This window comes from Zingiber officinale, unplaced genomic scaffold (assembly GCF_018446385.1).
Source record: "Zingiber officinale cultivar Zhangliang unplaced genomic scaffold, Zo_v1.1 ctg222, whole genome shotgun sequence".
Lineage (NCBI taxonomy): Eukaryota > Viridiplantae > Streptophyta > Magnoliopsida > Zingiberales > Zingiberaceae > Zingiber > Zingiber officinale.
In genome coordinates this window covers 740,240-811,755 of record NW_024589898.1, presented here as the reverse complement: position 1 = coordinate 811,755, position 71,516 = coordinate 740,240, and the positions used below count along the sequence as shown (strand labels likewise).

The 71,516-nt window shown below is 37.8% G+C and overlaps 6 protein-coding genes across 6 annotated transcripts; 3 read left to right on the top strand and 3 right to left on the bottom strand.

Annotated features, from left to right (window-relative positions):
* The first annotated feature begins 23,209 nt into the window (after positions 1-23,209).
* On the top strand, positions 23,210-27,521 carry LOC122036859 (cytosolic Fe-S cluster assembly factor NBP35-like). The gene is made up of 3 exons (XM_042596284.1): positions 23,210-23,470; positions 23,601-23,702; positions 26,416-27,521. Exons 1-3 carry the CDS (start codon positions 23,428-23,430, stop codon positions 27,315-27,317), a joined length of 1,047 nt encoding a protein of 348 aa, XP_042452218.1. The 5' UTR covers positions 23,210-23,427; the 3' UTR covers positions 27,318-27,521.
* Positions 27,522-28,072: 551 nt separating this feature from the next.
* LOC122036858 (E3 ubiquitin-protein ligase ATL31-like) lies at positions 28,073-29,510 on the bottom strand. Its single transcript, XM_042596283.1, has one exon. The coding sequence runs from the start codon at positions 29,482-29,484 to the stop codon at positions 28,300-28,302; it is 1,185 nt and encodes a 394-aa protein (XP_042452217.1). The 5' UTR covers positions 29,485-29,510; the 3' UTR covers positions 28,073-28,299.
* Positions 29,511-36,344: 6,834 nt separating this feature from the next.
* Positions 36,345-38,326, top strand: LOC122036875. The gene is made up of 5 exons (XM_042596308.1): positions 36,345-36,569; positions 36,648-36,722; positions 37,443-37,513; positions 37,836-38,032; positions 38,097-38,326. The coding sequence occupies exons 1-5, from the start codon at positions 36,373-36,375 to the stop codon at positions 38,214-38,216; spliced, it is 660 nt and encodes a 219-aa protein (XP_042452242.1). The 5' UTR covers positions 36,345-36,372; the 3' UTR covers positions 38,217-38,326.
* Positions 38,327-45,792: 7,466 nt separating this feature from the next.
* LOC122036837 (G-type lectin S-receptor-like serine/threonine-protein kinase At2g19130) lies at positions 45,793-46,524 on the bottom strand. The gene has a single exon (XM_042596257.1). It carries the CDS (start codon positions 46,522-46,524, stop codon positions 45,793-45,795), a length of 732 nt encoding a protein of 243 aa, XP_042452191.1.
* A 45-nt stretch (positions 46,525-46,569) lies between these two features.
* On the bottom strand, positions 46,570-50,848 carry LOC122036836 (U-box domain-containing protein 4-like). The gene is made up of 5 exons (XM_042596255.1): positions 50,831-50,848; positions 49,840-49,928; positions 49,211-49,281; positions 46,725-47,551; positions 46,570-46,632 (listed from the first exon to the last, which is right to left on the bottom strand). The coding sequence occupies exons 1-5, from the start codon at positions 50,846-50,848 to the stop codon at positions 46,570-46,572; spliced, it is 1,068 nt and encodes a 355-aa protein (XP_042452189.1).
* A 7,579-nt stretch (positions 50,849-58,427) lies between these two features.
* On the top strand, positions 58,428-59,351 carry LOC122036877. The gene is made up of 2 exons (XM_042596310.1): positions 58,428-58,837; positions 58,917-59,351. Exons 1-2 carry the CDS (start codon positions 58,584-58,586, stop codon positions 59,293-59,295), a joined length of 633 nt encoding a protein of 210 aa, XP_042452244.1. The 5' UTR covers positions 58,428-58,583; the 3' UTR covers positions 59,296-59,351.
* The last annotated feature ends 12,165 nt before the right edge of the window (positions 59,352-71,516 follow it).

Below are 71,516 nucleotides of genomic sequence, written 5' to 3'. Positions count from 1 at the left end.
TATTAATGGACTTAGTGTCAAGTAATGGTGTACACTTAGACACATCTAATAGTATCCTCCCTAGCGGAGTCACCGCTATTATTTGTGTGACCAAATAATACCAACTATTAATTTTATTTGTCAAAAGTTAGGTTGACAAGATAATAAAATTAATGGGTTAAAACCCTCCTTTTACAAATGTTGAATTTGTATCGTCCACACTAACGTGGCATACAAAATTCACGGTGTTTTAAGGTGTTGGTTAATTTAAAATAGTATTGTTTGAGGAATCAATATTATTCTAAATTTAGAGTTCGACCAAAAGTTATTTGTGATTCTTAGGATGACTTTCAACCCATTGTCCATCATACTTCAACAAAATAGACTTACTGGACCAAATTACATAGATTGGAAAAGAAACACGGATATTGTTCTTCTGCTGAAAGCTATAAATTTGTCTGACCGAGCATTGCCCCGATGCACCCACCGGTGAATCTACCCAAGAGGAGATTGAATATCATAGGAAATGGGTAAAAGCGGATGAGATGGCGCGGTGTTACATTTTGGCTTCAATGTCAAATGTATTGCAACATCAAGATTTACCACAACAACTTATGATATTATGAACAATCTCAAGGAACTCTTTGGTCATCGTGATAGGGCTTCTAGACAAGAAGCTATGAGAAAGATAATGACAGCCACCATGCAAGAGGGTACTCGTAAGGGATCATATCCTAAACATGATGGCTTATCCGAACGATATAGATCCTTGGAGGAGAAATTGATGGGAAACCAGATCGATATGATCCTCCAAACCCTACCTAGAAGTTTTGAGCAGCTCACTGAACTATAATATGAATAAAAGGATTTATTCATTAGGGGAACTACCGACGGAACTTCAAGCGAAGGGTTATTTCGTCACAATGCTCAAATTCACTATGTCGAAAATGGTTCTACTTCTAAACCGAAAGGTAAGAAGAAGAAGAAACAAACTGGTTCAAGAAAGAAAGTGAATAAATCTCGAAGTACGGATTTAAAGTCGGAATGAAGAAGTCAAGGGCAAGTGCTTCATCTGCAAGCGGGACATTGGAAGGCGGACCGTCTCGTAAGAACCAAAACAAAGGTATATCTCATACTCTAGTTGTTGAAACATGTTTAGCGGTGTTATCTACCAACACCTGGTGTGTAGATACGGGAGCCACTGATTCTCTGCAGGGGTTCCAGGAAACCCGACGACTATCTCAAGGGAGATTACCGTCTACATGGGCAATGCTACTAAGGTGGCAGCTGTTGCAGTGGGAGACGTCTACTTATCTTTTAGTAGAAATAGAAATTTGGTTTTAAGAAATTGTCTTTATGTACCCAGTTTTAGAAAGAATTTAATTTCAGTTTCTAAACTATTTTTAGATGGATATTCAGTTTCTTTCAGTAACGATGTAGTTATTAAAAGAAATAAAGTGATTATCTGTTCTGGTGCATTAGTTGGCAATTTGTATATTTTAAATCCAAATTCTTCCACAAAGCAAAACATGGAAATTTATAATTCATCTTCTAATTCTAATAAGAGAAAAGAACCTTCAGAAATGAACCAAGCATATCTTTGGCATCTAAGGCTTGGTCATATTAACTTAAGTAGGATTCAGAGGCTTATAGCCAATGGACTTTTAAGGTCATTAGAGTTGGAAAATTTTTCAACTTGTGAATCTTGCTTAGAAGGTAAAATGACCAAGAGGCCGTTCAAGGCCAAGGGGTATAGAGCCAAAGAAGTGTTAGAGTTGGTTCACTCTGATTTGTGTGGTCCTATGTCTATCCAGGCAAGAGGAGGTTTTGAATATTTTGTCTCTTTCATAGACGATTATTCAAGATATAGATACATTTATCTAATGCGCCGCAAGTCCGAGTGCTTTGATAAGTTCAAAGAATACAAGGCTGATGTGGAGAAACGACTAGGTAAAAGTATCAAGACACTACGGTCAGATCGTGGTGGCGAATACCTCTTAGGAGAGTTTAGGAATTACTTATCAGAGGCCGGGATTCAATCCCAATTGTCTGCACCTGGAACACCCCAACAGAATGGTGTAGCAGAACGAAGGAATAGGACTCTTATGGAGATGGTTAGATCAATGATGAGTTATTCAGAATTACCAAATTCGTTTTGGGGATATGCTCTGGAAACAGCAGTATACGTTCTGAACTTAGTACCTTCTAAATCAGTTTCTTCTACTCCCATAGAATTGTGGAATGGGAGAAAGCCCAGTCTAAGACATATTCGGATTTGGGGTAGTCCAGCACATGTGCTGAAACCAGATGCTGATAAGTTAGAATCTCGTACAGAAGTTCGCGTGTTTGTAGGATATCCCAAAGGAACGAAAGGTGGTTTATTTTATAGTCCTAAAGACCAGAAGGTCATTGTTAGCACCAATACCCAGTTTTTAGAAGAAGACTATATAATGGATCACAAGCCCAGTAGCAAAGTTGTTTTAGAAGAACTTAGAGAGGACATGTCTACTTCAGTACCAAGGACAAGATGAAGTACCACAAGAGACCGCAACACGTGTCACACATGATACACAACCACGCATGCCTCGTCGTAGTGGGAGGGTTGTAATGCACTGAAAGATTCATGTTTTGGGAGAGTCTTCGACTTGATCCCGTAAACATGACTGATCCCGTCATATGATAAGCACTCCAAGATATAGATGCAGCATCTTGGCAAAGAGCAATGAATTCTGAAATAGAGTCCATGTACTCTAATAAGGTCCGGGAGCTTGTAGAACCACCGAATGGTGTAAAAGCCGTTGGATGCAAGTGGATCTATAAAAGGAAAAGAGGGACAGATGGGAAGGTGGAAACCTTCAAAGCTAGGCTTGTTGTGAAAGGGTACACTCAGAGAGAGGGAATCGATTATGAGGAAACCTTTTCACCAGTGGCCATGCTTAAGTCTATCCGGATACTCTTATCCATTGTCACTCATATGGATTATGAGATTTGGCAAATGGATGTCAAGATAGCTTTCCTTAATGGAAGTCTTAAAGAAAACATCCATATGAAGCAACCAGAAGGATTTATTGAAAAAGGCAAAGAGCATCTAGTGTGTAAGCTCAATCGGTCGATTTATGGACTGAAGCAAACTTCAAGATCTTGGAACATCCGGTTTAATGAAGTAATCCAATCATATGGATTTATTCAAAGTCCGGATGAGTCTTGTGTATATAAGAAGTGTAACGGAAACGTGGTGGTATTTCTTGTACTATACGTAGATGATATTTTGTTAATTGGCAACAATGTCAAGGTATTATCAGACGTAAGGGTATGGTTGTCCAAACAATTTGATATGAAGGACTTAGGAGAATGTGCACACATTCTTGGGATCAAAGTTATAAGGGATCGCAAGAAAAGAATGTTGTGTCTATCCCAAGCTTCATATATAGATACAATCCTTGCTCGTTTTAGCATGCAAGACTCCAAGAAAGGTTTCTTACCTTTTAGACATGGAGTAGCTCTATCTAAAGAAATGTCTCCAAAGACATCAAAAGAGATAAAGGACATGAAAGCAGTTCCTTATGCTGTAGGAAGCCTAATGTATGCAATGCTATATACGAGACCGATATCCGTTTTGCCGTAGGCATGGTCAGCAAATATCGAGTAACCCTGGACAAGGACATTGGACTGTGGTAAAGCATATATTAAAGTACCTGAGAAGGACTAGAGATTATATGCTAGTTTACCAAGCAGACGATTTTCTCCCTGTGGGTTACACGGATTCAGATTTCCAATCAGATAGGGACAACAGTAAGTCTACATTAGGCTATGTGCTTACTTTAGGAGGTGGAGCCATTGCATGGAGGAGTGTTAAGCAGAAATGCGTTTCGGACTCAACCATGGAAGCTGAGTATGTAGCAGCCTCTGAGGCGGCTAAAGAAGCAGTATAGCTCAGGAACTTTCTAATGGACTTAGATGTGATTCCTGGTTTACCTAAAATCATCACAATTTATTGTGATAATAGCGGTGCAGTTGCAAACTCGAAGGAACCACGAGCTCATAAGGCGAGTAAACATATAGAGCGCAAGTACCACCTGATACGAGATATCGTGAAGCGAGGAGAAGTTGTCATCGCCAAGATTGCATCAGCGGATAACCTGGCAGATCCTTTCACTAAGGCCCTTCCGGCGAAAGCTTTCGATCGGCATGTGGAGGGAATGGGAATCAGATGTATGGTAGAAGATATGACAGCTTAGTCATTAGTATAAGTGGGAGATTGTTGGAGTGTATACTGAAAGCCTAAGCTTTGTAAACATTCATTATGAATAAAGAATCACATTTGGTCTAATTATCTACATTTGTTTTGTAGTTGTTCATTTAATTTATATTGTAGATAACATAGTATGTGGTGTCACATACAGAAGATGATGTTATCAGTACAATTATAAACAGTAGCTCACGACCAGAATGGAAAGGAACAAACCATTAGAAGGTCGTAGTGTAATTAGGTATTAGTTTATCTTGACTATATAATTACACTAGTACACTCAGAGTGTATTGAGTAGGACCATTTGAGGTCGTTCTTTTTATACTGACTTTATAAAGGAACAAAGACCTCAGTTATTATGGAAGTGTGTGCTCTTAATCCTAATATAATAACAAGCACATATGTTTGATATTTATTTCTTTAATTTATCAATGGGTGAGATTTAGTTCGATGAATCAATAAACCCGATAAATTGGGAAATGGTATCACTCATAGTGTGTGTTGTTGATTATAGAAGGAAACTGTGTCCTAGTGATACTAGGTTGATAATGTCCTCAAGAGGAGCTCATAAAGATTGTCATGTTAAACCCTGCAGGTGGACTTAGTCCGACATGATAATAAGGTTGAGTGATACTACTCTTGGATTTAGATATTAATTAAATGAGTTGTCAGTAACTCACTTAATTAGTGGACATTCGATATCTTAAACACAGGGAGACTAACACACTCATAATAAGAAGGAGCCCAAAAATGTAATTTGGGATTGGTGCGGTAGTTCAATGATAGTTCTCTAGTGGAATGAATTATCATTGATAAAATTAAGTTGTGTGTTCGGGGCGAACATGGGATGCTTAATTTTATCGGGAGACCAAAACCAATTCCTCCTCTCGGTCCCTATCGTAGCCTCTTATTTATAGAGTACTATACCCACATATACCCACCTTCTATACCCACCTAAAGGGGGCCGGCCAAGCTAGCTTGGGAACCAAGCTAGGGCCGGCCTAAGGTGGCCGGCCCTAGCTTGAACCCAAGCTAGTAGGGCCGGCCATAATTAAATAAAAAGAAATTTAATTTTAGATTTTATTATTATGTGGAAGATATATTTTAAAGAGAATTAAAATTAAAATATCTCTCTTGTAAAAGATTTACAAAAGATTAAAGAAAGAGATTAGATCTCTTTCCTTATTTGTAGATTGGAGAGTTTTTTATTTTCTCTTTAAAATTATTCACATGTTAATAAAATTAAAATTATAGATATTTCCTTTTATTAACCATGAAGAGATTTTTAAAGAGAAATTTTATTTTTTAAAATTTCCGGAAACAAATAAGGAAAGTTTTAATTGTTGATTAAAACTTGTCCAATTTGCTTCCTCTTGATGTGGCCATTAGAGTTTATTTGGGAAATTTTATTTTATTTTTCTCAAATAAATCATGTCAAGGAAATTAAGGAAATTTTATTGTAATTAAATTTCCTAATTTGCCTAGGCCAAGGAATATAAAAGAAGGGGTGAGGGTGCCTTCACAAGACACAACCTCTATTGTTTTCTCTCCCTTTCTCCTTGGTGTTGTGGCCGGCCATTACCCTCTCCCTCTCTTCCTCTTGTGGTGGCCGAATACTTCATCTCTCTTGGAGTTCTTGTGGTGGCCGGATACTACTTGGAGAAGAAGAAGAAGAAGGAGAGAAAGCTAGCATCTCTTGGAGCTTGGTTAGTATTTTGATTTTCTTCTTTGGTGAAGTTCTTCCTTTGTGGCCGAACCTTGCTTGGAGAAGAAGAAGGTGGTTGGTGGTTTCTCATCTTGGTAGATCGTTGCCCACACAACGTCCGAGGTTAGAAGAGGAATACGGTAGAAGATCAAGAGGTTTTTCTACAAGGTATAACTAGTAATTTCTATTTCCGCATCATGCTAGTTATTTATGGAAATAATACCAAATACAAGAGGCTTACGTTCTAGTATTTCGAATATGTTTTTTCGAAGTTGTGTTCTTTTGTTTCTTTCTTTTCCTTGTGATTTGATTGTTCTCTTTGGTTAACCTAAAGTTATTTTAGGAAATTAAATATTAGCTTTCTATTAAAGGTTTTGTCTAGTCGGTGGTGGTTGCTCCCATATCCAAGAAGGCCATGTGCCTCGCCACGTCAGTACTGGGAACCTTTTATGGAAATTAATATTTAATGGAATTAATAACTTAAGGAGACTTGGGTCGAACGTGTTAAGTTCCGCAGGAGATCCAAGTCAAAACCTAAAAGAACAAATAGATTAAGTTTTGGATCAAACGTGTTAAGTTCCGCAGGAGATCCAAAATTTAATTTAAAAGAACACATGGTAGCTAGGTAAAGGTTCAGACCTTTGTACAAAATTTTTGTACAGTGGAACCTATAGGCTTTCCGAGTAGCAACCAACAATTGTAGGCTGAGGGGGCATCCACCACAATGAAATTCGTGGTCCTGGTCCTTCTGAGCGTCTCCTCTCCGAGTGATATAGCCAACTTGGCTTGGTCGATCGACAGAATCTCGTTGCTGTTGAACCTATATAGTGGGGTCGTCATCGGCAGTAGCTCACCTCGGTTGATCTGGAGCTGATCGAAAGTCTTCTTGAAAATTATATTCACCGAGCTCCCTGTGTCAACAAAAATTCAGTGAATTGTATAATTGGCAATTACCGCTCGGATGATGAGGGTGTCGTCGTGAGGGATTTCCACTCCTTCGAGGTCCCGGTGTCTGAAGTTGATTTCGGGCTTGCTCACCCTCTCCTGACTACAACCGAAGGCGTGAATTTCCAAGTGCCGAGTATATTATTTTCTAGCTCGATTGGAGTCTCCGCTGGTCGGTCCACCGGCAATGATGTTTATCTCTCCCCGAGCGGTATTGCTTCTGTTTTCCTCCTCCCGAGCGCTAGGCCTGTGTCGCTCGTGTGAGGCTCAGGGATGGTCATTGCTCCTCTCTTGATGGTGGTGCGGCCGCTCGGGTGACCGCCTGACATCTTCTCGTCGCCCGACGGTTTGATGCCCGTGTCGTCAATCGAGTGAAGGCGATCAACGACGATAGCCCCTTGGCGTTGATCGGGCGATCGGTGTAAACCCGCGACAGTCCCGGGTGTTGTGTGGCGCTGACTGGTGGAAAGAATAAAACATTGGCATCCATATCTTGCCCTTCACTATTTTTGCCCGATCGGAAGCCACATGCTGCACGGTCTGGGCCCTTACTTCTTGGCGCGGTCGACCTTCAGCTCTCAGCCCCCTTGGTGGTTGGTGGTTGGTGGCTGCTAGGCGATCGCCGTTCGGTTGACACCGCGGGCTCGGATGACGCCTCTTTCCTTCTGGCTACCTGGGTCTCCTCCACGTTTATGTATTCATTAGCCTTCTTGAGCATATGGTCGTAGTCACGAGGCGGCTTCCTGATGAGTGATCGGAAGAAGTCTCCCTCCACGAGTCCCTGGGTGAAGGCATTCATCACGGTCTCAGATAAGTCCGAGGGGATATCCATAGCTACCTGGTTGAAGCGCTGGATGTATGCTCGAAGGGTTTCTCTGGGCCCTTGCTTCAAAGAGAACAGACTGACGCTTGTCTTTTGATAGCGTCTGCTGCTTGCAAAATGGTAGAGGAAGACTGTTCAGAAATCCTTGAAGCTTTGTATTGATCCGTCCAGCAGCCTCCTGAACGGTCGCTCGGCCTTCAGAGGTCGACGTTACTTGTTCCGCTAGTCGGTCGACTAGTGGCTTTTGTTGCTGTTGCTCAACAATCTTTGCCGCTTGTGCTTGTATTAGCGCGTCGAGCTCTTCTTGAGTGAGTGTCACGGTGTGAAGTCGTCCAGCTTCTTCCATTTTCCTGACTCGGATTCAGGTACATTCTCACAAACGACGTCAAATTTGATCCTGTCCGAGAGTCGAGGCAATGGATGCTGGGGACGTGGCGCTCCTAATGACTCGTGGTGGACTTCTTGTTAATGAAGCCTGCAACCACAGCAACGTCAGTGTCGAGCCAGGGAGGGGTTCCCCGACGATAGCCCTCAGACGCTCAAGTCAAACACTAGCGATGTAGAAGAAACGAGGAAGCAAAAATGGCAGAGTAACTGTGGCTACAGTAGAAATTATGCCTCCGTTGAAGCTTGGAACCCTTTATATAGGACTCTAGGGAAGCTCGTGCATGTTCCCCGAGGCATGCACACTTCTCAAAGCATACCTTGAAAAGACATGTCAGAAAAGTGTCCCTGACACCATACCTTAATGACCCGAGCATATCTCTGACAAGACAGTGGAAGCTTCCGCCATACGATCCTCTGCCTGTCCATGCAGCCAACCATGCCGTCTGTCAGTGGCACGAGTTCCTATGAGGATATCGGCTGATCCTCCTTTTGTCTGTTAGTGGGTCAAGCGGGATAGACGCTCGACCAGCCCTTGGCCATTCGGCGGGCCTTGTCCTCGGGGGGAGCGGAATGACCGCTCGACCAACATCCCACTGTCCTGGCTCCATGTTATGTAGGCCGGAGTTGTGCCTAAATGTAGCATGCTCGGTCGTCAATGTTTCACTGATGTGCATCCAAGCGAGTTAGCTACTCAGCGCCTACTTCGTCTGTTCTAAGCGTCGAAAGCTTGGTATGGAGCCGAGCTGTACTGGTATCCGCCCGGACCCTCTTCCTCTTGAGCGGGAGGGGGGGGGGGGGGTTGCCCGATCGGACGATGATATCAGGGCGTTGACCAGCTTGACTTTGACTTTCACCATGTCATCAACCACCCTGCTAATCGGGGCCCCTCCTTATCACCGGATCAAAAGGAATTAAGCTAATTAAGAAAAAGAAACACCAAATTTACTTGGTTTGCAATCAGACGATTGTTAATCCAAGACCTTGAAAAACGTACTAAGATTCTCCTCTGGGCGGAGTAGCTTCTTACAACGTTGAAGCACATAAGAAAGGAATTGATTACAAGTGTTCTCTTTTAGCTTCTGGGATCAGAGTTGTATTTATAACCCTGGTCGGGGTGCTTGAAAGAGTTCCAGACACCTGGGGGGATAAACTTTTATCCCAGTCACAACAGAATGTGCCACATCACGTTTCGGATAAAATTCAGTTGTGGGCGCCCAAACCAAGTCCGGGCGCCCCGAACTGAAAAGTCAGCATTTTGTTGACTTTCGGTCTCGATCTTCCTCTTCGGTTCCGCTCGCATTGGTCTGAGTCTTTTGCTCCGGCTCCGCTCGCTTGGGTGATCTCGGCCATTCGGAATAAGGCTCATCCAAACCCAACTTCCAGCCTTCGAGTAGTCTTCCGCTCTGACTTCTCATCCCTCAGAAACGTTGCACGCCTCCTTCTCGTCCGCCCACGTACCTTCAGCAACACCTTGTCCCTTGGATGCACCGAGCCCGTCGGCTCTCTCTCATGCCGTCCTTCTCGCTAGCTGCATCTTTCACTCGACTTCCTGTCCTCCTAAGTTCATGCACACTTAGACACAGGGGTTAAATACCAACAAGACCTAACTTAATTTAGTTGATCACATCAAAACCACTACGGGATATTTACAAGTTGATCTACTTCATAGAAGGCACCTCTAATGGCTTGGAAGGCGCCTCACATGAATAATGCGAAGGCGCCTTACAACCACTTGAGGGCGCCTTCAATAGCCATTAGTTGAAAATAAAATTTTATCTTCAGTGGATAAAGCTTATCTTGTTGGAGGTGCACCTTGGAGGCGACTTAAGCAACGGATAGGTTTTTCCAGGAGTGGTAAAATTGTTGGTCCCTTTTAGCCGGCTAGAGGGAGGTGAATAACTTAAAATAAAAAATGTATATCTTTCTTGAACTTTACAGCTTAATTAATATAAACACTTGCATAAAAGAAACTAATTAATTAAAGAAAGAAGAGGTAAATAGTTTTACTTGGTTTGCAATCAGAGGTTTACTAATCCAAGACTTTAAAATGCACTATCAAATCTCCTTCCGGTGGAGAATCCTCTTATTGCAGTTAATGCACTTGAAAACACGTTGAAGAATATAAATAATAAAAATGATGTTACAATATCAATACCAAAGTTGGTGCTAGTCTTTGCAAATCATTGGGGTTGGTCTTTCAAAACTAGCACTAACGTTTGTGCTAGTTTACAAAAATCAACATAAACATGTAGTCAATGGATTTTTGAAAATCAGAACTAACATTAGTGCTGGTTTTTGAAAACTAGCACTAACGTTGGTGCTGGTTTTCAAAAACTAGTACCAACATGTAGTTAATGGATTTTTAAAAACCAGCACCAACATTAGTGATGGTTTTTGAAGATCAACACTAATGTTGCAATTTTTGAAAACCAGCACAATGTTTTCGAAATCAAGCACTAAAATGTTCGCGCAATGAGTTTTAAACAACTGGTTCTTAGAAAATACAATGGATAAAAGATAAACACTCAGCATACCTTCACAATACATTTTTGCATCATTCTGAAACATGAGTAGAAAAAGGAGAGGGAAATGACTAGTATAGGTGTGAACAAAACCCCTAACTTAACGCGAGCTGAAAGTTGAACAAGATAACCTATATCTAGGGTTGGAAGCGGAAGAAGAGAGGAGCAAATGAGCGGTGAAGAGGATTTAGGGTTTTCATTTTAGAAAAGAGAGGAAGAAAAGAACGGATGGGCGACGAAGAGGGTTTAACACTTTTGTTGAAGGGAAGAGAGGGATGAGAAGGAAGAGAAAGAGAAAGAGAAAGAGAAAAAAATAAACTTGTAGAAAAAAAATTAAATTCACTTGGCATCACCAACCCACATATGTTGTTATATATATATATATATATACACACGACAGTAAATTTTTACGAAAGTAGATTACAATAAATAGTAATAGTAAACAGAAGTAGATTAACAGTAAACAAAAATAAATTGACAGTAAACAGTACTAATTAGCAGTAAACAATAAACAGTAATAGTTCTTGGTAAAATAGTAAATAGTAAAATAAAAATACAGTAATAGTGAAGTGCAGAAATAAAGTAGATAGTCACAATACCGTGATGGTACGGTTAAATATATTAACTTTTTTAATTTTCTCTCTTTTTTTTAATAAACTGCTTTCTTTTCTTGTTTGTTTTTCATGGAGCCTCACCTGTTCAGGACCTCACCTTTCAATCAGTGCCCCAGCTTATGCGTAAGATTTTGGGTTACTACCCTTCTTACTTAGCCCGCACAGGTCTTATATGATTTTGGTTATTCCTGATACAGTTATTGTTCATTTGTTGGTTACTAAGACAAGGGCTGAGGAAAAGAACCAAGACGAGAGAGATAGAATATTTTTTAGTCTAAACTTAGATTGTCATTATAAAACAAACAACAAGCATAGATCTTATTTAGTAGAGAATTTTTACAGAGAGTTACATAAAATTTTTACATAAAGATAGCTTACATAGAAAACAACATATTGTAACGCCCGCCCTCCCTGCTACCCTAAGGGACGGGGCTATGATACTCTACGTATAAATTTTTCTTTTTAAAACAGCGGAAGACTTAAAATAATTTTCATAGTTTTAATAAAACTTTTCTTTTAAATTTCTTTTGAACTATACTATCACATGGCATCAAAATCATAACATCAAATCCAGTTGAACCATAATGTCAAGCCACACATGTTTAGGTATCACAAGTCATAAAATACCAATGCATAGTTCTTTAAAGAAACTTTAAGCAGGTTCTTATTTATTTGGTTACCTAGCCACTGCCACACACATCTTCGTTGCCCCTCCTGCTGCTCCTCTAACTCATCCAGCTTTTTCCTTTATCTGTGGTACAAGGAAAGTAAGCTATGAGCACTCATGGCTCAGTAAGTTCCTTTCCTACTCACTAAAACCAACAATCAGCACATAATCAAGAATGCATCAACAAGTCATAATCTCAACTAATCATGGCATAACATAGCATTCTATTCAAGCATATCATGCATCATAATATAATCACAACTAGTCATAGCATATCAAGCATCACCATGGCCGAAACATATACATAGTGCATTGCATAAAACATAGCTAGACATGGCATAACAAACAAGTATCATGGTATACCAAAGCATGGCCGAAACATGTATATCAAAGCATCATACTATGGCCGAAACATGTACATCAAGGCATCATCATATCCATGGCCGAAATCTATATATCAAGCATCAACAAATCCATGGCCGAAACATGTCTATAAGGTATAGCATGAACATAACATAATCATACCTTATCATGGCATATCATAATCAAGAGCATAACATGAAACATAGCATAATCATAAGGTGTATGCAATATGATTTTGGAAAACATGTATCCGAAAAACATGTGTATGTCTCATGATCTTTAAAACTATTTTCTTTTACATATATACTTGAAAATAATCTCAACATAAGGGGGATCCCGGCTATGTACCACTTACATATTGCACGCAACCTTGTAGGTCCAAGGTAGCAAGTCTTGAACCCTACGAGGCAAACATACTAGGCCCTTAGTCCTAGGGGCACTTAGGAGCTCATCCCAAACGAGGTCCTTAGTCCCCGGGGCGCTTATGGAGCCCACCCTTGGTACAAGCCACTCACATATAAAGTAAAGTACATGTCATACATATCATGTATCATAAAAGCATGCATCACTTAGGCACACATCATATCATAAAAGTATGCATCACTTAGGCATACATCATATCATAAAGGTATGCATCACTTAGGCATACATCATGTCATAAAGGTATGCATCACTTAGGCATACATCATATCATAAAGGTATGCATTACTTAGACATACATCATCTCATAACAATATGCATCACTTAGGCATAGATCATAAAAACATGCATATCTTAAGCATAAAGCATATCATCAAGCATGCATGATTTAACCACATAGCATATCATGAAGCATGCATATTTTAAGCACTAAACATAGCATCAAAGCATGCATAATTTAACCACATATCATAACATAAGCATGCATATTTTAAGCACAAAGCATATCATATCATAAAAGCATGCATATCATATCATAAGTCATAAATCACAAGCATACATATTAAGCATAAGGGTGTATCTTGTGATTATCCTATCATAGGAAACATGGTATCATATTTATCTTGGTTTTAAGCTTCCTAAACCCTTGTGGCCGAAACCCTTTAGAGCTCAATTTAGGTTAAACCCAACATCCAAGCATGTGGCACCTAAATTATCATCATAACATTTTCATAGGAAGCATTATAAACATGATTAACTTAGTTTCTAAGTTCCTCAAGTCTCTAATTTCATATGGCCGAAACCTTAAGGTGTGAAACAAGGTTCCATATGACATAAAAGCATGGACAACTTTAAATCATATTTATAACATTTTTACCAAGGAACAAGGTAAACACATTTTACACATTTGAATTAGTTCCTAAGTTCTTTAAGCCCTTAACATATGTCATGGCCGAAATTTAACAAGTTCTCATTAGGGCTACAAACAAGCATACAAGCATGTGAACTTGGTCTAACATTATGTATAAATTCATACAAGGCATCATCCAATAGTTATGGCCGAAACATACCCTAGCATCATTTTAGGTCATAAAGCAACATATAGCAATTGAACCTTGGCTTCTACTTATCATATTTCATGTAGAGTGACATGAGCATATTTAATTTAAGTCCTAGGGTTTCTAGGGCATCTAAACCTTCATGGCCGAGACTCACAATGGTCCATTTAGATCATGGAAAAATTATACAAGTATGTGACAAAATCAATACATTATCCTATTTCCATAAGAAGTACTTTTAACACATTTGGTTTCATTTCTAAGGCCTCTAGGTCTCTTAAACCCTACTTGGCCAAAACTCACAGAATATAAACTTGCTTCAAATAGCCTAAAAGCATGAGAATTTATACAAGTTTCATAGCATGTATAAAGACAAGCATAATGAGTATACATATGAATTGTGTCTTAGGCTTTCTAGGTTTCTTTTTCTCTTTTTCTTTTATTTTTTTCTCATGGCCGAAACCTACCATTATTTAGCTAGGTTTTTAAGTGGCCTAAAGCATGAAAAACCTAAGTAAGTTTCATGGCAAAAGTTACTAAGAAACATATATACAAATTGGTTCATGAATAAGCTAGGACCCCTTGTGGTCATACATGTTATATGTCATGCCACTAATTTTTCTACACCCTAATTAAGCATGAGGGCATTGAACAACTTTCATATCTAAACAGCACAGAGTTCTTGAGCATATTAAAATTTTGTTTAAGCTTTTCTAAGCTATCCATCTCATCATGGCCGAAAAACCCTAAGAAGGAGTTCATGAAATTCTAGCAATATTCAAGCATACAAATCCTTTAAGATCTTTGTATTCTATCACATGAGCATGGTTATTTAAATTTAAAGGTCTTCCTAACCCTAAACCCTTTCTTGGCCGAAACATATGAGTGGTTTTCTTTTAGTTTCAAATATCTTCTAAGGAAGAAAAACTAATACATAATCCTTAATATTTCATAGGGAGAACCTTGTACTAGTTGGGTAAAACAATAAATTTCCCTAATCTCTTAAGAATATTTTTTTGGCTGAAATTCTAGGGTTCAGTACTCCTCTGATCAAGCATCATATAGGTATAAAAGCATGAAGAAGAACCCCTTTACATAGCATAGAAAAATCTATCATGTAGTGAAGACTAGTTTAAACACCATTAGATTTTGAAAGCTCTTCTTGGCCGAATTTTCTCAAACTTGTTTCTAGGTTTTAAAATCCTCATAAAATCCGAAAAGCACATAAAAGCCTTGTACCACAGGTGAGGGGAAGCTTACATCCTTTTTCGCTTGTGGATCTAAGGTATGGTGAAGAAGAAGTAGCCTCTTCTTCTAGTTCCTTTCCCTTGATTCCTTTGCTAAGTCCTCCTTGTATCTTAGGCTTTCTTAGGGAAAAATTTGGCTTTGGGGCTCAAGATGGAGGAGAGGGGACTGTGGTGTTCTCGGTGAGGGAGAGGATGAATGAGAGAAAATGAGAGAAAAATAGTTTTCTCTTTTCTTGCTCCCTTTTATGTTAAGGGGGAAGAGGTAGCAAACTTAGTTTTTGCTTTCCTTCTCCCTTAGCCCCTTTTTTTTCTATTTTATTTTTATTTTTATTTATTTATTTATCCTCATCATTCATGGTGAAATAAGGGGGAATGAATCCCCTTAATTAACCTATTTTATTTTCAGCAAAAATCAAAGAGGAAGAGGGAGAGGAAGGGAGGAAGGCAAGTTGCCTTTCTCTTGCTCTTTACTTATTTCCTTTTGGCTAGCTTTTACTCTTACCTTTATCATGAGTTTCCCTCCTTTGCTATCAACATATTATTCCTATCCCAATTGGTTATTACCCATTAATTCTATGAAATATAATATAAGAGGTTCAAGGTTCAATCCTTGACCTCTCCCTATTTTTATTTCTTTTTATTTCCTTTTTGGTTCAACTCACTTCCTATTATTTTTCTAAGGCAAAATCCCACATTCATATATTTATCTTACAAGCTTAGTGGGTATTACACATATATTACATAAAGGTACCGAATTTTTACATAACTTGACAGAGAAAACTTACAAACACACTTGAGCACACTTGAAGAACAGCGGGAGAGTATGGACAGTAGTGAGTGCAGTGGGGGAAGTGGATGCATCAGCAATAGAGTTTTGGGGTCCTTTTATAGGCGGAGGAGAGAGCTTTTCTTGGAGGAGAAGGAAAGAAGAGAAAGAGAGGGGCCTGGAAAGAGAAGGCTTAGTGAAGGACAAGTGGAAAGTACTAAGAAATGGAAAGGGGGCCTGACAATAGAAGGGTTTAGTTGGGGGGACAGATGGCTTCGTTTTAGGTGGGTGGACATATTGGCAGAAAAAAAAATGTCAGGAATGACGTTTTTGGTAGATGTTACTGTAGTATTGTGTTTATGGGAAAGGACGTCATGGATGACGTTACTTCATTAAGTCTCCATTAAGTTGTCGAGGTTATTGTCACTGGTAAGGTCCAGAGAGGGAGTTTGTGAACTTCCGGCTAAGTCTGGCTGCATACTTCTGTGGAGTGCTGCTCTATATGCTCTAGCAGAGAGGACAGAGCTGGCTAGTCTCTTCTGACAGTATCTTTCAGTTTTTCTTTTATAATGTTGAAGCAATGTTGTATGCTGTGTTTTAGTTTCTCCTACTAGGAAGTAATTGTCTGGATTTGTCAAGTGATCCCAAGCCCAATTAGTTCCTTGTACTGATGCTCTCTAATGCTTTGATTGATCTTCAATAGTAGGGAGAGCTTCCCAATGGAGATCGGGGTTAGATGGGTAATCTTCAAGTTCTGTTTGGATACCCCCGACTTCATTGATATCTAGCTTAACCAGATGTTTGGCTGGTTCAATATTAAGGTTAAGCCATTCCGGTGGAGAGCTATCAAAAGTACATACAACAAACGTTTCCTCTTCTTCGAGGGCCAGAGAAATAATAGTACCAAGCTTTTTAGGAAAATCTTTAACAGAATTTGGATCATGTATCCAAACTTTGTATAGTAGTCCGTAGTCCATCAGAAGAAAAGGAGTGATAAGCCTTCCTTTGTATGAAATTGCTTTATACTTTTCATAGTCTAAGATGGCTTTTTGGAAGGAATATAGCAGCTGACATGGACATCCGTATTTAGCAGAGTCTTCACAGGTTGGCCCAATTTTCTGACATTTAAGTTTTGGGCCAAATTCTGCTTCATAGGTAATAGTTATCCCAGGAGGGGGATTTTTGTGGAAAAGGCCTTTAGTGCTTCACATAATTCAAAAAAAGTATGTAGTGTAGATTGTTCTACTAGGTTCCGAACGTAGGAGTTGATATATATCCTCGGGTATGGTGTTGGGCATACCCAATATATGGGTTGCGGATGTTCTTTGAGCAAAAGTTGTAGCAGCTTGTTCTTTTAACTGGGCCAGTGTTAGATAGTTGGCCCATTGTGGTTTCTTTTCTTCTAATGTTGTGGAAGAGGAAGGAGACCCATGAGTTCCTTCAGTAATTTGTGCATATGTAGGAGGCTCTTCTGATTGTGAGCTAGTTGGCACCATAGTTGTTGTTTTTAATAAAGTGCTAATAAAGAAATTAGCACCAAGTTGAGTTCTGGCAGCATTAAAAGCTTCTTCAAGTGAATAATACCCTTTAAAGAAAGGATGTTCTAGGCCTTGTATGGCCATATTTATTTACTCCCAAGTAGCATATACTCCAGCTTGTGGCTCAGAAAAGACTACATAACAAGAGAATTTCTTGCCTGCTGGCTTTTGTATGGTTGTTAGAAAATAGTTTGTTAAAGCATTTATGACTGCTATTTTGTGTCCTGACCTACCAGGGATGGCAGGAATGTGCCAAATGTTATCTATCAAACAGTGTTGAATGTGATCTAGTTTGTCTCTGAATAAAGAGCGAAACTGATCTTCTTACTGTGTAAACTGTTGTAATTCTTGTGTTCCAAATTTTAATATTTTAGTAGCAAACGAGGTGCGTACTTTCCTTGATCGATCCATTACCTAAACAGAAAATGTTAGTGGAGTAAATGAGATAAAGTATCAGCTCAAGAATTGTTAATTCCTTTTATATGTTCCTAGTGAATGCGTAAACCTTTATTAATAATAGTATCTGTGAATTTTAGCCATCTCTTAGTACTTAATCCTTTAGTTTGTTGACTATAGCTTCGCAGTCGGTTCGAATGATGATTTCTTGCTTATTACAAATGAATAATCGGAAGGCTTCTAGACAATAAATAACTGCTAATATTTCAAAATCTAACGAGATAAGATGTCCTTTTTCTTGAAATTTTCCAGAGGCATATCTGCATAAGGTTTCTGTAGTTTTAGGGTCATACTTGGATGTTTTTCTAAATAAAATTCCTCCACATCCTGTTTCACATCCATCTATTTCGATGACTAAGTAGTCAGCATCAAGTGAGAGTGTTAACATGGGAATTATTTTTACTAACTCTTTAATCTATTTTACAAGTGATATATCTTGTTGATTAAAGTGTTTTTGTCCTGTTAAGGAGGTTTTGTTGTATAAGGGGCCGCTGATTTTTCCTATATTTTTTAAATAAGGTCTAGCATAATTTAGGAGTCCTAAAAAGGCTCTTAGAGTTTTAGTGTCTTCCATCTTATCTGGAAAAGCAAGGATTTTAGCAGAGATATGAGGTTGAAGGGCTATTTGTCTCTGTCCTATCTCTGCTCCTAAGAAATCAATATGAGTAGTAGCTATTGTCATTTTCTTTCGAGAAATAATCAGACCATGTTTCTCAAATAAGTTAAATATAATATGAAGATGAGCATAATGTTCTTGTTTAGTCTTAGAGAAGACTAAAATATCATCTATATATACACAAGTGAAGAGAGAAAAATCTCGAAAAATATCATCCATTTTCCTTTGGAATATTTGAGGAGCAACCTTGAGGCCAAAAGGCATAACAAGCCACTCAAAATGTCCCTCGGGACAGGAAAAGGTTGTCCATTCAATGGACTCAGGATGCATTTTGACTTGCCAAAATCCTGATTTCATGTCAAATTTTGAGTACCATTTTGAGTTTTGGATTTTATTTAAGAGTTGGTCTTTGTCAGGGATTTTATAATCGTCTTCTTGACAATTATCATTTAGTCTCTTGTAATTAAATAACATTCTAGATTGACCACGTTTTTGTTCTGATCCTTTATTAACTATAAAAGCTGGACTTCGGTGCCTAGATGTAGACCTTTGAATGGATCCTAGAGTTAAGAGTTGGTTAATATGCATTTTGCATTCTTCAGTTTCCCAATTTGTATATTTTAAGTCTTGGGCCTTAATTGTAAGGTCTGGATTAATGATTGATAGTTTGCAGTATACTTTGTTTCTGTCCCAATATTTAGTAGGATTTTCTCCAATTATTTCTAGTTTTTCTAATCTAGAAATGAGAGAGTCTAAATCAGGTTTATGTGTGTTTATTAATTGAAGTAACTGTTCTGAGAGTATAAGATCATGTGGGATCCAAGTGTCATCAGTTATAGGGCTTGACTAGCCAAGTGAGGCTAGTTTTCCGAGTCTTGGTAGTCAGAAAAAGCTAGGGCACAGGTCTAGTTATCCGGTTGTGCCTTCTTAATTACTGGGTTGTTTACAGGCATATTTAGGAGAACATTGACAAGATGTGTTGTCTGAAGGTAGGAGTTCTATGTAGGATTTTGTAGTTAAGGGATGGACAATAGAGGGATAGTCTGATACTATTGGGGATATTATGGGTGAGGAAAAGAAAAGAGCATAATCCTTAGTTAGAAGACAAGCTCTATCTGATGCTACCAGAAAATTTAAACCTAGGATTAAGTGAATATTAGGATATAATAGTGGTTTAATCCATAGCTTAGGAAGTGTGAGTGGTGTGTCGTATTTACCACAGTTGTCATAAAACCTTAGATGAGTGTTAGTAACAAATTGCGTGCAAGCTAACTGTTGGCCATCAAATTGTGTACTTAGTAATGGTTGTGATGCTATTTTTATAAAAGTTTTTGGTAAGACAAAAAGAAGTGTATTTTCATCTATGGTGGAGTTGGTAGCTCCACTATCTAAAAAGGCATGTAGTGTGAATTCATGGTCATGGATATTTACCAGACATTTGACTCTAATGTCTAGAGTTTTTCCTGTATTACATATACTAGAGGCTTTTATAAAGACTAGATCTCGATCTATTATATCGGCTGGTGTAAGTTGTAAACCTTTACCTTTATCAAGGGTAGCCTGAGAAGAAGAATGTGGAGGAAGGTTTTCTTTTATTTGTTTATGTAGAGTCTCAATTTCTGTTTCTAATTTATTAATACGTGTTTCTAATACAGAAACTCTTGTTTCTAATAAAAAATTTCGAGTGCCTCCTTTAGAGAGCTGGCTTATGGGTATCGTAATAGAGAACAGTTGTTGAAGACAAAGATTACAAGCTTATTTTTTTACATATTTTACAAGTTCCTCTTTTATCTAAAGATGGATAATAACTACAAAAGAAACAAGGAATGTTATCAGTTCCTGTTTTGAGTATCCACTCATGTAGGCAGTTAAGTTCTTCTGTAGTCTTATTGTTGAGTTGTTTAAACATTAGATTTGTATCTGGAAATGGAAAGTCATCCCATAATTCATCTAGATTATCTAGTGTATCATAGGGTATGTAATTTTCAGGGTATAGGTTATACTGCTGATGCGAGGGTTGCAAGAAAGAGTTTACAAGACTGTAATCAGAAGAAGGAACAACTTCTTCTATGTCATCTACAGAAACAATAGAGTAGATGGAGGATGTATCAGAAACGTCTGATTGTACTTCTATTAAATCTAGATTTGTACAGGTAACTAGTTTTGCTTCTCGGGTATATAAATTCTTTTTATTTAGGCAGGCAGAGGATAAATGACCTAGTTCATTACAGGCAAAACATGTTATAGTATTGGCATATGTCTTCTTTGGTTTGAACTTCCGTACATGTTTTTCTTTATTTAAGTAAGGTTTCTTTTCTCTACTTTTTCTAAGATAATAAGTCTTTTTAGGTTTTATTGAAATTTGGCCTTGTTACCAATTTTCTGGGTGTTCTTGATGAATGATTTAGTCTTGGTCTAGGTTGGGTGAGGCCATATTGTTGAGGGGTATATATCTGGCTACAAAATCCATATTGTTGATTTTTTAATTGCTTTTGTATGTGGATATAGGTACATTTTTCTTTAAGTATTGAAATAATGTGTTGAATTCTTACTCCAATGTTATCATATTGTGGTGCTACATTCATGTCTGTCTAGGCTTTATGTATTTCCTTTCCTAAGTCTCCTGGAAGTTTGCTAAAAAGTCTTTCCCCTAGTTCTGGGTTACAATAGTTTCCCGAGACTGCTGTTAATGCTAGAAAGTCATTACAAAAAGATTTAATCCAGTTCCAACTAAAGAGTTGTAATTGTTCTAAGTCTCTCATAACTTCTCTCTGTCTTATATCTAATCCAGTATTAGCATCTCTGGCGGTAAACAACCTATGAATTGTATAACAAAAATTGAGTATGTTATTTCCTTGTGATGTCATCCTGGCTACTTCCTCGGGATATGTAGTTTTATAGGCTTCCCATGCTGCTCTGGCAACATCACCTAGGTAATTTTCTCCTACTCTTATCATGGCTTCTCCTGTTTATATGTCTAGTTCATGTCTAGCTTGATAATCTCTTTTAACAGAGACTATCCACTGTTCTAGATAAGTATCATAAAGTTGAGGATCATCACATTCTCCAATATTTAACAAGACCGATTTTTTGCCAAAATAAGTAATTTCAGGTGGTCTTCTTTTTCCTATTGTTCTTAATAAAGGATTATTATTAGTATATGGGGTAATCTTTGTTCTTGGGGGATGTCCTTCCCCATAATCCATAGTTCTCATAGAGCTTTCAGGGTATCTTACTTGTAGCGGTTGTAGTCTGAAGTTACTAGTGCTACTGGATTCGGCTGGATTTATTAGATTTATTGTTGAGAAGTAATCTTGTTTTTTAGTAATTATGTTATACTCTTCGTCAAAATATAACATCCAGTCAGACTCTAATTTATGGTGTAAAAGGTCAAAAGTTTCTAATTCTTTTAAATCTTCTTTAATGAAATAGATGGCTATTTCAAATGGAATGTAAACATATTCATTTAGATCGTCATAAAATAAATAATTATTTTCCGCATTATTGCTTATAGGAGTTTCCAGTATGCTATATTCAATGTTCATTAAATTCATATTAGTTTGATTTTCTTCATTATCTTCTTCTTGTGACGTTGAAGGTTTATAATTATGAAATCTTACTATAGAGCTTCCATGTCTATCTTTATAAATAATGGATTCCGTTGGTTGTAAGGTTTGTGGTTTATTGTTTAATTCTAAATTAAAAGTCCAATCCAATCCTGCAAATAATGTTGATGAGAAGTCTTTAGGTTTGAGGAAATAAATGTCTTTTGTCGTAAGGGTTTCAATAACATTAGTAATTTGAACTTTAAAACTATTGTTAATATTTGTCATGATTTTTTCTAGAAAGATTATGTCTATTTGAATATTATGTCTTTGAAAGTCTCCATACCCTCTGGCTTGTACTGAAATTTTAATATGTTCTATAAAGTCCGGGATTGTCATATTGAAGTTTGGACAGAAATAGGTAATTCCTAAATTGTTATTCATATCTACTTCAATGAGTCCAATAACTGCCTTATCATTGTCAGAAAATCTTGAGTCGTAAAGAACTAAAAATACTTTAGCTCCTATACTTTTTCTAGTAAGTTCTCTTAGTCCAAACACTATTAATCCTAGATGTATGTAGTGATGTTTTCTTTGTAAAAGTATTCTTGCTGATTCTTCTGTCATGAGTGTAAATCTTTCTTCACCTCCATCTGGTAGATGAAGTGGTTGTGTTCTGTGATGTGTATAAAGTGATGTAGAGAAGGATAATAGTCCTTGATTATATATTCTTTTTGGGTTTAAGGTATTTAATTGTTCGTTAGAAAAAGTGTCTAAATTATGTTCTATGTCTATAAGTTCTTCTAATTGATAAGTAGCAATATTTGTTGAGGACCTCCTGGGTATTACAGATAAGTTTTTATTTGGTTGTCTTAAAGTTTGTGATAATCCAGAAAAACTTTCAGTTTGTTTCTTTGTTCGTAGATCCATTTGAAATGACATCTTGAGTCTTATAAGTAAGAAATTTATAAGTAGTAGGTTGTTGTCGGGTAACTGTTTTTCCTAAAGACAATTTACTAAGGTCTTTGTTAATACTTTCAAGAGTTTCTTTTAGATTACTTGTGTGGGTATCTTTATAGATATGATTTTTGAGAGTAAGTAGTTGAGTTTCTAATACCGTGAGCCTATAATGTAAAGAAGTAAGTAGTATTAGTATGATATTATTTTGTTGTACTAGTACTTGGTCGAGTGGAACAATTTACCAGCCCAGCTTAGCTTAGGACTTAGATAATGGTTAGGCCAGATAGAGTCCAAAATGGATTTGCTATATTCTTAAAATAGCAAGTTAGGGTTTAAAAGTAAACGCCTTCCTCCGCACGTTTTCCCTTCTATTTACCCGGCGCGAGCCCAGCTCCGGCTGCCTAGAACCTGCGAGTCTTGCTACGCTCCTTCTCCAGCAGCCTCATCGAAGGACGAGAGCATCCTTCCGCGGCGAGGCTTTTTTTTTCAACCTTCGTGCTCACGCTCTACAGATATCTTTTCGATTCTCCCCTTTTTTTCGTCGAAGAGAGGCGGTGGGTCGACGATATGGAGAACAGAAACTACGACATTCCCGAGAATGCAAACGAGCGTGAGCTTTCATCTCGAAAACTTGGGGAGAAATTCCTTTTTAATCCTTGGCTGATTATAATAATTCATGCTAATATTCTGATGCTATCTTCTTGTTTTTCTATGAATCCTTTTGGTTTGGGTGTGTTCAGATTGTCCTGGCCCGCAATCCGAGGAGGCAGGGAAGGCTGATTCCTGTGCTGGATGCCCTAATCAACAAATTTGTGCCACTGCCCCCAAAGGCCCCGATCCTGGTATTTTCCTCTTAATTTTCCTAGTTACATCGAAACCATTGTTTTCTTTCTGAAATAAGAAATGTTTATCGTAGATTATGCAATACATGATGGGGTTTAACAGTAGAATATTATTTATTTTTGAAGTTTTTCAAATTGATTCCAAGTTGTTGCTTTTATGTGATTCCAAATTCTTACTTGCTATGTGCTTGCTGGATGAACTCATGCAACTTGAGATGAATTATTATTTCCGAATATAACCGTGTATCTTCCTTGTATTTGTCTTCTTTGATTAATTGTGGAACTAGCTTAAAAAATATCAACAAACTCTTTCAGACTATTTAACGTGTTAAATTTTTTCTTTATGTTTGTAAGCCATTTTGAGTATTGGAAAATGTTGTTTCAAGACAATCCATAAGTGATTGAGTAAACAATAAATTAATAAAAACATAAGAGCTAGTCAGATAATGATGTGGAAAGACAATTGTCAAGAAAAGGCCATGAAAGAATGAAATAACTATGAGATTTTTACAACTAGAATGCCAGGAACATGTCCAATATTAGTATAGCAAAGTGGCAAATGCATATATCATCTCCTATGTGTATGTATGTTGAAGATAATTGCGTTACATATAGCATAACTGGTCCCTATATGTTGCCTTTAGTAAGTGGGGTAGCAGTCTAAGCAGCTAGCATATTTAGAAATCAACAAAATCAAAATGTGTCTCATTCTAACTAGAGTTAAACAAATCAAATAAAGATCTTAATTTTTTATTATGCTAGGCCCTTTTCAAATAATAAGGATTTTGTTGTTTTTGTTTTCCCTCATATAAAGAGAGTTTTTGTGATCGTGAAACACAAAATAAGTTTTTGGTGCAGTGGTTTTCATGTATTAACTTTGTCAATGAGTCAAGGTTTATTTTAATTGAACCTTTTTCCTTTCTACATTGGTGTGGTTGCTAGACAAGGACTGATTGATCGCATAAATCCCCAACCAAAAAGATGGGAAAACCCACCATCAGACAGAAACTGTTAGAGGGCGACCCTTCTTAAAAGGAAGCCAATAAAGCAGTCCATGTTTGGGGTGATCCATTAGGGAGCACACAAGGCATGAAATCAAGTTAATTCAAAAAAAGAGTTATCGTTACTAAATTGGCTGCTAACCCCTTGAGGAAAAATGAGTTCATTCGGTAGGATCTCTAGGTCTCTTCCTCTTTGAAGTCATGATCAAATTTGTAACATTTGTTTTACGTAACAAAGATGAAATTCAGTGTGATGAGTCAATCTACAGCCAGAGTCATTTGTTTGCAGTTAATACGATTAATTGGATGGCCCTTGTATGTTCTGTCTGTATTAACCAGAGTTCTAAAAATCGGTCTCGGCAGCCGCCTAGGCGCTAGGCGCCAACCAGCCGCACTGAAAACATGCTAGTCGGTCAACCTAGGTGGTCTTGGCTCCTAGGCGGGATTAGGCAGCCATAGGCGCCGACTAATTGATCGAATTGTCTAAGCGCCACGGAAATAGTGCAGAGTTTAATGATTTTTTTTTTAGTTTGGGCTTTTAAATTTAAAGCTCAATTAAAAAAAATTGAAATGTAATCTTTTTTTGTGTTGGGCTCAAGTTTTATAAGCTCTAAATTTTTGTCCAACAAGAAAATCGATTTGTTGCCTTGCCTTAGTGGCTAGCATCAAACTCATAAGTCATGAGTGAGAGAACTAGAGTGAGAGAACTTCACGAGGGCGATTTTGCATCCGAAAAAGAAGAGGATCACAATGATGATATTGAACTTGTGTTAATAAAGAATAAGTTGTTGAAAATAATAGAGAAGAAGTAGAATAAATTTGTGATATTTTATTAGTTGTGTAATTTTGAACTCATTTTAAATTTGATGTTATTGTGTTAGTTATAGAATGTGATTTATTATGCCTAGCAAATTTGAGAACTTTGGTATTAACTGAACCAAACTATTGATTCCATCAATCTTTAATTAAAATATACTATTTACATAGATGTTCATGTAGTAAACTTATAAATAATTCATTAAACTGAACTTAATTTGGTACATAATCTGAAGAATGTCCATTTTTGTGATTTTCGTCCATCATTTATAATGCCTTTGTCAAAATTTTCAAGAAATCAAGAATACTATGTACTATTTTCAAAATCATATTTATTAATAGAATTCACCAACTAGGCAAAGTTTCTGCAGCATCATCATAAAGATAATTGATTTTTTTTTCCAATCCACATCAGATTCTTCTTGTTTTGAGGCAAATCAATGTCTCAGTTATCTACAATTTGGGACTTCTATCAGGCATTTGCTAAGGAAGAGTTCTGTTGGCTTCCACGTACTTAGACTTTTCAATAGTTCCTAGTTTCATGGATTTTTGCTTTCATCATTTTGTAGATTTCCTATTTTACCATTTAGAAGTGTTAGTGAAAAAGTACCTATAAGCATATCAGTTTAACTACTGTTTTCCCCCTTTTGAGCAACTTCAAGAACTGCTAATTTTCTTTAAAAAAAAGACCTATTTCATTGTTATATTCAGAATTTAGTAGCACCTGTGTACAGTTGAGAATTTGTTTGACTTGTTATACTTGATGCCTATTTTGCATGTTAATCATCCAGGAACTATGTTTGTGTCAAATCCTTAATGACATCATCTAAACCTTGAGATACATTAATATAGTCAAATAACTCAAATTACTGAGAGATAAGTAATGTTTTTGACAGACTTGGTGACTATAGCAGAAAGAATGGCAACAATTAAGCACAAGATACTCATCCTGTCTGGAAAGGGTGGTGTTGGAAAGAGTACATTCTCAGCGCAACTCTCGTTTGCCTTGGCTGAGCTGGAGAACCAGGTTGGCCTTCTTGACATAGATATATGCGGACCCAGCATCCCAAAGATGATGGGCCTTGAAGGGCATGACATCCATCAGAGCAACCTTGGCTGGTCCCCTGTCTACGTTGAGTCGAATCTTGGTATCATGTCCATTGGATTCATGCTCCCACACCCCGATGAAGCTGTTATATGGAGGGGCCCTAGAAAAAATGGACTCATCAAACAGTTTGTGAAGGATGTGAATTGGGGGGAGCTGGACTATCTCGTTGTGGATGCTCCTCCTGGAACATCTGATGAGCACATCTCTATCGTACAGTTTTTGCAAGCCACCGGCATAGACGGTGCCATCATCGTGACCACCCCACAGCAGGTGTCCTTGATCGACGTGCGCAAGGAAATTAGCTTTTGCAAGAAGGTAGGCATCCGGGTTATTGGGGTGGTCGAGAACATGAGTGGCTTGAGACAGCCAATCTCAGACATGAGGTTCCTAAAGTCGAATGAGACGGGAGACGAGGATGATGTGACTGAATGGGCATTAAGCTACATCAGATCGAATGCACCAGAGCTTCTTTCTGTGATTTCATGCAGTGAGGTGTTCGATGCCACAGGTGGTGGGGCTGCAAAGATGTGCATGGAAATGGGAGTTCCATTTCTGGGAAAGGTGCCGATGGATCCTCAGCTTTGCAGGGCGGCAGAGGAAGGGCGTTCCTGTTTTACTGATCAGAAATGCACTGTTAGTGCTCCAGCATTAAAGAAGATAATCCAAAATCTCGTTTCTTCCTTTGAATAAGTTCCAAGGACTGGCATCTTCACGTGAAGTTATATGATAACTACAGTAATTCTGTTGTAGATTTTTCGATTATAATGTCGTTTAAAATAGTTTCATCATAGTTTTTCCTTCTAGTGTGGCTTGTGTTGATTTTCAGGAAAAGAATAAGTTGAGACTTGATCATTTGTTTCTCAAGTAGATATCAAATTCTGAAATTTTGTGCAATTCTTTATCAGCAGCTTCCGGCAATCCAAATGAATAGGGTTTGTGGCCCCAGTTGCAAAAATGTCTAAAGAATTCTCTCTCTTCTTCTCCAAATCTCGGCGAGGGCCATTTACTTTGGCTATGATCAACTGTTGAAATCTTTGATCGCGATCGACCGAAAAAAAGGTTGGAGAATGTGTTCCCTTCGTGAAAGCAAAGCCTCCACTTTCTTGTTTGTTTTTTTCAAAGCAAGCTACTTGTTTCATGCAGGACAAATGGACAATGCGATGTGTCCTACTAGCTCGCTCCTTAATTTTCACACTACAGCTCAATGATATCTCTCTAGTGCTTCTCAAAACCACAAGCGATTGACATATATGTTCTCCTACAAGTCAATGAAATAATTCTTAGCGAGAAAACTGACAGGTTCAGATATGACGTGTCTGTGTATATATTTATATATATATCTTCTCATTGCAGTTGAGTGGGGGAGGGTGGGCTGGCTGTCTTCCCTTCACCCACAAGAGTTACATCTTGAGAAGCTTCCAACCTTGTCTCGGCTCAACAAGTGGTCAGATGAAGATTGTTTAGTTTAGATTAATCGAAACGCATCGAGTCTTGGCATTGACAAGTCAGTGGAACCACTCCCTTCAATCTCAAGTTTGCCGACTTGTGATTGCTTTTTGATTTTTCATATTATCTACATTTTGTAGGAGCCACATTATACCTGTAGATTTGCAAGAAAAAGGGGATCAGCTTGGTTCTGTTTTGACTGATCCTCCGGCTGCCGGCGCCTAGTCTAGTCCTGGTCGTCCGCCGGCTTTGCATCGTTGCCTGGAGGGCTGGGGCAGTTGAATGGAGCCCTCGTGGGTCCCTCGAATTTGCCGCTTGATGTCCCCTCTGCCTCCCACTTTCTCGCCGGCGCCTCGCCGCCGTCCGCTCTCCTGGGCGTGGCCCGCGCCGGAAACTTCGCCGACAACGTGCGGATGAAGAACGAAGGCCAACGGTCTGACCTTCCGAAACGTACGCCCCTCCCGGCGCGGTTTCTCGCGTCGTCTATTGTTGATCCGCCGACGACGCGGTGGGAGGTGCCTTCGTCCGTGAGCTCGAGGCGGCTCGTCGGAAAATGGAGGTTGTTGGGGGTGGCAAAGATCTCCCTTCGAATATGATCCGGAAGCCGGAGGGTGTAGCGGTCGACGTTCTCCCCGGGAAGTGTCACGGAGTGCCCGGTGGAGTATGAGCGTAGTAGCTTCGGCGGCCGCAGTCTCCACGACCGCGAACCTACATCCCTCCTCTGTCTCTCCGTCAGCGAGGCCATCGGCTCTGAACCCGTCTTCGGATCGACGACGACGGCCACTTGATCCGGCGGCAGCGGAGAAACAGGGGGTTCGAGGGACGCAGGGGGGTCGATGGAAGGGGGCGAATCCAAAAGGTAGATGGTGGCACCGCCGGATTCTTCGGCCAGGTTGGAGCGGCAGACGGGGCAGGTGACGTGGGAGGCCAGCCAGGCGTCGATGCACTCGGGGTGGAAGGCGTGGCTACAGGGCGGCAGGAGGCGGAGCGCGTCGTCGTCGTCGAACTCGCAGAGGCACACCGCGCACTCCAGCGCGCCCTTGCCCAGCTTGAGCCCCTTCACATCGGCGTAAAGCAGCGTCGGAAACGTCTCGATGACGTCAGCGCTGAGCCCCCTGTTCTGCTGCAGCCGCGACAGCAGCCGCCGCGGCCGGCCGGGGCCGCCAGGGTCGTCGAAGCTGCCGCCGGCGCAGCGGCGGATGTAGATAGAGAGGAGGATGACGAAGAAGAAGGCCGTGACGAGGAACACGATGACGATGGCCATGGTGGGGTTGAAGGTCGGCGAGCCGAAGTAGGGGTTATACTTATCCGACGGCGTCGAGGGAGGCGGCGCCTGCGCCAAAGCGCACCTGGCGGCGACCAGAAGCCACAGACTCTTAATCACACAGCCTGCACCGCGACTCGTCCCCATCACTCACCGACCGCCGGAGAAGCTTGTACAGTAAGAGAAATCAACAGTAGTGAAGCTGGGAATAAGATAAAAACGACCCAGCGACGCTCCGAAGCTTCTCGGGCACGTGAGACGCACGTGCGAGGCAAATTTCTGAAGCTAGTGAATCAGAAAGAAGACGCCAAAGAAGCATTTAATTAACAGCGTGATGCACTTGCTGAGTCCAGCCGAACTGTCGATATTGAGGAGCGACGACGGTGTTGTTGGAACGTCAGGATCTCTAGTAGTTGCGTTGGATGATTGGGTTTAGCATACCGAGGACACTCCCTTGGATTCGGTGCTCAATTAACACGATCGAAAGCATCGTAAAATAACAACGAAAACTTGTTTAGAGCAGGAACGACCATCAAACTCCAGCCCCGGACGTGTTGCACAGTTGGTGCTCCCACGGTGACTGATCATATCGGAAAGCAGGGTGATGATGTGCTTGATAGATGGCATCAATGTTAATGGGAAGGGGACGAAGATCATGATGTGGGTGAATTTGGAACTAGAAGTTGTGGATCTATGTACATTATAGATAGAGTCAACGAAACTTTAAAGTGAGAAATAGGGAGGGGATTCTTAGGATAGGTATTTTGATGCTTAAGTCAGAATCGTAGATGAGCAAAATAGAGAAGAAGATTAATAGTAGAATGGTAAAATAATGGTGTTAATCGGTGTATGTATGGATGTTTTTACGTACTTAGTTAATGGAGATGATCCATTTTTATATCATCTCTTACAACCTCCGTATTAATGAGGTGACAGAGAATATATGATGTAAGAGTATGTCGGGTAGTGGAAGATGTACGACAACTTTCATGTGGTCGAAAGAGGTTTCGTTGCATGTATATGTTAGACTAGTGGAATATTTTCTGATAGATAACTGTTATTCTCTGATACGTTATTACGATTCTCTGGAAATGCTATCTCCTAAAGAGAATCGGGCTAACTGGATATATGTTGGGAGCTTTGTCAAATAAAAAGCGGGGAGCTGAGCTCCGTAGGTTCGACCAGCTCTGAGGGTTGATCGGTTGTATGTTGAGAACCTTGCATTAGAGAAGTGGGGAGTTGGGCCTCGTAGATCCAACCGATGTTGGGATCGACCAGGTTTATGCTGAGAAACTTGCATTGAAAAAGTGGAGAGCTTAGCCCCATAGGTCTGACCGCCCATGGGGTCGATCGACTGTATACTGGGAATCCTGCCTCTGTGAAGTGGGGAGCTGAGCCTAGGTGTCTCACTCGGCATGGGGTCAATCGGCTATAAACTGAGAGCTCTGCTTTTGCGAAGTGGGGAGTTGAGCCTCATAGGTTCAATCGGCTCTAATTTCACCCAGGTTTATGTTGGGGATTCAACATTCACTTGGACAAGATGTTCGATTGATCTTATGTTGGGATTCATCTTGCACTCGGTTGCTACACTTAAATATAGAGTTCGGCTCAACCGAGCAATGTGTCTAGCATATTCGATCGGATTAAAGGTCTAATCGGTTAGAGCACTCAGCAGTGACACTTGACTCATTTTGGCTTAACACTAATACGACCTGAGGTTTCACTGACTCTGAGGGACTTGGGATCCGATCAAACCAGCAGTTCAACCAGCCAACCCAATCGCCCGAGACATACGACCATGCTAGTCCCAAGGGTTGACCCCTTCTCGACTTTGACCTCCACATCAGCCAGCTTTCTTGATGTCGAACCCAACTTCGAGGGTTCTACTGTATTCGTCATATCACTAGCCTCCCCTTCAAGTCCAGTCGAAGAAGAATGCAAGTCCGACTGACTAGACACTATATTTCTTATGTCTCTTGTTCTTCACTCGGACTCTTGATCCTAGTGCTGCTGCTCAAGTTTATTCTTGAGCTTTGCCCATTTGAATAATTAGTAGTTGTGGTAAGAGTTGAGAATAATTGACTGGCTGGTGGTTGGGTGCAAGAGCTAAAGGTGAGCATTCGGTTAATTCGGTCTATAAATTAACTGAATTAACTAAAAATTGATTTAATATTGACTAATTGAATTGAATCAAAATTTTGTTAAAACTAAATTAAATTAAAAATTGATTATTTCGGTTAACACCGAATTAACTGAATTTATTTAAAAAATAATAAAAAAGAATTTATATAAAATTAAAACTAAATTAACCGAATGCTCGCCCCTAGCAAGAGATTGCTCACTTATGACTCGGTCGAGCGGCTTAAGAATCTGGGACATAGGTGCGAGAGGATACTTGCGTATAACTCGGTCGAGTGGTTCAAGAGTTTGGAATAAAGGCGTGAGAGCAGACTCTCTTATAACTCGGCTGAGCGGCATGAGAGTGAGACATAGGCACGAGAGCATACTTGCTTATAACTCCGCTGAGCGACATGAGAGTATGAGACATAGGCACGAGAGCATGCTTGCTTATAACTCAGCCGAGCGGCTCGAAAGTCTGGAATAGGCGTGAAAGCAGACTCACTTATAACTCGACTGAGCGGCACGAGAGTCTAAGATATAGGCGTGAGAGAATTCTCTCTTATAACTTAGCCGAGCAGCTTGAGAGTATGGAACATAGGCGTGAGGGCAGACTCACTTATAACTCGATCAGGCGACTCAAAAGTCTTGGACAAAGGCGTGAGAGCATACTCTCTTATAACTTAGCAAGCAGCACGAGAGTCTGAATATAGACACGAGAGCATGCTCGCTTATAACTCGACCGAGTGGCTTGACGGCCTGGAATATGCACGAGAGCATGCAGACTCGCTTATAACTCAGCCGAGCGGCACGAGAGTCTTGGACATAGGTATGAAAGAATGTTTGCTTATAACTCTACCGAGTGGCTTGAGAATCTGGAATATATGTGCTAGAGAAGACTCGCTTATAACTTGACCGAGTGGCTTGAGAGTTTGGGATATACGCGAGAGAATGCTCTCTTATAACTCGGTCAAGCAGCTTGAGAGTCTGGAACATAGGCATAAGGGTAGGCATAGGCAACTCAAGAGTCTTCGACAAAGGCATGAAAGCATGCTCTCTTATAACTCGGTCAAGCGGCATAAGAGTCTAAGACAGGCGGGAGAGTAGGCACATTATAACTCGGCCGAGTAGCACGAGAATTTAGGACATAGGCACGAGAGCATGCTCGCTTATCACTCAGCCAAGAGGTATAAGAGTTTGGAACTTTGGCTCAAAGATTAGAGGGACGTCGTTGGAGGCACGGTATATGACCCGAATGCCTTAGAAATTGGACGCACAGTGTATGGCTCAAATACATTGAAACTGGGAGGCATAGTGTATAACTCTAATGCCTTGGAGCTCGGAGGCACGATGTATGACCTGAATACTTTTGAGATTGGAGGTATCATGTATGACCCCGGATGCCTTCAAGAATGAAGACATAGTGTATGACCTGAATGCCTTGGAGTTTGAAAGTACGGTGTATGACCCAAATGCCTTAGAGCTTGGAGGCACAGTGTATGACTTAAATGTCTTAGGGAGCGGAAGCATGGTGTATGACCCGAATGCCTTAGAGAGCAGAGGCGCGGTGTATGACCCGAATACCTTAGAGAGCAAAGGCACAGTGTATGACCTGATTGCCTGGGAACTTTGAGGCACGTTGTATAACCCGAATGCCTTGGAGAGCGGAGACATGATGTTTGACCTGAATGGCTTGGAGCTTGGAGGTACGGTATATGACACGAATGACTTGGAGAACGAAGACATGGTGTATGACCTGTATGCCTTGGAAAGTGGAAGTATGGTGTATGGCCTGAATGTCTTGGAGAGCGGAGGCACGGTGTATGACCCGAATACCTTGGAGCTTGGAGGCACAGTGCATGATCCAAATGCCTTGGAGCTTGGAGACACGATATATGACCTGAATGCCTTGGAGAGCAGAGACACGGTGTATAACCTGAATGTCAGTCCGATCTTAATTTCCTGCTTGATAAAGAGATATTTTAGAATTTGAATTCTAACATTCTAGTTCATACTTATTTTGAGATGGTTTGAGCCGATAATCTCAAACCACCAAGCAAGGATAGAAGAGTCGATTGGTATGGCCAAGCTGCCAATCGGGGCTACCAAGTGGACAATAGATTAAAATTTATCCTGAATGGGGATGCCGAAAGAATTTGTTGCATGAAATTGTTGTAATTTACACCTACAACTGGAACTATTTTAGAGTTGTAAATATGCTTGAACTTTTGGTCCTTTGGGATTTCTGATCGGATGCTCATTTTGACTTTTGTTGATCGGACTTGACTTGCCAATTAGACGTTGTCCATTTTGATTATTGTCGACGGGCTTTTACTTGTGGATGTCGATCGGACTTGACTTTCCTAGCAGACGTGGTCTGAGTGTCTGTTTGGCTCTTCCTACTATGTTCCTGAAGGAGATCCTTCATAGGGGAGCGAGGATTATCCTTTATTCTCTTCTCCTGAATCGGCCATTCGATGGAGCCTCTTGGGATACTAATGACATTCACTTGTAGTATGATGAGAGGATTGATGGTAGTCACAAAAATGTCTACATCTTTTAGGCGGTGACTGATCCACTTCCTACACTACTCTATCTTCCTAGACTGGTGGAAGAATCGAGCGAGGGTTTCTGGGGAATTCCAGAGGTGATGGTGGTTTCCGATTAGCTTGACCGATCAGAACTGAGACAGTTTCCTCCTTTTTCTAGGAAGGTTTTGCATAAATCTTTGAAGTAGCAAATAGACTCGGCAGGGAGCCGATTGAACCATCTTTATGTTGAGCTAGAAAAAGTGGTAAGAAATACTCGACACTTAACATCATTTGTGTATTGATGAAGGAGGATCACATTTTCAAATTTAAGTAGATGATCTTCTGGGTGGATTTCTCCTCCATATTCTTCGATTGCTAACTGTCGAAAGCAATTCGACAGTTTGCCCTCCAAAATTTCTTGGGAGAATGACACACTTATTTGCTCGATGGAGATATTAGCCATCGGCGCTTTCCTCTTTCAAAGATCCAAAGTGGGTGCGTCTTCAGAAGAAGATACTTGGGGTCTTTCTGCCCATCCTATATCGTCGAATGGGGTGCGAAACAATGCCCTATGATACACGATTGGGGAGGGTGACATGAGCGGTAAGCTAATTGGCTACGTAGGCGCTTGCACAAAGCCAGCTGAAGGAGGAGGAACTGGTTGGAACTTAATCAATCGTTCCACTTGGGTCCCTCGCTTAGTGTGAGGGCCCGTCAATGATACAGCTGGGTCATTCTGCAAAGGACACCCAGTTACTACTTGTTGCTATTATACCAATCTCTGTGCTCGAGCTGCTATTAGCTACTCCAAGTCTTCTTGTGACAAAGTAATGGTAGTGAGTCATATAGTCTCTTCCATCTCCATATTTCATATTCAAGCAAAGATTTCCACAGACGATGTCAAATTTGATCTCGTCTGAAAGTGGAGAAGATGACATGCTAACTAGGTGACTCCAATATTGACAATGAGGAGACAAAGACCCTGATAATGTGGATAAACCTAGAGCTAGAAGTTGGAGAAGTGGGAAGCTGGGTCCTGTAGGTCCGACCGGGCATGAGGCCGATCGACTGTATATTGGGAGCCCTGCCTCTGCAAAGTGGGGAGCTGAGCCCGGGTGCCCAACTAGTCATGGGGCCGACCAGCTGTAGACTGGGAGCCCTGCCCTTGAGAAGTGGGGAGCTGAGCCCGAGTGTCCGACCGACCATGGGGCTGACCTGTTGTAGACTGGGAGTCCTTCCTCTGCGAAGTGGCGAGCTAAGATCGGGTGTCTGACTGGCCATGGGGTTGACTGGCTATAAAATGGGAGCCCTGCCTTTGCTAAGTGAGGAGTTGAACCCTGTACATCTGACGGACTCTAATTTCGCTCAAATTTATGTTGGGGATTTGACATTTCACTCGGATTTACGTTGGGGATTCGACATTCACTTCGACAAGATGTTTGGTCGGATCTTATGTTAGGGATTCATCTTGCACTTAGCCGCTACACTTGAATATAGAGTCCGGTTCAACCTAGAGGTGTGTCTAGCATGTCTGATCGGACCTTTGGCCCAATCGTCTAGAGCACTCGATAGTGACACTTGACTCATTTCGATTTGGCACTAATATGACTCGAGGTTTCGCTGACTCTGAGAGACTCAGGATCCGATCAGACCGGCGATTCATCCGACCAACCCAATCGGTTGAGAGATGCGATCATGTTATACCCGAAGATTGATCCCTTCTTGACTTTGACTTTCATATCAGCCAATTTTATTGACGTCGAACCGAACTTCAGGGGTCTTACCTTTTCACCATATCATGTGACTTAATCCGTTAAGTCCAGGGATGGATGTCATTCTCCAGAGTAAAATGTATACTCATTTATCCTGATTTAAGGACCGTTTGAATAAACAACACCATGATGACAATGGATCATATTCTATGTCTCCATCTCCATCAGAATTTTAACTTTAATCCTCATTCTTATAGATATCGAGATCGAATATCCATCACAATACTCATAAGAGGATCTAGTACAAGTCCCCTGCTGTGGCCCTGTGGGAGACAGGTAGAATAAAGAAACAGAAATGAAATACCAAGTCAAATGTTGAAAGATTTGTATAATGTTTGACCAACACAGAATAGAACTTTACCAGCTTCATAAATCTCAACAACTGTTCTTTCTATGACTTTGTATAACTATCTATTACTATCAACTCTATAAGGTTTGCGTGCACATATAATTTCCGTGCCTTTTTTTCCAAAACGAAGTGCAATTTTCAATCCTAACTTTGATATGATTAACTTGGACGCCACTCCCTCTACCTAACAGAATTCAATTAATGTATTAATAAATACTGATGATAATGATCTGAGGAAGCAACTTAGCTGATTGGAGACCCAACCATGGCTCTTTCTCTTGCTTCTTGCAACCTTTCTTCTACCTTTCTCTTCCATCTTGGCGCTTGTAAAAAGCTACCTCTTCCTCTTCGGCTCGCTAGTTTGCGCTCATCGCCTCAGGGACGATATCGGTTTTTTGTCGATCGAGGAATGCAATCATCTAGTAATGATATTGAAGGCTTGGGCAAAGCTTCAAGTGTGAAGTATGGATCAATTCTCGCCTTGCTCCGAGTTTGTGCTTAATTGATTGATTTTTCTTTCCTTTTCATTTTTTTTTATAGGAGATGGAGAACTTATTCTGGCGATCTAATTGGAGTATCTGGAGCTTCGCTTCCTCCATCTAACATCCCAGTATGGTAGGACTTGTTTGCATTAAAATTTGATCTTCTGAAATTTTAAGTTGATTGATCCATTTAATTTTGAGTTTAGATATATCACTTTTCATCAAACTACATGAATCACGGTTGAAATAGTCAACGTCGAATTAAATAACTCATGATCAAACTATAAGAGATTGTTTAGCGAATCAAACCATTCTTCTAACCAGTATATATATCGTAAATTATGAACTGCATCATTCAGACTAAACTGAATGATCATAGCTGAATACATGTGAAAACAGTACCTATTACACGATTGAAGTGATAGATGAATGAAGGTTTCGGAGTTGACGAATTCATTTCGTGAAGACTTATTCAATTAATTTTTATTTAATAATTGTATTATCTCCTTCTCAATGACTTTTTTCTTTATGATCCCACTCTTTGTTATCTTTGGCCACACTCTTCAACTTAAGTTTGAGCTCTAAGAGTTGCAAAAACAGTCTCTTGTAACGTAGGATTATAATATCCTTCGTCGGGATATGAAGTTTTCACTACCCTTTATCAAGAGATTATAAAATCATCCAATAGGCCTAGATATGAATGACCCTAAAAAACTTATGTTAAATAATTGTCCATGAGATTTTTTTTTTAAAAAAAATGAAAATATGCACAGTCAAAACATCTCATTAATAAATACGACTTTATATATTTCAACTAATTTTTGCATTTGATATAGAGTTTATCTTTTCAAAGGGTAGGGTGGACCTTGGGTTCCCTAGTCTTCCTCGCCATACCTTTCTACAAGAGAATATTCACCAAAAAAGGTATACACTATTACACTTAACCTAATTATCTTGGACTCAAAAACTCCTTTACGTTGAACACATTTATATAAATAATTTTGATGTGTTGCCCACCCGCTTCCTCGTCTGCGCTAGCGCGCTGTGCGACTGAGTGAGTCAGAGCACCCAAAAGTGATTTCGACGTCCTGAGTAAGTCAGAGTCAGGGTATCGGAATCACTTTTAGGTACCCCGACTCTCAATCGCGCAGCGGAGGTGCACACGGGGCAGTGCACAACACATAAAAACTATATATATATATATATATATATATAAAATAAAAAATGATATGATATTTATTTTCAGGTGATGAGATAGAGAAGGTAGCCGAAGATGTTGTGGAAGCAGTGGAAAAGGTTGCAGAGGTGACTGAACGAGTAGCATCAGATGTGGCCAATGCACTTCCTGATGGAGTAGGGCTCAAGGAGACGGCCCTGCAGATTGAGAAAATAGCTCATGAAGTAGACAAAGATGTTAAGCTGGTGGAAGCCATTGTTCATCAGGTTGATTGATCTAAACAACAAACTTGTTTTTACATGTAGCTGAAATATATATATACACACACAGGTGGATCAGGTGAAAGAAGAAGTAGAAGCCTTGGTTAAGCCCACAATTGATGGAGAAGAAAAGATCATGGAGAAGGACGAGGAAGAGGGAAGCAAAGACCAACCAATTGCCAACAAGTGAAATCGTTGTATTCAGGATCATTGTATATTAATTTGTTTAAATTGATTTTCGTTTTGTTTGTACATGAATGTTAATGTGTTTAATAAAGTCGTGTTGGAGTTCGAGATTAAGCAGCGGAACTAGGGATGGGTAAAATCAGGGCCGGCCCCAGGCCTAGACTATTAGGCCTATGCCCAGGCCTATATTGGGCTAATCAAATTATATGAGTTAAGATATTAAATATTTAAAATTATAATTAAAATAAGTTTTATTCCAGATTTATTGTCCTCCGTCGTTTTAATTTTTTACTAACAAAATCACATTTGGTCAATAATTTTTAATTGTTTAAATTTAACTAATAATTAAAAAAAAAATATATAGATTAGAGATAAATTTAATAATTTCGTTTTTTTACTCGTTAAGTTATATTTGATTGATAATTTTAATTTTTAGTTAAATTTAAATTTAGTTGCTAATTATTTTTTATTTTTTATTAAAATTTATTCTATAATTTTTAATTTTTTATTGATAAAAATTAATTTACTGATAAACTTAAATTTGGTTAATAAATTTTAGAAAATATTTGTTATACTTATTATTAATTGATAACTTGTTTATAAAAATATTTTTAAAGTCAAAAGTACATTCAATAATGTACTATTATTTCTATCTAATTTTTTTTTTCTCTTTTTCTTCTTCTTTATTATCATTTTTATACTCATGGCTCCTTAAGGCCGATCATACTACTATGACGATGTCTACATGGAGTACCCACCCCACACTTAACCCTAAATCCTGGATTTGTCTTGTCTCTAATAATATTTTAATATTTATTTTTTAAAAATAGTTCCTCGAGAATGGTTGAAATGGCCTTTAGTAAAATATAACAGATCAAATTCGAAAGTTCTATAGTTAATTTGAAATTTTAATTATTTATTTTTTTCAAAAAAAAAATCTTAATTATTTTGATTTATTCGAATCAGTGTTGATTTTAAAATTTCAAATTCAATTAAATCGGCATTAATTGACTATTATATCTGAATTTGTATTTAAAAGTAAAATTCTTAAATCACGATTCATCAATTGATAAACTTCGATGAATCATGAAGAAAAATTCACTTAATTTGATCAATAATTGAACGAATTAATCAATTTTATAGCTATTTGATTTGTTATTTTAGTGACAGGATTCGGTTTGTGTAAAAAAAATCAATTAATTCAATATTGATTTCTTAATTTTTATCTATTCGATTTTTAATCGAATGCTTAGTCATATTAACCGTCGTGATAAACATTAAAATCGTTCATTATACAAATAAGAAAAACGAGTAAATTGATTTTGCCGACTTATGTTTTGTGTTGACTCGAATTAAAGTGTTGGATTTTATAGGTCGGCTTATATCTTACCTACCAAAGGTAGGATGCATGTAATCGACCTCTTAATATAATTAAGATTATATTATAATATTAATTATTTTATTTAGTATAATTTTAAAGGTATAATATAATGTAATATAATTATAAATGATAATAAAGTTTCTAATTAATATGAATTACAAAGGTCAACATCATGTAATCCAATGATATTACAAGGTCATCATTTAACTAAATTCAAATGTCAAATATAGCCCTGGTTTATTTTTGACATTAATCAGTCACAGATGTCGCTTCCGCTGTCGCCGCCCGCCCCCACCTTTGGGCGTTAGGTGTTGCTCGAGTCAACCGTTGCAGTCAGTTGTCGTCGTCGCCACCGCCGTCCGTTGCTGCCAACTGCTGTCGTTGCCAACCGCCCACTCCCACCAGGCGCTGCCGCCCTCCGCCATCACCGCCCGCCGCAAGCGTCAGCCACCGGCCACCGGCCATCGCCCGGCGTTGCCACCGTCAGTCGTTGCCGCCATTGCCGCCACCTTCGGGCATCGCCAGCCATCGCCCCACCTCCAGCTCCGGCTCTGGCAGAGGTGCAACAATCGCCGCCATCGGCTGTCACTGTTGGATCGTGTAATTCGATAAAGGGGGGTGAATATCGATTTAAAACATCGAAAAGAATATTGAGTACGCAGCGGAAAAAGTAAAATTAAAGCAACGCTAACACAAGTAATTTTTTACTTGGTTCGGAGTCTTGGTCGACTCCTACTCCAAGGTCCACACTCGTCGAGTGCTTTCGTTGGGCAATCCACTAGCAGTTCGAAAAATATTACAATAGTAAAGTACAGAACTGCTTTTAAGAAAAAGAAATACCGACAATAAAAAAGAAAACAACACTTTGTCGGTCGCAGTGTCGCGGAGCACAACAGAGAAAGCAATGAAAGATCTTCTGTTCGTTGTGCTTTGCTCCAGGGATTCACCCTCCTTATATAGGAGGCTCGGGACACCCAAATCCTTTCCGGGCGCCTCGAGTGTGACATAGCCCGTCCACACATAAAGCTCCACGTGGCGACGCGTGTTGAAAGATAAAACTTGCCTCCGAGCGCCCGGATCCCTTCCGGGCGCTCGGATCCCCTCCGGGCATCCGGATCCCCTCCGGGCGCCCGGACCCTTGTTTTCCAGCAATCTCCTTCCTGCAAGAAAATATTAGTCCGGAGACAAATGTAAATTATATATCCTGCAAAACAGAGTGTTAGAATAGTTAAGTTATAAGAGTAATAAAAGTAGTAATTAGATTCCGTCTCCTCGAGACCGGAATCTAGTCACGATCTCAACATAGATTTTCGAAATGGATCTAAGTTGGATTGACGCCTAATGTTCCTTTCTCGGGAACATGTCCTCACAGTCACTCCCCTCTAGTGACTTACCTCCACTTACATGCCAGACGTCCGGTCAGCCCTTCGACCCGTCTGGACTTCGTGCCAGCTATCCGGTCGGCCCTTTGACCTAGCTGGACTTCGTGCCAAACGTCCAGTCAGCCCGTCGATCCGTTTGGACTTCGTGCCAGACATCCGGTCAGCCCTTCGACCTGTCTGGACTTCGCCTGCACACTCGATCAGAGTGTTAGATAACAATGAAACTAACTTAACCTGTTTTGTCATTCATCAAAACCTGAGTTAGATCGTTAGTATTAACCGCACCAACAATCTCCCCCTTTTTGATGCAATGACAACCTGGTTAAGTTAGTGAAAATATGTAGATCAAACAAGCAATTATCAGGTTTTTAAGTTGGTCTTTATTTTGAATTTGATAGTTTGTTGTTTAACTAACTTAAATCACCTATCCCTCCGCTTTTGACATTCATCAAAAATAAACATTGAATAAAGGATAATAATAAATGACTAAGTAATAATATAAACTTAAGTCATATTGACTTGGGAAAGTTTAAACATGAAATATTTGCTTTTTTTATTTATTAACCTTTTCAAAATAGCTAAGTTTTGAAAAAAAAAATAGTTAATTTAGAAATGTAACTTAGAAAAATGACTTTATAAACTTTGCCTAAGTTTTAAAATAAGTTTGAGCTTAAAACACTTTTCAAACATAAATTTTATAAAAATTAATTTTTCAAATATAAGAGGCAAGTTAAAAAAAATCAACACTAAGTGGAGAAAATTAATTTATAAAATTAAGTTCCAATTTTTAAAACTAAGTTTGTAAAATTTAATTTTCAAATCTAATTTTCAAAACTAAGTAAAATTCTATTTTTCAAAACTAAGTTTGTAAAATTTAATTTAAAAAAAACAGATTTAAAATACATTTAAAATATTTTAAGGAAATATTTTTCAAAGTAAGTATGAAAACAGGAACTTGACATAACTTTAAAATAAAACTTTTGAAAATATTTACCAGAAAAAAATATTTAAAGTAAGATTTTCAACATATATATATATATATATATATATATATATATTAAAAAAATTGAGGTAGGATTTTAGAAAAACAATCTAAGAAATTTAAATAAACTTTAGGAGACAATTTTTTTTTTGAAAAAAAAGAGATTCTCTCTCTAAATTTGATATTCTCCTTAATTTATCTCTCCCCCTTAATTTAACAGTAAGGTTTGAGTTAAACTTCAAAGCCTTAACATATTTTTCTACCTAAGTGTTTAAGAGATTCAGTGTTAGTAACACTTATGTTTATCGAGTACATAAGAATATCTATATTTTTGGTATAATTGTTTAATAAAAATAAGATTATTAAAATTAATCAATAAATAATTATTCTTAATAATAAGTAATAAGTAATTTGATACAAACTTAACAATAGTTAATCATTATCAATAATTTATCAATTAACTTTTATTTTACTTAGATTAAATTTCGTATTAATTGACTTAATATCAAAGGATTAAAAAATAATAGTTATAATTTATATTTTGTTTTTCATTTACTTAATCGTTAAGTTTTGATTAAGTAACTTTTACATTTAATTAGTATTAGCTAAGTTTAGAATTAGCATTAATTTATTAATGTTCAATTTGAATCAATTGTTAATTATGATTTAATTACAGTGAAATTAAGATTTTGAATCAATCATATTTATTGATTGAGTTAAATTAAGGTTAAGTTTTAAGGTCAGGTCTAATTTAGAATGTAGCTAAATTTTGAAGTTTTACTTCAATTATTTACTTATTAATTATTTAATTCAATGTAGAATTTTAAGTTAATCAACTGTTAATAATTTCATTAGGATTTAGTTTAACTTTAAGTTTACTTGAAAATCCTTTTTTAAGTTAAAATAATTATTTAACCTAATTTTTAAGTGAAAAACATAATTTTTTAAGTTAAAATAGATTTTTTAAATGATTTTTAAAATAATTTTTAAAAGAATTTTAAATAGATTTTTAAAATGTTTTTTAAATATTTTTTAAAATATTTTTAAAAGGTTTTTTAAAAAAAGGTTTTTTTAATGATTTTAAAATAATTTTTAAATAATTTTAAAAAGTATTTTTTAAAAAAAAATTAAAAGGATTTTTAAAATATTTTTAAAAAAAAGTTAAAAGAACTTTTCAAAATAATTTTCATAAGAATTTTTAAAATGATTTTTAAGTTTTTTTAAAAAAAATTTAAAATGATTTTTAAACTTTTTAAAAGAATTTTTAAAATAATTCTAAAATGATTTTTAAAGTATTTAAAAGAATTTTTTAAAATGATTATTAAAGTTTTTAAAAGGAGTTTTAAAAATGATTTTTAAAGTTTTAAAAAGAATTTTTAAAATAATTTTAAAACAAAATAATAGATTTTTTAAAATATTTTTTTAAAATGATTTTTAAAGTTTTTTTAAAATTAATTTTTAAAATAATTTTTAAAGTTTTTTTAAAATAATTTTTAAAGTACTTTTAAAAATAATTTTTACAGTTTTTAAATAATTTTTAAAATGATTTTTAAAGTTTTTTAAAGAATTTTTAAAATAATTTTAAAAGTTTTTTTTAAAAGAATTTTTAAAATAAAATGATTTTTAAAGTTTTTAAAATGATTTTTAAAGTTTTTTTAAAAGAATTTTTAAAATGATTTTAAAAGTTTTTTTAAAGATTTTTTAAAATGATTTTTAAAGTTTTTTAAAAGAAATTTTTAAAATGAGTTTTAAAGTTTTCTAAAATAATTATTTAAAATGGTTTTTAAAGAATTTTTAAAAATAATTTTTAAAGTTTTTAAAAGAATTTTTAAAATTATTTTGAAAGTTTTTTAAAAGAATTTTTAAAAATATTTTTTAAAATGATTTTTAAATAAATTTTTAAAAGGATTTTTTTGAAGATTTTTTTTTAAAAAAATAATTTTTAAAAGATTTTTTAAAAATATTTTTTTAAATAATTTTTTAAAAGGATTTTTATGAAGATTTTTTTTAAAAAATAATTTTTAAAAGATTTTTTAAAATAATTTTTTAAAAGAGATTTTAAAATACTTTTAAAATAATTTTTAAAAATAATTTTAAAATAAATTTTAATTAAATGGTTTTTTAAATAAATTTTAATTTAAAATATTTTTAAAATAAATTTTAAGTTAAAAGGCTTTTAAAATAAATTTTGTGTTAAAAGATTTTTAAAATAAATTTTAGGTTAAAAAGGGATATAAAATAATTTAATTTGAATTAAGTTAATTTAATTTAATTTAGTTTTGTTTAATTCAATTTAAATTAATATGATTTGATTTATTTTAATTTAATTTAATTTTTAATTTAATTTGATTTATTTTTAATTTTTATTTTTTAATTTTAATTTTAAAAAAAAATTAATTTAATTTTTAATTTAATTTGATTTATTTTTAATTTAATTTTTATTTTAATTTACTTTAATTTTAATTTTATTTAGATTTAACTTAATTTAAGTTTAATTTAATTTAATTAGATTTAGTTCGATTCAATTTGTTTCGATTCAATTCGATTTGGTTCGAAGTCCTTAGTTATCTCACCCGATCTATATTTTCAATTAAGGAAACCTATAATTTTTGTGAGATGAATTAGGTTCTGTTTTAGACTTTGATTTAACTTGTGTTAGATTCAGGTTTAGTTTTGGGTTTAACAAATAGATATTCTCTGGATAAACTTCTGTGTCACGCCCAAGGTAGTCCCTGCTAGAAGAAATTTCGACAGCATCTCCCCTGTACGGGTGACAATCTAAAACTTATACAACCAACTTATACACGGCCAACACGGCCGGAACAATAACAATAAAAATACTATACAAACCACGCAGTTTATATCAAAACAGCCTCCGGCTGTCACCACAATACAAAAGAAAGCAAAAACAACATCTAAACTTACCTCTTCTGTCGATCGGCAGGCGCGTAGCAAAACATAGCAAGTACAAATCCACTAAGCAAGCAAAAACCCAACCAGTACATTACTCAAAGACAAACCACACAAAATCCAGAGTACCAAAACCAGAACAAGTCTGACACATAGCTCTAAACACATAAACAGAAACCAAAAGACCAAAGCAAAATCCTTATGGCAAGGGGAGTAGCAACTGGAATCTCCTGACGACTTCAACCTGAAATAAGAATAATCAACAACGGGGTGAGTTCAACAACTCAGCTGATACCAGATAGACATGCATAATAAGATATAACTAAGGGCGCGTTTGGTTCAAGTTATGACACATAACCTTAGTTATGTGATTACCAAATAATCACATAACCAAGGTTATAGGGAATGAAACATAACTATTGGTTGTTTGGTTCAATTTAGGTAATCCAGTAAAATCTTGTTTGTTTGGAGGTTTTAGTATATAACCTAACGTGATATTTTACCATATTACCCTTGATTTAATAATGATAATATTATATTATTAATAGCGATATATATATTTATATATAAATAAAATTAGATTTTTTTGTTTATTATTTTATGTTTTTTTATTTTTAGATAGTTTTAATTAAATAGATAATTTTTTATGTAAAAGGTATTAATGCTTTTACAGGGATTCACGTTACCGATTGATCTTTAGCCTGCTATGGTAGACGAAGAGGAGTTGTTCTAGTGCCGCAGCTCCCGCAAATAGCCCAGCAGAGCATCCATGATTGTGTATTCTCCATCCACGTCAAAACGAGCATCTGACCGTACTCATAATCGAAGACAAATCTAATCTTGAGGTTGGGATCATTAGAAGTGTAGATGAAATAGCTCTCCTCGGTGTTGTTGATGAAAGCAAAGTTGACGATGCCTCTCTAGCTCATCTTCGGGACAGAAGTGAAGACGTGTCCATCCCAGATTCCACTGGCCCAATATTCCTTCGACAAATTCCAGAAAAGCAAATACTGAGAGGTTGCGCCGATTGGATCGCTCTGGAGAGTGAAGAGTCCAGGAGAAGGATCAACTTTGTTCTCTTCCAGGAAGTGAGGCGTTGAGGCATGCTGGTGAGCTTGTTGAACCCGATCTTGGCGCCGGGAAGCCAAGTGTCGGTGGGGTGATCGAAGCTCTGCCAGAAGATGAGAGAGGAGTTGGATTCATCCCTGAGCTGGAGATTACCCGTGTCAAGGATGACCGCGACGATTATGGAGTTGGAGGATGGGATGGTGGTGACGTTGGTCGACCATATGATGGATTTGAACTGGTTGAGGAAGATGAGATTGCCATCGTCAGAGATCTTAAGCTCCGACGCGGTTGGGTCGGTGACTGGAGTGGCTCTGTTGGCCACCCATACTGGGGTGACTACAGAAATCGTATCGTACCAGATGCCGATGTAGTAGTTGAAGGAGGTCGTGCCAGTGCTGCCTGGTGGCGTGAAAAAGCCAAGCACGAGCCTGCCGCCTCCGGAGTTGATGGTCTGGTTGCCGGACAGAGAACTTTCAGCGTAGATTGTGTCAGTTGACGACGTTGCGGAGAAGAAGAGAAGAGAGAGGGAAAGGGAAAACGAGAAGTGCAAGAATGAAGTTGCACTGGAACATGAAGAAGCTATTGCCATTGCTGATGGCTGATGAGCGACGAAAGGTCCAAGGAGATGGAATATTTAATGGCGCCGCTGGAATCTAGAAGGAACTGATTTCCTGCTATTGCCATTGCTGATGGCTGCCTGCGAAGGAATTGCATGAAGAAACAAGCCGGTGGTTGTGTGGTTAGTAGAAAATTGAGAAAAGAAGAACAAAAAGTAAGCCATGGACAGACCTTGCGCTTAGCTCGTGATGAGCCAACCTGTGAAAGCTCAACCAATGGTGGGATTGCACCTTCTCCCAAGAGAAACCTTTGGATATGGGGACTTTCGGCGGCGAGCTGCAGCAGCACGTGCACGACGAACTCTCTCCCAGCTGTTGGTCCGGTTTCCATTGCCTCGACCAGCACCGGGATCCCTCCCGCTTCCGCCACCGCATCTTTATCCTCCGGCACCGCAACCAAGCTTCCTAGCACCACCAACACCTTCTCGGCTATGCCGCCGCTGCGTTCCCCCACCAGCCCTACCAGTGGAGGCACCGCCCCCGTGCTGATAGCCCTTTCCTTGTTCCGCCAGACTGAGCACAGCTTGTACAGCGTGGTTAGGGAATCATTTTTTCCCCAGCTCGAATCGCTCACGAGCAGAGACACCAGTGACGGAATCACCCCGCAGGCACCGATTGCCCCCCGGTTCTCCTCGATCATCGATAGGCTAAGCAGTGCGCATGCAACATTCTGCTTAGCCCCCGCGGTAGTGATGAGCTTCTTGTTCTCCTCCTCCAGCGAGAGATTCAGAAGCGCCGTCACCGCGCTCTCCTGCGTCGCAGGGGCGATGCTCTTCAGCAGAGGCACCAGCGCCGGAATGGACCCCGATGCCTTGATCAGCGCACGGAAGTTTGACCGGTGCTTCGCCACGAGCCGTATCCCCACCGTCGCAGCCCGTTTCAACTCCGGGGACGACGCCCCAAGCGCCTCCACGCACGCGCCAACCTTCGGCCCTTGCTCTTGACCGAAGCGCTCTCGATGGCCTCCAACGACGAAGACGACAAGGCAACACACGAGTACTCCTCGACATCGGGTAATTTTGTCTCAAAATTTTTGTTAACCCCGGAATCAAGGAAAACCTCACTTTTCTGAGGTTTTGTGATTCCGGTTTATATGCCCAAATTGCTGATGTGTCAGTCATGCATCATGACTTAGGAATCATCAATTACTTATACTAAACAAGACTATCCTTGATAACCTTGGATGGATAACCAAGGTTATCAAGGATAACCCCGAACCAAACGCGCCCTAAAGGTAATCATCATGTGGTACAGTTTTCTGAATAAAGGTAGGAAATGCAAACTGAAAAGGCTGAAGAAAACTATACTCACCAGGACCTCCTATCTGAATATAAGGATCGCCAAACTAAATACAAAATGTCACCTATATGCATGTCAAACATATGCAACCCAAACAAATGCAGCATCCAAAATGCAGCATCCAAAATGCAGCAATCACAGACAATAAATGCAATCTATGCATATGGTACAAAAATGACATGTGTCACCCCTGATGCCAGTCAGCCATCGCACACGCGATGGTGAGACTGAGTGGGTAGGGCTATGACAACTGTGCACTCTACCATCACTGCTAATGAGTGACCGAGTGGACAGGATGCTGTTGGAGTACACTTATCATCCTACCCCAAACATAGTGGGAGAGCCTAAGCTCTCATCTCCCTGTATCATAGGGGAAGGATCCCTGTCCGCTACACGCTGCAGTCATCGCTACCCAGGAGTGGACCAGCGGAGCCCTGACAGAGCAAACTGCACACACCCTGCCTGATGTACCACTAACTCACGAGTGGTTGTGTGTGCAGATCACTAGCTGGCGATGCGCTCAACAATAATAGAGCTTAACATCACCAGCATGCAATCATGCAAGATGGTGTATGACACTAAACATGTAGATACAGACCGTATACCCTCCATATAAAATACACAAAAAGGAAATAAATCATACGATGGTCTAGGTATCAAAACCTAAGTACACAAATCAGATATGACCAACAACAAGACTACTACACAGTAGGCAATGTAAGTGACTATTTCTATGAACAGGGATACACATGGCGGCAATCAAGAAAAATATAAATAGGAATGCATAACAGATAAGAATATAGGAAGACAACAGGAATCAGATAGTGGCATATCAAAGCAGATGCAAACATAATCATTACCACTATAAATATACTATTATGCATATCTAACATGACTATATCAAGAGATAAGTCCAAAGTACCCGCCTCAATAGAAGATCAATCCGATGGATCCTACGTCGAGATGCCCGTCTCGAACCAAAGTCCTACATCAATCAATATATATACCTTTTATTTAGCTAAAATCATATGAGATAAATAACTAAATAAAATTCCCTAACCGGATTAAGGACAACCCTAATCGATATAATTACTAACCCGAACTATTGATTAACCCACAAATTATAATCCATAGGTCAATTAGGGTTAGCTCTAGTAACCCTAACCATTCCACTATTCGGACTAACCCAATCCTTTAATAAATTTGTATCATTAAGACAAAATAATATATTTACCTCCAACAACTCATACCAAGCTAAACTTAATCAATTCTAGTAACTCAATCAACTCTAGAAATACCTCTGTTGACTATCGATTAGAGAAGTCAGAAGTTACGGTAGGAATTAGGCAAAACTACTACCCTCTGTCAAGTACTCCATCTCAACACTTGCCAGCCCAAAATCAACAGAGTAATGATGCTTCTGATTGAACCTGCAACCCTCTGTAAATGGAGAACAACATCGGTTGATTGCAATTCAGACCAATAGAGGGAATTATGTTCAATAACAAGGGAAAATGGAGATGGAGAGGGCGTACTGTTCCTTCTCGTGGCTTGATGGGTGGCGTCCAACAGTTACGCCTTGGCCGGCGTCGGTGATCGACGATGCCACAAAGTCCCGCAACAGAGTTGAAGAAAACTTTGCCCTCTGGTGGAAACAGTGTCGCTAGGGTACGCGATGGTGGCTTTGTGCCGGCAAAAAATCAACCTCAAGATTGGAAGAGGGCAGAGAGGAGGCGACGACGCTCTAGGAGGAAGGTAGGTCGGCGATGAAGATCGGAGGAGACTAAGATGCGGTGGTTGTGGCATCGCCGATTGGCCTCACGCGAAGGGGCGCCTGTGTCAGGTGATCGGAGCGGCGCGACTCGACGAGGATAACTGCGGGGCGATCAAGTGGTAGTCGTGAAACTAGGTCGGCGCTAAGGTAGAAGGAAGGGATCGAGAGGAGGGTTTTCGGCGCGAGATGGAGAAGGTGAAAAGAAGAGGCTAACCGATCGCGGATCTGGGTGTTGAGGTCGTCGGTGCTTGGGCAGAGACGGAAGAGATCGGGAGAAGTTGGCGGCGGGGAAAGGCTTACAGCCTGTTTGGAATGATATGGAATTCAATTCCTTTTAGAATTGGAATTGAATTTCATACTTTGGAATGATTTTTTTAGCTAAGAATTGATATGGAATTCAATTCCAATTCCATCAAACAAGGCAAAAGTAAATCACACCTCTTTATGTGTGATTTATATAGGGAATTCAATTCTCCATATTATGTCCATTGTGCCCTCATTCTCTCTTCTTTGTAAAAAAAGAAAAGAAAAAAGAGAGAAGGATAAAATGGTATAAACATAAGAATTCCATAACTTAAGTTGCATTTCATTCCAAACATGAGAATTGAATTCAATTCCTTATGGAATTCAATTCATAATGGAATTCAATTCAATTCCATGACTTAAGTTATTTCCAAACAGGGTGTTAGGGCACGCGGCGGGGGAAAAGAAGAAAAGAAAAGGAAAAATAAAAGTAAAACAAAATTTTTCCTCATTTAAATGGGGTAGCCTAAACAAACTTTTCCGTGGCCCAATAGTTGATCCCCTTAAACTCGTCATACACGCTCCGAAAAATCCTTAGAAAATTCCTAAAAATTTCGATAAAGCTAATTGCCCGTTTAATATTTTATTATTATTATTATTAATTAGTTACGATATTTTACATTTTGGGCTATGGTGAGTCACTTGGACATCATTAGAGTAACCATACCTTTGAGGTTTTCCAAATAATCCTATCCACTGAACTTAATATAAAATTTTGGTCTAACTAGTTAGGATCTGTAAAGGGTAGCTTCAGTTAGTTCCACTAAGCCAAATGCACCAGATCGAAGTCATATCTTCCTAGACATGCATATACAGAGCTTCCCTAACGTACTATCATCCAAAACTTCACTAGTACCGTTGGTCAAATTAAACTATTATCCCTTTGAACTAGCCCTAATTACTCTGACGGTGATTACCATATCGGGTAGGTTTGTTTTGGAGGTGTCAGCTATTCTGGAGTCTCTCCCTGAATTATTGATCTGATTTAGGTTTTAGTTTTGGTTAAGATTTAATGTTTAATTTGTAACTTTAAATTTAAGTTTTTAATTTTGAATTAATTGAATTGGTCAAATTGTCCTTCTTTAAAAGAGTGTATTTAATGTTTAAGTTTTTATTAATTTTTAATTTTGAATTTATTGAATTGTTTGAATTATATTTCTTTAAAGGTTTATTTTTTAACCTTTTATTAATTGTTAATCTTGAATTTTCTAGACTATCTTTGTTTAACATGTTATCTTTAACATTTAAATTTGTTAAATTTAGTTTTGATTTTGTCAAAGTGTTTGATTTTATCTTTATATTTTCCTTGCCTTTGATATGATTAGTTGAATTTATTAGATTAGTCTTGTCTTTAAAATTTAATTTTTTGTTAATTATATTATCTTGGGTTTGGATAGGATTTTCTAGATTGATATTATCTAGATTATTAAATAATTTATTAAGAAATTTATTAATTTTATCTAGATCAATATTGACCTTGTTATCACTATCATTTGAATTTTCAGAGTTATGTAAGTTTAAATTTGAGCTCTTAATATTTAACTTTTCTAAATTTGTTAATTTATTTAAATTTTTGTGTACAATAATATTTTTAATATTATTAGTTGAATTTTTCTTAGAGGTGGAGTCATTCAAATTGATTTGGTTATCATTTGAATTTTTAGGGTTATTAATTATTTTCAGATTTTCTGAATTTTCTAAATTAATTAGATTTATTTTATCAGATAATATCCTAGGGTTATTTTTGCATGTATTATCAAATACACTATTTTCACGTATATTTTCAGAAATATTAACATGCATGTTTTTTAAACTACTAGTAGTAGGGGGTATTTTGATAAATATTACTAACATTGAGCGCAACTCCTAATTCAATAGGCTTTTTGATTGGATTTGACTCGAGTCCAGATTTGATTTTGACTTGATCTTCTAGTTCCATCGGCTCCTCATGAAGCTTTATCAATTGGGCCTAAAGCTCATGTGCATTCTTGTACTTTTCTAGTCTACATAAAACATGGTTAGGTAAAACATTACAAATAATTTTACTTAAATTTTTGTTTAGTTCTGAGTCCTGAAAAGGTTTTCTCAATATCAGGAAATAATCAAAGTTTAGACTTTCTAAGAAACATTCCATTCTTCGCCTCCAATAGTTGAAATTTTCTTGATCGTATGGTGGTGGTTCGTGGATGCTTTGTCCTTCTTGAATAGACATTGGTAAATGCAAAAAAAATAAACAAGAAACAATTTCCAAGATTTTGTCTTGGGGTAAGCAGTGTGGGAGATAAAGAAATATGCATGGAATTTTTTTTAATAATAAAATATTTAAAAAAATATTATTACAAATGTTTGAAAATGCGATATTTCACTAATACCGACCAATGGTGAAAAGATGAAAATGAAGATTTCAAAAATAGTTTTGAAGGGAAAAAACGGAAGGCGCTCGCTCACCCAAACGATATCTATTTTACTTTTTTAAAAAGAATCCCCCTTGCTTGATTGATGGTCGCACCAATTCAGAGAGGTACCCGCTCTGATACCACTTGTTGGATCGTGTAATTTGATAGAGGGGGGTGAATATCGATTTAAAACGTCGAAAAGAATATTGAGTACGCAGCGGAAAAAGTAAAATTAAAGCAACGCTAACACAAGTAATTTTTTACTTGGTTCGGAGCCTTAGTCGACTCCTATTCCAAGGCCCGCACTCGTCGAGTGCTTTCGTTGGGCAATCCACTAGCAGTTCAAAAAATATTCCAATAGTAAAGTACATAACTGCTTTTAAGAAAAAGAAATACCAACAATAAAAAGGAAAAAGGAAAACAACACTTTGTCGGTCGTAGCATCCCAGGAGCACAACAGAGCAAGCAATGGAAGATCTTCTGTTCGTTGTGCTTTGCTCCAGGGCTTCACCCTCCTTATATAGGTGGCTCAGGGCGTCTGGATCCCTTCCGGGCGCTTGGAGTGTGACGTAGCCCGTCCACACATGAATCTCCACGTGGCGACGCGTGTTGGAGGACAAAACTTGCCTCCGGGTGCTCGGATCCCTTCCGGGCGCCTGTACCCTTGTTTTCCAGCAATCTCCTTCCTGCAAGAAAACGTTAGTCCAGAGGCAAATGTATATTATATATCCTGCAAAACAGAGTGTTAGTACAGTTAAGTTATAAGAGTAATAAAAGTAATAATTAGATTTCATCTCCTCGAGACCGGAATCTAGTCACGATCTCACCTTAGATTTTCAAAATGGATCTAAGTTGGATCGACGTCTAATATTCTCTTCGGGGAACACGCCCTAACAATCACTCCCCTCCAGTGACTTATCTCCACTTATCTGCCAGACGTTCGGTTAGCCTTTCGACCTGTCTGGACTTCATGCTAGCTATCTGGTCGACCATTTGACCTAGCTGGACTTCATGTCAAACGTCCGGTCAGCCCATCGACCTGTTTGGACTTCGTGCCAGGCTGCCAGCTATCCGGTCAGCCTGTCGACCTAGCTAGGCTTCGTGCCAGACATTCGGTCAGCCCTTCGACCTGTATGGGGCTTCACCTGCACACTTGATCAGAGTGTTAGATAACAATGAAACTAACTTAACCTACTTTGTCATTCATCAAAACCCGAGTTAGATCGTTAGTGCTAACCGCACCAACAGTCACCTCTGACAGAGGTCGCATGATATTTTTATCATTTTATAATAATATGAATTACATTACTTATAAAAAATATTTGACACCAAATAACATAATATAATCATCCTTATAATCAAAGATTACATATATTACATTATCAAACATAGTAATGTAATCAACATTACATTATATTATATTACAAATTAAATTACATTCTAAGTTAGATTACATTACGCTTAACCAAACACAACCATATAAGCATACCGATTTATTTCATTAAGTGATCTAATGGGCATTGAGGATTTATGTTATTGGATATGAGGTTTATCTCTTTATTAGGTGGGCTTGTATCTGTTATTTGTAAGTACCCAGGTTTACGTTAATCAAACTCATTAATTGATGTAATTGAGGGTTTGCGTTATTTCATAAATATATAGGGTTTAAATATGTAAATCCGTTAATCCGTCATTATTTATTTATAGACTGATAATAAAATTAAGAATTGATGGCTATATATAAGTTATGGTTTGAAAGTTTAGGCATTCTAATAGAACTCCCACTTCCTATATTGGTGAGGAGAATTCGGCGCCCACCATGCTTCTGCTTCCCCGTGCCGTCGCCATCCTTGGGAATCATATGGACGACGTACAAAGGCGATAACAATCCCACTACATTCTGGTTAATTGTCTCAATTTCAATTTATTTAATTTCTATGTAACTATATCTTGGATGATTTAATTTTTCGATAAATCTAAATGGCCAGAAATTTCACCGTTTGAAAATGAATCTTACTAGCTAGAAAAATGATTAGGTATTATTAATGATATGGATATTGCTAAATGATCAGAATCTGGTCAGCTAGAATATATGCATGCATATATATGCATGAGTATTTTAGTAATTTCATATAGCCACATTAATTATATGCATATTCATGCATGCATTTTGATTGGGAGATAGAGATTTCTAGCTGGCTAGATTCTGACCAACAAGATTTACTCTAATGATATTTACACCTAATAAATTATTAATTAGTCCTTAATTAAATTCCTCATTATTCCCATGCATAGAAATATGAGAATCATAATGGCCCTTAATTTTGAAAAATTATCTCTCTGTATTTAATTTGCCCTCCTTAATTACACGCCCTCCTCTTTTTCAATTCAACCTCAAAATATGTTTAAATATATTTTATACCCTCAATTCAATCTTTCTTTCTTTTAGACCTAAACGATTTTGGAAAATATATTTTCCCTCATTAATTATAAGTTATCTACAATCATCACTGATTAACATGGATCAATTTTATCAATTTAAGTAGAGGTGTAAATGAATCAAGCCACTCATGAGCTATTCGAATATCGATTCGATAAAAGTTCGTTTGAACTCGTTTAATAAGGCTCGTTAAACTAAACAAACTAAGCTCAAAATTCACAATATTCGGTTCGTTAGCTCGTGAACATATTCGTTAAACTCATGAATTAATTTTTAAATAAAAATAATAATAACTTTAATATTAAATTTATAAATTTTATACTCTATTTATGAAATATATAGACAAATATATTAAATTTATTTATTAGAATAAAATTATAAATTTTAATAAGAATATTATAGTTTTATTTAATATATATAATTTAATTTTTAATGAATATTTAAATTTATAATTTATATTTATTAAACTTGTTTAGGCTCGACAAAAATTCAAATAAGTTCGTGAGCCATGAATATATTCGTTAAATAAAGCTCGAGCTCGACTCAATTATAAATGAGCTAAACTTAAATATTTAAGAGTTCGGCTTGACTCGGCTCGATTACGCCTCTAAATTTAAGAGTACAATTTAAATACTAAAGTGTTTTTTTTAAAAAAAAATCAAATATTTTTATTTTGGACTTAAATAGAATAAAAAGTTTCAGATCAATTTTAATTTGGTTAGATTTAAACTGATAAAATTCCTTAATGTCAATTTCAAAGACTTAGATTTTTGCGATGAAATTGCTATATTATGTCATTGCAAAAACAACTATGGTATCCATATTTATCATCATCATCATTAAAGACTCTCAGATTTCTTACGATTTGTCCTTTTGTAAAAAAATTGAAATAAATCTTATTTATGACTATCTACCTACTATATTTTTTTAACGAATCTCTTCTTGACCTTGGGATTATGGTTAAGACATTTAAATTATTTACTTTTTCTTTAAATGAAAGCCGTAATTAAAAAAATACTGAACTTATTGGCCGCTATATACCCTAAAAATTATGAAAAGAATATTTTATAAGTGAACAGATTGTAACCATTTAATAAATTACCATCATTAGGTTGCACAGGGAAAGTGAACACACGTTTTTTGATTTTTCAAGTCAACACCGGCGCGCTTATGCTTTCTCTTCGCAGTAACCGGTCAATCACGCTGCCTCGGCCCATCAACGTCGACATGGATCATATAAAAATGGGAGATGAATATTATTATATGATACATTGATACTGCTCTTAATTTGTATGATTGGAAAACTCTAAATTCCTTCCATTGCCAATTTTCTGCTGATTTCTTAGGATTGCATCAGTCAGAAATTAAATGGAGATGGAGATGGAGATGGAGACGGAGTCGAATCCAATTCCCTGCTCGCCGTCCGAGAAATGGTTGGCCTCGGATCAGGAGATGATGTTGCTCGAGCTGAATCTCTCCGATCACCGCCACGAGGAGGAGGAGGAGGAGGAGGATAAGAAATTAATTGCATCTCAAGAACAGAGCTCATCGACGTCGATTTCTAGCGTTGAGATCGTCGTTGCTGAATGGGACGGACGATCGGGATCGACGGCGGACGCCAGCTTGCTGAGAGCTCTGCAGCTATCGCAGACGCGGGCCAGGGAGGCGGAGAAGAAGGCGGCGGATGAGAGCGACAGGAGCCACGAGCTCAGCAGGCTGCTGCTGGAGGACGCGCTCCGACTCTCGGCCTACCGGCGGTGGGCGACTCTGCTCGAGGCCGAGAATTCCATGCTGCGGCTGAAGGGATTAACCACGCGGCGACCGCAAGAGGAGGAGGAGGAAGGGCAAGAAGAAGATGAGCGGGAGGAGGCTAAGGCGAAGGCGAAGGCGAAGGCGAAGAAGAAAGCGACGCCGGGGCCGATGGCCGGGTGGGTGGCGTTGGCCTCTTGCGTCGGCATCGCCGGCGTGGGGTTCGTGGTGGCCCGGAACGTTCATTACTCGATCCAACAGCAGGAGAATGATGACAGAGTCAAACCGAGGTTGACCGTTAGGCTTGGATTTTTGCAGATCCATGTTGGTGCGGTCCACTTCGACGGGGTCCGAATAAGTTTCAGATTTCAATCTATTTTCGACAAATTAAGGCTCAAATTTTAGTTCCTGTCCAAATGAATGCTCTATTCTTTTTTTCCCCTTAATGATGTTAATTTCGTAAAAATGTTATTAATGCTTCGTTTCGTTCTTAAGCATTGTACAGGCAAGAAATTACATGGAAAGTACGCTATTACTCTTCTGATTGACATTTTCTTTCCCTATGCTATAATTTAATTTATTGAATTGCATAGTCAACTTTTTGTTAAAAGGAGACCTCCAATAGTTACATAGATATTTTATTTAAAAATTTTAACTTAAATTTTAGGTAAGATAGTTAAAAAAATTTACATCAACTACCCTAACTATTTCTTAAATTATGTATTTATGAACATTACTTCTCTAAATTTAGAAAATAAATTTTATTCTTTAAATATAATAAAAGAGAGAGAATAAATGAGAAACTGATATATGATACATTGAAAAGTGAATATCTAAATTTAATAAAATAATATTTTTATCCTAAATTATGTAGTTTGGATAGGAACATTGGTGTGAATGCTCTTAAAGTTCTAAATGAATATTTTTTATACTTCTAATATGCCACATCAACAATATTATAAAATTTATTGAAACATCTCTAATGGTTAGAGCTTTAAGTGAACTTGTTGTGGTCCAATTTTTAATATGTAGTTGCATGGATTCATACATGTTATATCAATTTCAAGACAAAAATAGCATGTTTGAATTCTCACTACTACTTTTAACTTACAAACCTCAAACCTAACCTGATTCAAACTTTTTTATTCTACAAAGCTCTCACAAATCTTGTATTGGAGATGTCATAATATCAAAATGGGTACTCAAGTTCTATATTTATCAAAATATTTACTTATTTTCTATTATATCCCCTCCTTTACTAGCTGTTGAATGTTATGTAGATAGTCAATTCATCTAGTTGATTTCTAATTTTTTTTTTAATTTCATTTGTGGACTCTAGCCATCTAAGCTGATCGATCAATTATAAAAAATTTATAACTGTAATGAGTTTAGTTTGAAATGTATTTAAGGTACCTTAAATTTAATGCCCCAATCTATGTCTAACGAAATAATTGAGTAGGATGAGCTTAGTTTCAAGTGTTTTGATCAAAATTAATAATTCTAAAAATCTCACAATCACTTTAAATCAAGATTATTGTACTTTTGAAATCCTCCTAAGCGTTACCATATTTTTAGACCTAAATTTCACCGCCTACATTCATGGCTATGAAATTTTAAGAGTTATGGATTTTTAAAATTTTCACAACATTGAAATAATTTGACACCTCTAGACCTACTAAAGGCCTTGAACATTTCATGAGATTTAACCGATAAAGGATTGAGACCTCGGAAAAAAGAAATGGATAAACTCCTTTTCTCAAGGAATACGGGGGGTTAGGTAAATCATCGTTTGCCTATATAGTTGGTTGACCGATTGGTAAATAGATTCGATTAGATTTTACCGACTCATAAACATTAAAAAAATCTCACAAGCAATCTTGTATTTGAAATTGAGAGAATATTTTTACATATCCTTTCCTTTAAATAAGCTGAATCCTAATTTTGTTTGTCCTCTACTGCACGCTTCCTCCTCGCGTTCCTTCTGCACCAAGCCATTCCGCTTGAAGCTCCCGTCTCCCTCCGCTGCTCGATTACAAGCAACAACAGGCTTCTTCCCTTCTCCGATCGAGCATGGATGTTGTCGAACGATCAATCCCTCGTCATCACTCGCCGTCCGACGAGAAATGGTTATGGGATTCTTCTGGTCGGCAACTCGACGTCGACGGGGAGATGCTGCTCGGCTTCGATCTATCCAAGCGCTCTGCTTCCGACCTCCTCCAGAACTGCGATCTCCCACCTCCAGTCAAGATGATCTTCCCCCTCGAGGACCATGGCGGCGGCGGCGATCACAGTCACAGAGCGTCGGCGGAGGAACGCAATAACAAGTGAGTCGATGCTTAAATAGGGAAAGATTTGCGCTTTAATGAATTACAAACCTCATCAAGTGGATTAATTGCACGCCAGCGTTGATGTTGCCGATCAGTCGGATGCGCAATTGGGACCGGCGGAGAGCACGAGGTTGCTGAGAGCGCTGCGGCTGTCGCAGACGCGGGCGAGGGAGGCGGAGCGGAAGGTGGAGGAGGAGAGCCGCCGGAGGCAGGAGCTCAGCAAGCTGATGCTCGAGGAGGCGCTCAGGCTGTCGTCGTACCGGCGGTGGGTGATGTTGCTGGAGGCCGAGATCTCGGTGCTGCGGAAACAGGGATTAGCGCCGCGGCCGAGGGAGGATAAGGAAGAGGAGGAGGAGGAAGAGGTGGTGGCAGCGGCGGCCGCGTGGTGGCTGACGTTGGCCCTGTGCATCGGGATCGCCGGAGTGGGATTTGTTATGGGGCGATACATGCTTTAGTTGTTGTGTAAGTAAGCTTAATTGATTGATTAACAAAAATAATTGCTTATTGTAGAGTTGTCGGTACATTTCTAAACCACGAAGCACTTATTCTTGTTTTTAAATGGGGAGCCCTATGGGCGAAATCAGGAAAAAAAATTTGGTTGAATTGCATAAATATTTTTTTTACGATTAAATAAAAATATTTAATAATTTAAATTTTACATCAATTCTTGCATAATATACGATGTTGTAGAAATTATACATATGAAGTCTGAAATTTAATGGACAAAGAAGTTAAGTTTTAGTCTATTCATTTCCAGTGTGCGGATCCCTTCAAGATTTCAACTCTTGCATAATATACATTGCTGCAGAAACTACAGCCAACTAAACATAAACGTCACTCACATAAATCATAATATGCATTAAATTATCATGACAAATAGTGTAGAACAGAGAAAAAAAAAAAGGTTCAGAATTTTGAGGAATCAACGATGAACAAAGAACACTTTAATAACAAATGTTTCTGCCAATACATAAGTAATATGAAATAGTTGTACATCTTATTTTGCAACCCACTTGATGACTAATAGCATGAAACACTCTCCATACAAAAACTATTAGCCTATTAAGTTAATCACAACCAATTGATCTTATTGAACACTTAGGATTGTCATTTAAACCATATAAAAGACTGCAATACTAATATTTACAATATGTGATTGAAATGATATTGTTAGAGTTTACCAAGAGTCTAAGAGACTAGAACTCGAGAGTCTTTCCCTTGTTCCACTTAATACTCGACCAAATCTCCATAACCATATAAATTAACATTGAGAACATTTGATCTAACTTGTAAGAAAAAAACTAGAAGTTTAGGAAAGATTAGTCTACCTTTCTTCCATAGATGAGCTTCATTTTCGAGTTGGCACAGAAGTCTGCGAAGGCCGACGAATCGGTACAAGAGGAGACAATTAGATTCTACGAGATTGCATTTGTTGAAAATGTCGTAATATTTGCTCATTTTCAATTGTAGAAAAAATATTCTTTTCAATCTATACAACTAGACTATCATTCATCCATTTATCTCCCATTCTATTGCGTAAATCAGTCTTCATTGCAGAAAAAACTCGTTCAACCAAAGCAGTTGCAACTAGTAAAACTAATGCCAACTCTATCATACGATAAACCAATGGGAACACCAAATGTTTTTCAGTCTCAACCAATTTTTGAGTAAGAATTCCCAAGTCATCAATTGAAGAAAAGTAAGGATCATCCCGTAGATTATAAAAGTAACTCATAAGTTGTTGTTCCAAAAATAAATAATCAGTACCACAAAAGTCCTCGGGATAAAAATCAACAAGATGGATGAGTTTGTGAACATCAAATTGAGAGAAAGAATTTCTTGGGTGAAGACATGATATGCAACCAAGCAATTCCGTACTAACTTCTGAAAAACGATTATTCATCTCTTGTATAATTAAATCAACAACCTAGCATTCAAATTTGCAACCATGATAACATTAATAATTAATGAAATCTCTTTAACAATTTTTTTTTTTAGAAATAATACCTGACAAAAAATCTTCACACGATAATGATGAAAATTGGTGATGAGTTGCCCTCTATGCCTGCCATGACCACGAGTTAGCATGTTATCCTCCATATCAAGTATTGGGTGTTGGTTGCTACTCGGAAAGCCTATAGGTTCCACTGTACAAAAATTTTGTACAAAGGTCTGAACCTTTTCCTAGCTACCATGTGTTCTTTTAAATTAAATTTTGGATCTCCTGCGGAACTTAACACGTTTGATCCAAAACTTAATCTATTTGTTCTTTTAGGTTTTGACTTTGATCTCCTGCGGAACTTAACACGTTCGACCCAAGTCTCCTTAAGTTATTAATTCCATTAAATATCAATTTCCATAAAAGGTTCCCAGTACTGACGTGGCGAGGCACATGGCCTTCTTGGATATGGGAGCAACCACCACCGACTAGACAAAACCTTTAATAGAAAGCTAATATTTAATTTCCTAAAATAACTTTAGGTTAACCAAAGAGAACAATCAAATCACAAGGAAAAGAAAGAAACAAAAGAACACAACTTCGAAAAACATATTCGAAATACTAGAACGTAAGCCTCTTGTATTTGGTATTATTTCCATAAATAACTAGCATGATGCGGAAATAGAAATTACTAGTTATACCTTGTAGAAAAACCTCTTGATCTTCTACCGTATTCCTCTTCTAACCTCGGACGTTGTGTGGGCAACGATCTTCCAAGATGAGAAACCACCAACCACCTTCTTCTCCTCCAAGCAAGGTTCGGCCACAAAGGGAAACTTCACCAAGGAGGAAAAACAAAATACTAACCAAGCTCCAAGAGATGCTAGCTTTCTCTCCTTCTTCTTCTTCTTCTCCAAGTAGTATCCGGCCACCACAAGAACTCCAAGGGAGAGGAAGAGGTTCGGCCACCACAAGAGGAAGAGAGGGAGAGGGTAATGGCCGGCCACAAACACCAAGGAAAAAGGGAGAGAAAACAATAGAAGTTGTGTCTTGTGAAGGCACCCTCACCCCTTCTTTTATATTCCTTGGCCTAGGCAAATTAGGAAATAAATTTTCCTTAATTTCCTTGACTTGATTTAATTGAGAGAAATAAAATAAAATTTCCCCAATTAATTTGTGATGGCCGGCCACATCATTGGAAGGCAAATAGGACAAGTTTCAATCAACAATTAAAACTTCCTAATTTGTTTCCGGAAATTTTAAAAAATAAAATTTCTCTTTAAAATCTCTTCATGGTTAATAAAAGGAAATATCTATAATTTTAATTTTATTAACATGTGAATAATTTTTTTTTTAAAGAGAAAATAAAACATCTCTCCAATCTACAAATAAGGAAAGAGATCTAATCTCTTTCTTTAATCTTTTGTAAATCTTTTATAAGAGAGATATTTTAATTTTAATTCTCTTTAAAATATATCTTCCACATAATAATAAAAATTAAAATTAAATTTCTTTTTTAATTTTATTTGGCCGGCCCTACTAGCTTGGGTTCAAGCTAGGGCCGGCCACCCAAAATCATACCTAGGCCGGCCCTAGCTTGATTCCCAAGCTAGCTTGGCCGGCCCCCTTTGGGTGGGTGTAGAAGGTGGGTATAGGTGGGTATAGTACTCTATAAATAAGAGGCTACGATAGGGACCGAGAGGAGGAATTGGTTTTGGTCTCCCGATAAAATTAAGCATCCCGTCCCTAACACACAACTTAATTTTATCAATGATAATTCATTCCACTAGAGAACTATCATTGAACTACCGCACCAATCCCAAATTACATTTTGGGCTCCTTCTTATTATGAGTGTGTTAGTCTCCGTGTTTAAGATATCGAATGTCCACTAATTAAATGAGTTACAGACAACTCATTTAATTAATATCTAAGTCCAAGAGTAGTACCACTCAACCTTATTATCATGTCGGACTAAGTCCACCTGCAGGGTTTAACATGACAATCTTTATGAGCTTCTCTTGAGGACATTATCAACCTAGTATCACTAGGACACAGTTTCCTTCTATAATCAACAACACACACTATGAGTGATACCATTTCCCAATTTATCGGGTTTATTGATTCATCGAACTAAATCTCACCCATTGATAAATTAAAGAAATAAATATCAAACATATGTGCTTGTTATTATATTAGGATTAAGAGCACACACTTCCATAATAACTGAGGTCTTTGTTCCTTTATAAAGTCAGTATAAAAGGAACGACCTCAAATGGTCCTACTCAATACACTCTGAGTGTACTAGTGTAATTATATAGTCAAGATAAACTAATACCTAATTACACTACGACTTTCTAATGGTTTGTTCCTTTCCATTCTGGTCGTGAGCTACTGTTTATAATTTATAAGGTACCGATAACATCATCTTCTGTATGTGACACCACATACTATGTTATCTACAATATAAATTAAATGAACAACTACAAACAAATGTAGATAATTAGACCAAATGTGATTCTTTATTCATAATGAATGTTTACAAAGCTTAGGCTCTCAATATACACTCCAACAATCTCCCACTTCTACAAAGAATATCTCTCACCATATGTTCATCAACCCTACAGCCAGTCAAATTGCAAGGATTGGAAGCTCCATCACTGAAGGTATCCGCTGATGCAATCTTGGCGATGACAACTTCTCCTCGCTCACGATATCTCTTATCAAGTGGTACTTGCGCTCTATATGTTTACTTGCCTTATGGGCTCGTGGTTCCTTCGAGTTTGCAATCGCGCTATTATCACAATAAATTGTGATGATTTTGGGCAAACCAGAATCACATCTAAGTCCATTAGAAAGTTCCCGAGCCACTGCTTCTTTAGCCGCCTCAGAGGTCACATACTCGACTTCCATGGTTGAGTCCAAACATTTCCGCTTAACACTCCTCCATGAAATGGCTCCACCTCCTAAAGTAAACACATAGCCGATGTAGACTTACTATTATCCCTATCGATTGGAAATCAAATCTGTAACCCATAGGGAGCAAATCATCCGCTTGGTAAACTAGCATATAATCCCTAGTCCTTCTCGGTACTTTAATATATGCTTTACCGCATCCAATGTCCTTGTCCAGGGTTACTCGATATCTATGCCTACGGCAAAACAGATATCGGTCTCGTACATAATATCAGATACATTAGGCTTCCTACACCAAGCATAAGGAACTGCCTTCATGTCCTCTATCTCTTTTGATGTCTTCGGAGACATCTCTTTAGATAAAGATACTCCATGCCTAAAAGGTAAGAAATATTTCTTGGAGTTTTGCATGCTAAAACGAGCAAGGATCGTATCTATATATAAATCTTGGGATAGACACAACATTCTTTTCTTGCGATCCCTTATAACTTTGATCCCAAGAATGTGTGCACATTCTCCTAAGTCCTTCATATCAAATTGTTTGGACAACCATACCCTTACGTCCGATAATACCTTGACATTGTTGCCAATTAACAAAATATCATCTACGTATAGTACAAGAAATACCACCACATTTCCGTTACACTTTTTTGTATACACAAGACTCATCTGGACACTAAATAAATCCATATGACTGGATTACTTCTTTAAACCGGATATTCCAAGATCTTGAAGCTTGCTTCAGTCTATAAATGGACTGATTGAGCTTGCATACTAGATGCTCTTTGCCATTTTCAATGAATCCCTCTGGTTGCTTCATATGGATGTTTTCTTCAAAACTTCCATTAAGGAAAGCTGTCTTGACATCCATTTGTCAAATCTCATAATCCATATGAGCGACAATGGATAAGAGTATCCGGATAGACTTAAGCATGACTACCGGTAAAAAAGACTCCTCATAATCGATTCCCTCTTTTTGAGTATACCCTTTCGGAACAGGCCTAGCTTTGAAGGTTTCTACCTTCCGTCGTCCCTCTTTTCCTTTTGTAAATCCACTTGCATCCAACGGCTTTTACACCATCGTGGTTCTACAAGCTCCTGACCTTATTAGAGTACATGGACTCTATTTCAGAATTCATTGCCTTTTGCCAAGATGCTGCATCTATATCTTGGAGTGCTTCATCATACGATCGGGGATCAGGTTCATGTTTACCCGGGATCAAGTCCGAAGACTCTCCCAAAAACATGAATCTTTCAGGCTGCATTATAACCCTCCCACTACGACGAGGCACTGTCTGTGGTTGTGTATCATGTGTGACACGTGTTGCAGTCTCTTGTGGTACTTCATCTTGTACTGTTGGTACTGAAGTAGATATGTCCTCTCTAAGTTCTTCTAAAACAACTTTACTACTGGGCTTGTGATCCATTATATAGTCTTCTTCTAAAAACTGGGCATTGGTGCTAACAATGACCTTCTGGTCTTTAGGACTATAAAATAAACCACCTTTCGTTCCTTTGGGATATCCTACAAACACGCGAACTTCTGTACGAGATTCTAACTTATCAGCATCTGGTTTCAGCACATGTGCTGGACTACCCCATATCCGAATATGTCTTAGACTGGGTTTTCGCCCATTCCACAATTCTATGGGAGTAGAAGAAACTGATTTAGAAGGTACTAAGTTCAGAACGTATACTGCTGTTTCCAGAGCATATCCCCAAAACGAATTTGGTAATTCTGAATAACTCATCATTGATCTAACCATCTCCATAAGAGTCCTATTCCTTCGTTCTACCACACCATTCTGTTGGGGTGTTCCAGGTGCAGACAATTGGGATTGAATCCTGGCCTCTGATAAATAATTCCTAAACTCTCCTAAGAGGTATTCGCCACCACGATCTGACCGTAGTGTCTTGATACTTTTACCTAGTCATTTCTCCACATCAGCCTTGTATTCTTTGAACTTATCAAAGCACTCGGACTTGCGGCGCATTAGGTAAATGTATCCATATCTTGAATAATCGTCTATGAAAGAGACAAAATATTCAAAACCTCCTCTTGCCTGGACAGACATAGGACCACACAAATCAGAGTGAACCAACTCTAACACTTCTTTGGCTCTATACCCCTTGGCCTTGAACGACCTCTTGGTCATTTTACCTTCTAAGCAAGATTCACAAGTTGGAAAATTTTCCAACTCTAATGAACTTAAAAGTCCATCGGCTATAAGCCTCTGAATCCTACTTAAGTTAATATGACCAAGCCTTAGATGCCAAAGATATGCTTGGTTCATTTCTGAAGGTTCTTTTCTCTTATTAGAAGATGAATTATAAATTTCCATGTTTTGCTTTGTGGAAGAATTTGGATTTAAAATATACAAATTGCCAACTAATGCACCAGAACAGATAATCACTTTATTTCTTTTAATAACTACATCATTACCAAAGGAAACTGAATATCCATCTAAAAACAGTTTAGAAACTGAAATTAAATTCTTTCTAAAACTGGGTACATAAAGACAATTTCTTAAAACCAAATTTCTATTTCTACTAAAAGATAAGTAGACGTCTCCCACTGCAACAGCTGCCACCTTAGTAGCATTGCCCATGTAGACGGTAATCTCTCCTTCAGATAGTCATCGGGTTTCCTGGAACCCCTGCAGAGAATTGCAGACATGATCAGTGGCTCCCGTATCTACACACCAGGTACCGGTAGATAACACCACTAAATATGTTTCAACAACTAGAGTATGAGATATACCTTTGTTTTGGTTCTTACGAGGACAATCCGACCTGTCACGCTTGCAGATGAAGCACTTGCCCTTCTTCTTCTTCATTCCAATCCCGTACTCGAGATTTATTCACTTTCTTTCGAACCAGTTTGTTTCTTCTTCTTCTTACCTTCGGTTTAGAAGTAGAACCATTTTCAAGATAGTGAATTTGAGCATTGTGACGAAATAACCCTTCTGCTTGAAGTTAGTAGTTCCCAATGAATAAATCCTTTTATTCATATTATAGTTCAAGCGGAACCGCTCAAAACTTCTAGGTAGGGTTTGGAGGATCATATCGATCCGGGTTTCCCATCAATTTCTCCTCCAAGGATCAGTATTTGTTCGGATAAGCCATCATGTTTAGAATATGATCCCTTACAGGAGTACCCTCTTGCATGGTGGTGTCATTATCTTTCTCATAGCTTCTTGTCTAGAAGCCCTATCACGATGACCAAAGAGTTCCTTGAGATTGTTCATAATATCATAAGTGTTGGTAAATCTTTATCGATGTTGCAATACATTTGACATTGAAGCCAAAATGTAACACGCGCCATCTCATCTGTTTTTACCCATTTCCTATGATAGTCAATCTCCTCTTGGGTAGATTCACCAGTAGGTGCATCAGGGCAATGCTCAGTCAGTACAAATTTATAGCTTTCAGCAGTAAGAACAATGTCCAGGTTTCTTTTCCAATCTATGTAATTTGGTCCAGTAAGTCTATTTTGTTGAAGTATGATGGACAGTGGGTTGAAAGTCATCCTAAGAATCACAAATAACTTTTGGTCAGAACTCTAAATTTAGAATAATATTGATTCCTCAAACAATACTATTTTAAATTAACCAACACCTTAAACCACCGTGAATTTTGTATGCCACGTTAGTGTGGACGTATACAAATTCAACATTTGTAAAAGGAGGGTTTTAACCCATTAATTTTATTATCTTGTCAACCTAACTTTTTGACAAATAAAATTAATAGTTGGTATTATTTGGTCACACAAATAATAGCAGTGACTCCGTTGGGGAGGATACTATTAGATGTGTCTAAGTGTACACCATTACTTGACACTAAGTCCATTAATAAGATTATGCCCCTTCCGTTGGGGAAGATCACACGCTCTTAATTAACTTCCTATAGTCATCCAAAATGGAAGTCTGTTCTAGTGATCCGCAAACAAGCTCATCCGTTATGGAGGAAGGCACTCAGAGCCAACGCGCAAGCTTGTTTGCATCACTTACAAACCAGTAATGGAGACCATGGGATTTACTTAAAATCCCTCTCCCACTTAGTTATTTATAAATGAGGAATTTTAACTATGCTAGCCTACTAAACTTGTAAACTAACATGCACACACAGCACAATATAAAAGCAATAAATAGAAAATCTAATTTTCAACTATTATGGCTTTTATCTTTAATTGTCCTCCGTGTGTTGTCAAGCTGCTGCCATATTTGGCCACCGCCATCGGGTCTAACTGTCGCATCCATCTTGCTCCGAGTTCCGCCTCTGGTCCTTAGAAGGTTCCACGCTTTGCAAGATTCGATCCATGACATAAATAGAATTTTACATTTTGATCCTATATTCCATAAAAGGAATGTACATGTATCTAGATCAAAATAAAATCCTAATAAAACTAAATACACTGTATTTTAATACAATCATGCACACACATATAAATTGCCCTTGACATGTCCAAGGGTCCAATCACACACATAATTAACTAAAAGCCATAATAGTTGGATCCTGCAGCCATAGAGTTAGCACATCCTACTATTAACCTGCCTAAATTATGTATGACATGTGCATAATTAAACTAAATACCAAATACACAGAGGCAAAACCCTAGCTCTGATACCAATTGTTGGTTGCTACTCGGAAAGCCTATAGGTTCCACTGTACAAAAATTTTGTACAAAGGTCTGAACCTTTTCCTAGCTACCATGTGTTCTTTTAAATTAAATTTTGGATCTCCTGCGGAACTTAACACGTTTGATCCAAAACTTAATCTATTTGTTCTTTTAGGTTTTGACTTGGATCTCCTGCGGAACTTAACACGTTCGACCCAAGTCTCCTTAAGTTATTAATTCCATTAAATATCAATTTCCATAAAAGGTTCCCAGTACTGACGTGGCGAGGCACATGGCCTTCTTGGATATGGGAGCAACCACCACCGACTAGACAAAACCTTTAATAGAAAGCTAATATTTAATTTCCTAAAATAACTTTAGGTTAACCAAAGAGAACAATCAAATCACAAGGAAAAGAAAGAAACAAAAGAACACAACTTGAAAAACATATTTGAAATACTAGAACGTAAGCCTCTTGTATTTGGTATTATTTCCATAAATAACTAGCATGATGCGGAAATAGAAATTACTAGTTATACCTTGTAGAAAAACCTCTTGATCTTCTACCGTATTCCTCTTCTAACCTCGGACGTTGTGTGGGCAACGATCTTCCAAGATGAGAAACCACCAACCACCTTCTTCTCCTCCAAGCAAGGTTCGGCCACAAAGGGAAACTTCACCAAGGAGGAAAAACAAAATACTAACCAAGCTCCAAGAGATGCTAGCTTTCTCTCCTTCTTCTTCTTCTTCTCCAAGTAGTATCCGGCCACCACAAGAACTCCAAGGGAGAGGAAGAGGTTCGGCCACCACAAGAGGAAGAGAGGGAGAGGGTAATGGCCGGCCACAAACACCAAGGAAAAAGGGAGAGAAAACAATAGAAGTTGTGTCTTGTGAAGGCACCCTCACCCCTTCTTTTATATTCCTTGGCCTAGGCAAATTAGGAAATAAATTTTCCTTAATTTCCTTGACTTGATTTAATTGAGAGAAATAAAATAAAATTTCCCCAATTAATTTGTGATGGCCGGCCACATCATTGGAAGGCAAATAGGACAAGTTTCAATCAACAATTAAAACTTCCTAATTTGTTTCCGGAAATTTTAAAAAATAAAATTTCTCTTTAAAATCTCTTCATGGTTAATAAAAGGAAATATCTATAATTTTAATTTTATTAACATGTGAATAATTTTTTTTTTAAAGAGAAAATAAAACATCTCTCCAATCTACAAATAAGGAAAGAGATCTAATCTCTTTCTTTAATCTTTTGTAAATCTTTTATAAGAGAGATATTTTAATTTTAATTCTCTTTAAAATATATCTTCCACATAATAATAAAAATTAAAATTAAATTTCTTTTTAATTTTATTTGGCGGCCCTACTAGCTTGGGTTCAAGCTAGGGCCGGCCACCCAAAATCATACCTAGGCCGGCCCTAGCTTGATTCCCAAGCTAGCTTGGCCCCTTAGGTGGGTGTGAAGGTGGGTATAGGTGGGTATAGTACTCTATAAATAAGAGGCTACGATAGGGACCGAGAGGAGGAATTGGTTTGGTCTCCCGATAAAATTAGCATCCCGTGTTCGCCCGAACACACAACTTAATTTTATCAATGATAATTCATTCCACTAGAGAACTATCATTGAACTACCGCACCAATCCCAAATTACATTTTGGGCTCCTTCTTATTATGAGTGTGTTAGTCTCCTGTGTTTAAGATATCGAATGTCCACTAATTAAGTGAGTTACCGACAACTCATTTAATTAATATCTAAGTCCAAGAGTAGTACCACTCAACCTTATTATCATGTCGGACTAAGTCCACCGCGGGTTTAACATGACAATCTTTATGAGCTCCTCTTGAGGACATTATCAACCTAGTATCACTAGGACACAGTTTCCTTCTATAATCAACAACACACACTATGAGTGATACCATTTCCCAATTTATCGGGTTTATTGATTCATCGAACTAAATCTCACCCATTGATAAATTAAAGAAATAAATATCAAACATATGTGCTTGTTATTATATTAGGATTAAGAGCACACACTTCCATAATAACTGAGGTCTTTGTTCCTTTATAAAGTCAGTATAAAAGGAACGACCTCAAATGGTCCTACTCAATACACTCTGAGTGTACTAGTGTAATTATATAGTCAAGATAAACTAATACCTAATTACACTACGACTTTCTAATGGTTTGTTCCTTTCCATTCTGGTCATGAGCTACTGTTTATAATTTATAAGGTACCGATAACATCATCTTCTGTATGTGACACCACATACTATGTTATCTACAATATAAATTAAATGAACAACTACAAACAAATGTAGATAATTAGACCAAATGTGATTCTTTATTCATAATGAATGTTTACAAAGCTTAGGCTCTCAGTATACACTCCAACATTGGGATCATATTCAATTCACAAAATGTGTTAACTTGTTCCAAAATGATCAGTAATACATCTTCCCTGAAGTCTTGTAGTCGACATTTCACACTTCTAACCAAGGACATGGCTTGAACAATATTTTGATCCCCTTGTTGTAGGGAAAGTGATAACTCATTTGTAATTCCCAATATATACTTCATCCAATGTAACATAAAAATAAATTGATAACTCTCCACCTTCTCAATTAAACCTGCGGCAACACCTTTATTCGCAGAATAAGAGGCGACATCATGTACATTTCCTAACACTTCTATCACTAAAGACTATATAGAGCATAAACGAAGTAATGTTAAGTAGTGTGATCCCCAACGAGTATCTCCAGGTCTTGCTAAACTAGTTTCTTAATTTTTTTCTTTTCCACTAGTAATTTCTCCACTTTCCAATTCAGCAATTATCTTATCATGTTGGATCTTTCTAAGTTGATCTCTCCTCTTACAAGATGCTCCAGATATATTCACAATCATGGTGATATACCCAAAAAATTCACTCACGGTAAAATTGTCATGGGCAACAGCAACAAGAACTAATTGGAGCTAGTGAGAGAAACCGTGAACATACATTGCAAATGAATTTTCTTGTAGTATCAGAAATTTCAATCCATTGAACTCACCACGCATATTTGAAGTTCCATCATATCCTTTGCCTCTCAATCTAGATAATGATAAACTATGTTGCACAAATAAAGCATCAATAGCCATTTTCAAAGAATGAGAACTAGTGTCAGGTACATGCACAACTGCAAGAAATCGTTCAATCAC

What these genes read in the sequence shown, in the direction of transcription:
- LOC122036859 (XM_042596284.1), top strand. Translation starts at nt 23,428, where the DNA reads ATGGAGAACAGAAACTACGACATTCCCGAGAATGCAAACGAGC. An exon ending in TCCCGAGAATGCAAACGAGC is followed by an intron (nt 23,471 to 23,600) that starts GTGAGCTTTCAT and finishes GGGTGTGTTCAG; the next exon opens with ATTGTCCTGGCCCGCAATCC. An exon ending in CCCCAAAGGCCCCGATCCTG is followed by an intron (nt 23,703 to 26,415) that starts GTATTTTCCTCT and finishes TGTTTTTGACAG; the next exon opens with ACTTGGTGACTATAGCAGAA.
- LOC122036858 (XM_042596283.1), bottom strand. Translation starts at nt 29,484, where the DNA reads ATGGGGACGAGTCGCGGTGCAGGCTGTGTGATTAAGAGTCTGTGGCTT.
- LOC122036875 (XM_042596308.1), top strand. Translation starts at nt 36,373, where the DNA reads ATGGCTCTTTCTCTTGCTTCTTGCAACCTTTCTTCTACCTTTCTCTTC. An exon ending in GGCAAAGCTTCAAGTGTGAA is followed by an intron (nt 36,570 to 36,647) that starts GTATGGATCAAT and finishes TTTTTTTTATAG; the next exon opens with GAGATGGAGAACTTATTCTG. An exon ending in CCATCTAACATCCCAGTATG is followed by an intron (nt 36,723 to 37,442) that starts GTAGGACTTGTT and finishes ATCTTTTCAAAG; the next exon opens with GGTAGGGTGGACCTTGGGTT.
- LOC122036837 (XM_042596257.1), bottom strand. Translation starts at nt 46,524, where the DNA reads ATGGCAATAGCTTCTTCATGTTCCAGTGCAACTTCATTCTTGCACTTC.
- LOC122036836 (XM_042596255.1), bottom strand. An exon ending in AACACCCAGATCCGCGATCG is followed by an intron (nt 49,282 to 49,839) that starts GTTAGCCTCTTC and finishes AGAGGGTTGCAG; the next exon opens with GTTCAATCAGAAGCATCATT. An exon ending in GATGGAGTACTTGACAGAGG is followed by an intron (nt 47,552 to 49,210) that starts GTAGTAGTTTTG and finishes GATGTCGAGGAG; the next exon opens with TACTCGTGTGTTGCCTTGTC.
- LOC122036877 (XM_042596310.1), top strand. Translation starts at nt 58,584, where the DNA reads ATGGATGTTGTCGAACGATCAATCCCTCGTCATCACTCGCCGTCCGAC. An exon ending in GCGGAGGAACGCAATAACAA is followed by an intron (nt 58,838 to 58,916) that starts GTGAGTCGATGC and finishes ATTGCACGCCAG; the next exon opens with CGTTGATGTTGCCGATCAGT.